This window comes from Dermacentor silvarum, chromosome 7, assembly GCF_013339745.2.
Source record: "Dermacentor silvarum isolate Dsil-2018 chromosome 7, BIME_Dsil_1.4, whole genome shotgun sequence".
In the NCBI taxonomy this organism is placed as follows: Eukaryota; Metazoa; Arthropoda; class Arachnida; order Ixodida; family Ixodidae; genus Dermacentor; species Dermacentor silvarum.
The window spans coordinates 158,587,776-158,659,864 of NC_051160.1; the positions used below are offsets into that span (position 1 = coordinate 158,587,776).

General features: G+C 45.6%; 1 protein-coding gene and 2 long non-coding RNA genes across 3 annotated transcripts in view; 1 reads left to right on the forward strand and 2 right to left on the reverse strand.

Annotated features, from left to right (window-relative positions):
* LOC125947033 (uncharacterized) overlaps positions 1-8,617 on the forward strand; it is an 18,873-nt gene extending 10,256 nt beyond the window's left edge. The window contains exons 2-3 of the mRNA XM_049671315.1: positions 2,325-2,480; positions 8,414-8,617. Coding sequence (XP_049527272.1) covers positions 2,325-2,480; positions 8,414-8,557 — 300 coding nt within the window. The 3' untranslated portion in view covers positions 8,558-8,617. The remainder of the gene's footprint in view (positions 1-2,324; positions 2,481-8,413) is intronic.
* A 14,492-nt stretch (positions 8,618-23,109) lies between these two features.
* On the reverse strand, positions 23,110-24,270 carry LOC119457400 (uncharacterized). The gene is made up of 3 exons (XR_005193240.2): positions 24,145-24,270; positions 23,889-24,023; positions 23,110-23,143 (listed from the first exon to the last, which is right to left on the reverse strand). It is a non-coding gene; the product is annotated as an uncharacterized LOC119457400 (long non-coding RNA).
* A 3,228-nt stretch (positions 24,271-27,498) lies between these two features.
* On the reverse strand, positions 27,499-33,060 carry LOC125947036 (uncharacterized). The gene is made up of 3 exons (XR_007468088.1): positions 32,930-33,060; positions 28,275-28,361; positions 27,499-27,668 (listed from the first exon to the last, which is right to left on the reverse strand). It is a non-coding gene; the product is annotated as an uncharacterized LOC125947036 (long non-coding RNA).
* Positions 33,061-72,089: the final 39,029 nt, after the last annotated feature.

Sequence of the window (72,089 nt, forward strand, 5' to 3'; positions counted from 1 at the left end):
GACACAATTGCTCGTCCAAAGGAACATCCATTGTTTTGCTTTCTTTAGTTTCAGCGCCGCTCCAAACAGCCTTTTGTTAGCAGGTGAAAGGTGTTCATTTACGAACACTGCTTTTTCAGACTGCCCAGAGAAGCCAAGACTTTTCGTTGTCAGGCGCACTCTACGCGCCCTTGCCAAGAACTCGTTGCGCTTTTCCCGGGAACGAAATCGTGCAATCATGTTCTTCTCATCAGAGCGCGTAGGAACCCTACGCACAACCTCAAAATCCTCAGGCTCCACAGTACAGCTGATCTTCTCGCCAACCTTCAGCATTATCTGGGTAAAGTGCTCACCTTTTGTAAAAGGGAGGCCTTTTATCTCAAGATTGCTAAGCCGGGAGTACTGTTCTAACTCAGCCACACGGCGAGCGAGCTTCTCGTTGCTATCAGCAAGCGATTTGACCTGGAAGGCCATGTCAGCTTGCGCAGACTTGAGTTCTTCAACTGTTTCATTCATAAACGACATGCCTGACCTGAAACTTTCGATCTCTGCCTTTAGTGCGTCAAATTCGGCTTTCGATCGCTCAGCTAGCTCTATTTTTGAATGATTGATAGCTTGAAGCATCTCTTTCATTCTTTTTTCAAACACATGCTTGAATTACTCAAACTCTTTTGCAAGAGATGCAAGAGTCATCGTGCACAAACGATTCGAGGGCTGCCTTCAACAGAAAAAAAAAGAAATAGTGGCAGTCTTACAGTACCTGTAGAAAACAGGGGGGCGTGCTTAGCCGCTGTACAAGTATCGTTGCCTGCAGCCTCGAATCGCCCGTGCAGCAATGCTAGCTCGATTACTCCTGTGAAGACTTATATCAGCAGGCCTGCCGCAGAAGGTCGCTGCTGTGGCACCGGGATGCGTTCCGCGAACACGATGACCACGTATATGCGCATGAGCCAGGTAGAGATCTGTAGAAAACAGGGGGGCGTGCTTAGCCGCTGTACAAGTATCGTTGCCTGCAGCCTCGAATCGCCCGTGCAGCAATGATAGCTCGATGACTCCTGTGAAGACTTATATCAGCAGGCCTGCGGCAGAAGGTCGCTGCTGTGGCACCGGGATGCGTTCCGCGAACACGATGACCACGTAGATGCGCATGAGCCAGGTAGAGATCTGTAGAAAACAGGGGGGCGTGCTTAGCCGCTGTACAAGTATCGTTGCTTGCAGCCTCGAATCGCCCGTGCAGCAATGATGTTGCTACACTATTGCTAAAATTTGTCCTGTCACACACAAAAGTGTGCTTCGCAGCCTGCTCAGTGCACTTCTCAGTTGATGTCACTGAACGTAAAATTCATTGCCTAAATAGCGCCCCAATTTCCTTATTTACTTCAAGCACTGCCCTTTCAATTACATACCCTTGCCTTTGAACCTCTGGCATCGTGCACACTGGATTTTTCCGCCACTTAATGCCATGTAGTGGCTGCCACAGCAACTAACCCGAAAAACAATGTTTAGTTCCAAAAGATGGTGTTACACACACTTGCCAACAGATGCTTCAGGGAATCACTTCTTCGGAAGAAAGTAAATGGCTCCCAACTTTACAGACAAAAGTCGTATATATATGAGGTAGTATCAAAAGGTATCGGCACTGGCTCTATTTTGTAGTCATTTTTGTGCATTCAAACTCTGTCACCTTTCAAATAGTACCCTTGCCCAGCAATCTAGTGCTCCTGCCACTTTGCGAATATGGCCTCGATGTCTTTCCAAATGCGTCAAGCACCCTGGATGTCTTTCCAAATGAGTCAAGCACCCTTCTATTATTTGAGCTTGAATAAAGCAATCTTGTCAAATTGGCAATCTTTGAGCCTTTCTTTTTTCATCTTGAGAAGCAAGTGAATAAAGTGGGAGCCAAATCTGATTAGTAGGGTAAATGTGCAAGAGGAGCGATGTTTGCGGCAAGAAACTCGCTTGTACGAAGATGTGAAAGGCGGCTCATTCATCAGAATTCGCTCTTTCTTATTTTGCTCTCCCAAAATTAAAAACTCGGCTCGAAAGCTGTAATAAAGCTTGTTATTGAGTCATGAAATTTGCAAATAAATACTGGTAGGAGGAGGGTGCTCGAATCTATCTGGAAAAGCCACTTCCAGCATATATTTTCCAAGTGACCGGAACATTGGGAGTGCTCTATGTGCAAGGGAACTATTTTGTAGGTGACAGCGTTTGAATGTTCAAAAGAGAGCAAGTCTGGAAACATTTAATTCCACCTTGTATGTGTATTCTTGGCCACATAGCTCACTCATCGTTCCATTATGTAGTGTTTAGTTTCTATGTGTTCTAATTCAAATAATTTACAGGAGTCATGGGTTCTCGGCCTATGCAACAAATTTAACAACGTGCACAAGAAGGCGGAGAGCTTCCCACCTGAAATGTCTGAGAAGCGGGTACAGAGCCTGCACAGAATGCCACAGCAACCTCCATCACCCATTCCAAACAAGTTGTGCCACCTCTTTGTGAGTCTTTTATAAATTTTATCTGACACTCAATGAGTAATGATGAGTATTAGTTGCAATACTGTACAATCATTAGTACAGTATTGCAACTAATACTCATCATTACTGGCACTTCTATGTGCTTGTATTTACACTATAGTAAGATGAGGCTGCTTATCGTGAAAATATTGTTTTGTTGATTTTCTTTCCTCCCGCTTTGTTTCTTTTATACCTCATCATTTCACCTGGAGTTGCACGCCTAGCCTGACACTAGGCTAACCTCTCCAGGCTTTCTAAGCTTTCTCTCTTACTATGAAACGCACTTATTCTTGTGTTGGCCTATTGTTCTAGTATAGCACGCGCATTGCTTGTTCATCTCAATCCAAGCAGCGCTTATCGAAACCATTCTCTATGGTTTGTTCATGACTCAGGCTAGTTAGAATGGTTTTTCCCACTCTCTCCATGGTATCCACAAAGCGAAATGCTTTGACTGCATTACAAATGACTCCCGTTGTCTTTAGGCTCAAATGTGCTTTCTCGAATGTTCTCGAATAGTGTTTCTCGAACTTTCTCGAATAGTGTTCTCGAACACTATTTATACTAGGGGTGTGCGAATATTCAAAACTTTTGAATAACGAATCAAATAGTGTCGTATTCGATTCGAAGGCCGAATCGAACAGTCACATTTGTAAATGCTGATATTTTTGGAACACTTTTCGAATATTTTAAAACATCAACTGCACCCAAATTGGAGAAACAGTATGGCAAACTTTCATTCCCGTAGGCACAGTATAGACAGAAAACATGAGAACATCTGTAGTGAAGCAGGCTATAGCACTACGTAGGCATACTTTATAAGCTGTACAGCGATCATTCGCACTCTGAAGAGCCCTGTTCATGCGAAGAGACTAATTGTTCCTTCTAAGGCTCCATTTGTGCTTTTCAGAAACAACTATGTAATGACAGAAACTTGCTAACTTTAAGAATACTAGGATGTGACCATCGTTTTATAATATTTTGATAACGGCTGACTATTCGTTATTTGAAGACTATTTAAAAGTATTCTGTACTTGATTCAAATCAATTCGCTCCTGGCACCATTCGATTCGGTCTCAAAAATCGCTATTCGCCCACCCCTAATCTAAAATTGAAAAGGAATATTCGGTATTTTCAAATATTTGAATCTAACCAAATACCCTTGACCATGACAATTTTGAAATTGGTGGGGAACATGAAAAAAATGCACTTTGCGAGAACTGCTGCGAAACGAAAGTACTCTAAAAAATTTAACCTACTTTGGCGATCCTTGCTCGAGGCTATCCACAATTGCATTGATGACAGCACAAATCACACCACATGCATCGGTCAGTGATAGCAGCAATGGCATGGACCGATATTCTCAATTACATAGAGGGAAGCAGTCACTTTTGCGAGAGCTCGTATGATTCAGCATCAGATGCTCTGCGTCTCCGAACAACGTTCCTGTGGTGCTAAGCACACTGTCTTGGCACGGTGCCAGAAACACTGCGGGCAAAACTGTGCTGTGGTGTTATTTTGTATAATTTAAGTGGCCAGAAAATGCATTTGAGCACTTTTTGGACTCTTAGCATTACACGGATATGTAACATGGAGACTAACGTTCCTGAAAATTTAATTAGTACTGGATCGCAATTTAGCGACGTTTTCTTGTTAGGAGATACAAAGTGCGCAGGCTATTGTAAGGGCTTTCACAGAGTATAAGAAACTCTTCTTTGCCTCAGGCTTTCATTATGCCCGGGTTCAACTGTATTTTGCAACAAATGAATGTTAAAGTATGGTCACTGTTCTCCGTCTGCTCTACTGAAAAATTATTGCAAATTATCTCAAGTAGGACAGCAAGAAAAGGATTTGAAGGAATGCTGAATCTGTAGACTGACATTTAGTGTTTTGGTAGCCTAGATGCGGTAGTCTCCTGTACTCTATAACCTGTGATGTTTTCCTTGCAATGGGGACTTTTACTGTTTATATGGTTTGACTGGCTACTTTTAAAGGCTGCTCTGATATATTTAGCGTTTTCTGAGATCCGTGGTCCGTAAACATCTTGGTCGATGGTACATTTGTGGCTAAGTTATCCTGCCTTCAACATCATCACAAATTCCCAATTATACAAATATTCTATAACGGTTTTATTATGAGCAGTGACCTACTATCAGCATAAATTCAGACGCAAACAAATCCAAAACTATTAAAATGTGTTGTTTTGTTCGCAGGTTCCCACGCATTTCTAACAGTGGCCTAATTCAGACGTCAAAGCACATATATGTTCGTGTCTTACAGCTCAAAAAGACAAGACGGCGAAAAAGTAGGGAGACAGGAGCACTGTCTTCCAACTAAAAGGGCTTTGCAGGGCTTTGAAGTCTGCGGTCGGGTCATCCCTACTTTTTCGTTGTGTTAACTTTTTGTGCTGTAAGTCACAAATCAGTTCCAACTTGTCCAGCACTCCATCCTTACCCAAAGCATGCACTTGGGACTACCTCATGCATAGAGACTGGCTAGAGAGAGATTATACATGTTGCATTTCCATGTAATTATGTGTAACGGATATTCTGATCAGTTGATTTGTTTTTATGCTGATGGTATCTCCACGTCAGTGCAGTTGCATGGCAATGCAGTAAGGCTAAGCTGTAGCTCAGATACTGAATAACAGATACGTGTAACAAAGTACCCAGAAGCAGCACGTTATTCTGCTAAGGACCATAAAGGACATTATAGAGGTGTGCAAATAGTAATTTTTGGGACCGAATAGATTGAATAGTGCCAGAAACTAGTTGAGAATTGAATGTTTTCCGTATAATAAACAGTTGTTTTGACCATTATTATAAACTTCTTCCTATCCTAGCATAGACAAATCAAATGATTTATTCACACCAATAGTAAAATAAAAAGTACATCTAAATCACCTGGGCCCTTAGCCGTTTCGGCTAGACATAGGCCCATGCAGGAAGTGCTAGAAACAGTAGTGAGACGACTCGACATTGTACATCAATTTCATGTACAACAGTTACACATTGGTAGCCTACAAAAATGAAAATTAAAACACACCAGAACTTATACAATAGTAACACAAAGAATTAAAAAAAACAGTTTGCAGTGGACCCGCATATTGATCACTTCTGAAAAACGTTTTGATATCAGCGATTACAATGACCTATATTTAAGTTTGTAATTACTTTGTTCCATATTATGGCAGCAGCATAGACAATAGTTCTTTTGTTGGCAAGTTTCTGTCGTAACATTACACATTATGAGGCGTTGTTTTTAAAGAGTGGAAATGTGGCATTCCAAGCAAATAGATAGTTTGCATTCCAGGAAATATGTAGAGTGCCAACGATCACAGTCGAGAAGGAAAGGTCTGGCTCTGACCCTGAATCCTGTGTAGTGTGTTCTGCTGTGTAACTCCTTGTGCTTTGTCTACTATATAGTAACCAGGATGAAATTTATCGCATTTTGCTAAAACGTCGTTAGATTGTGCACAAAAGAGAATTTAAACTATTTGAAATCTTCTTGAGAAATGATTCTAGTTATGCATACTGACTATTCGATTTGAATCGAATGGATTATTACAGTGGACTCCTCTTAAATGGAACTTGAAAGGGATCGCAAAAAGTGATCCAGTTTAAGCATGGTAGGCATATTTCATGAAGCACAACTTTATTTAAATTGCTTGAACCTTTACTGATCTGGATGCACCTAAAAAAAGAGATGAATTGTGGTTTGCTTAACACTCTTGAGCTGCTTTTTCACAAATTAAGTGTGCATGCCTGACTGACTTGCTGGAAATTCTGCACGCCCCTCATGCTCGAAATAGCGCTGCAAAAGTTCAACTGCTTCTTTAGCTATGCTGATGCCACTCCACTGGAAACCTGGAGGAGGATCGACCGCTTGAAGACAAAGCCATGCTGCTTTTTAAATCGGCTCAGCCATTCGTTGCATGTGCCAAAATTTGCCATTCCCATTTGCAGGGCTATCTCTTGTTTCTCGGCTCCAAAACGGGTCCTATTACCAGAAAATTAGCACTCCGCGCACCCTTAAATCACAAAAAAAGAACCTTTTCCAGTTTATATGGCGTTCGCACCCTCATTTGTTTTAAAGGGAATGTTACATTCTTGACGGCACCTTCAAAATGTGCGATAGTGTGGACTTCGAGATGTCGAGCTTTTTTGCAACCTCCGTCTGGGACAGGCCACTTTGATTGAGCTCCTGAAGAACTTGCAGCTTCTTTTCAAGCGACAGTGCTTTATGCAGCCGTTTTTTCATCTCCATCAGACCGAAACACTTACTGCATTTAGGCCTAAAACAGCAGCACAAACAAATGCACGAATGATTGGGAAGCTTATTGAAGCCCATGGATGGCTACTCGATTGGCCTATCCTGACTATGGCGTTGGCGATGAACAATTTCATTCCTAGTGTTCAGCTTTTGTGCCGTTTAACCAAAGGTAGCAAATAAATACTGTTTCAAATAACTGAAGAGTTTTACTGTGCCGGGGCCATAGGAAACCAACCAAATAATCCTATTTAATTTCATTTATCAGTAATTTTCCTTGAGCTGAGCTTTAATGCGTGTCCACTGTATTTGATTCGTTATTAGAAATTTTCAAATATTCCCACACTCCAGAACATTATACTTCTTTCATGGCATTTACAGGTGTGAAGTTTATTCATGTATAAATACATGGTACACTTCACATGGAGGGCAGAAGGCAAAGTTCCTGATGGTACCCATCTTTCTACAAACAGCATAGCATTTGACAATCAGCAGCAGTGCCACTTCAGAACAGAGTGAACAATATGAACACTTTCTAACAGCAGCACATTTGGTTTATCGACTATTTAAAGCATGCAGTACCTTTCCAAAGACATATATATGCCTGTGCAGTCAGATCGGTGCTTATCGTGGTAGAACACATGCAACGACCATGAAGGAAGAAATTGGCAAAGATCTCTAAGGTCATTTGCCAGTACCCGAAGAGAAAACTGAGTGTGTGCCGGTGTTTTCACATGACATGGGTAAGCAGGTACTGCAGGGAAGCTGCTGCAATAGGTGGCTACTGCTCTCGTTTGTCCGTGCCGTTTCTCGTTCACAGGGGATCTAGTGGATGGTAAACATATAATATTGTTACGTGGAAGCACAGTAGGTAAATTATTTACACGGTGTACTTATGAGGGGTAGCAAGCACTGGCCAACATGGAACCCAGCCAACATCAAAACAAGACACGTTGTCGTCCTCAGATCAGCCAGCGATTGCTTAAGGCTGATTCACACTAGGCTGACACGACACCGATTTTGGTCTGCCGCCTGTTGGCGACAGCAGTTTACAAGACGGAAACCGCTGTGGCCAACCGTTTAAGGAAGGAAAATGCTGTCATGAACAGGGGGGTCGGCAGACCAAAAACGGTGTCATGTTGGCCTAGCATAAATCGGCCTTTATGGGTATGTCCCACTAAATCCAAATGTCCGCGTCATCGTCTTCAAATAGTACGTAGCAATGCGATCGAAGTTTGGTGATGTACTGATTGTTGGTGCCAAAGGAATGTGTTTTCTGTAAACGTATTAGCAGGTGAAAAAGAAGTGAAAGTATTTGGTCATTTTTCGTGTTCTCGATCGCAAAGATTGGCGACGGGAAATAGTACGAAACAGGATCGTATCAACAAGATACTACTGTACTCAACTTTCCAGTGTTGAATACTATGTGACCAGACATAATTGTACAATTTCCATTACTGTTGTCAGTCATCGCCTGAGCATTAGTTGAAGATCACAAGATTTTGCACAGTTTCAGTGATGTGGCCCTGTTGTGGCATTCAGAAAGGCAATGTCTTTGCTTCCGTTCATTGGTTGGGAATTGTGGAATTTATTTATTATACCTCCAGTGAAATGCTGTAATCTCAATGATTTTATTCTTTCTTTTACAGAAGGATGTGCCACTGACGCCTTGTCTACTCGGAGAAGCCGACGTGGGACTGTCTCTACAAAGACAGGCAGCGCATTTTTCAGATGAAATCCCTCCTCGGCGGCATGGCGTGCCTTTTTGCGTCTTTTTGGGTGTTCAGTGTTGAATAGCCCAAAAAGGCACCCCGATTGCTGTCATTTTTCAAGCATGCCTTTTTGGGTCTTTGCCACACAAAACCACGCGTGAAGGCATTGCAGCTCAAAAACGTCAATAACTAATCAATAGCTAATCCGGAAAATTCCGGCAAATGCTGAGGATGACTTGGTAGAAATGGAGCTGGGCAGGCCATGTAATGCGTATGATGGATAATCGATAGACCATTAGGATTACAAAATGGATACCAAGAGAAGGGAAGTGCAGTCGAGGTCAGCAGAAAACCAGATGGGGTGATGAAGTTAGGAAATTTGCAGGCGCAAGTTGGAATACGCTAGCGCAAGACGGGGAATTGGAGATCGCAGGGAGAGGTCTTCGTCCTGCAGTGGACATAAAATTTAGGCTGATGATGATGATGACTTGGTAGTGCTTAGCCTAGCCCAAATACGTGGCCAATACCTTGCGGTAGCCAATCAATAGCTAATAGATAATTGGCAAATAATACATTCCGGGAAATACTGACGATGACTTGGTAGTGCTTAGCCTAGCCCAAAAGCCAGGACTGGCGAGGTGTGCATCAGCTCCGCTGTCTCTTTATCATTGCGCCTCCAGTGCAAGCTACGCTATTTTTTTGACATCGCATTATACTGTCTTCATGGTAAAAGCCAGCCAGGAGCTGCTTGTGCAGCTGCTGTGGTAAAAGCAGACGCCAAGGCACTGCTACTAGCCTGAATGCAGGCCATCTCTAACAGCCAGCCTTGACAATGCTCGAGCTCTGCAGCAGTTTCTGTTCAAGCTAGGCTGTTAGCTAGCAACTAGACCCCTAGTTCTTCTAAAGGGTGTGAGAAGTGCCTTATAACAGCTTCGCTGTCAGATTGGCACACATGTGTGTTATATCTTTTTTTACTTTTTGTTCCCGAGCTGTTAGGAACAAATCTTCCAAAAGTTGTTTCAACTAGTCTAGATGGTCTTTCACAATGCAGTCTTCAGCATTGCCTGTTTTTTGCCTCTTAATCGTCAAAAGTGGGCTCGCATGGTGGTTCGAGGCTCTACGCCTTTTCACACCAGCAGCATTATCCAGGTGGAATGTCCGGAAGGCAGCTTGGATGATCGCTGGGAGGCAAAACGGTGCTACTTTTACATAAAGAAGCTGGCAGGGTGGACTAAATGAAAGAGAGCTTTGCTTTTTGCCCCTGATGGATTTTGGTACTTTTGTTGCTTTTCTGCTGACTGTTTTTTTATTTCAGTATTACTTGCTGTATTTCATTACTTGCTGATCCATGGGCTGCAAAGTGTAGACTACAGCCTAGAGTAAATCTGTGGACGGAATGGTGATGGGTTGCTGCCATTAAAAACACGCATTTTTACCCACTCTTAAAATCAAGGTACAATACAATGAACACTTTAGCATTCCTTATGACTCTCTTGGCTACTATGTTTGCCTTTCGGCGATAGGGGCAAAAAGCAAAGCTGAACTCTGCTTCATTTAGTCCACTCTGCCAGCTTCTTACTGTAAAAGTAGCACCGTTCTGCCTCCCAGAACTGTCGTTTTCTTAAACATTTATTTTCAAAGTGCAATTAGTGGGTTGGTGTCTTCCCCAAGTTTTGCTGCTTTAGCTCTCGTGCGCTTGTCAATATCAATGAGAAGTGACGTCTGCTTTACTCGTTGCTTTACCTTTTGCAGTGCCACAATGTCTAAGTTTGCAAACTCAAATGTCAACAGAATGCTCTGCTGTAACTATGTTATTTCCAAACTATTTCACCTTGTTTAGGCACTTGTGGTAGGTTTCAATGTACTTTTGATGTATTTCATACGGTCTTAGGTGAACCTGCACTTGAATGAGTTGCTTTCAATTCATACTGTGGGTTCTGCAAATAACATGGACAAAAAGGAAGGATCGTAAAAACCAGTTGAGAGCTTGCGCTCGTGTCATCCATTTCTTCCTTCTTGCCTATGTGCTATTTGCACTAGTCCACCCACTGTGTATTTGCATATTCACAACATTTATGTTGCAGGTGATTAAATGGTTAGTGCAATCTATGACAATAGGGTTTTATAAGTGTGCTTTAGGCCATCTTAAAAAGTTTTGACAGGACTACCTGCCACACCAGGCTGCGTGGAAGCCTATGCTGTTAAGGATCTAGGTTTTTGAATGCCTCAGTTTGATGGGATTGCTTTCTTTAGATGATGTGATCATGTGGATTCTAATGGCTTCACAATGTTCAATAAATTTATTTTCTACAAACCACTACTTTGACTACTTTTGTTTGCATCTTCCAGCTTGGAAAAACAATATATTGTGCATTTCTCAGTGTGGAAAATTAATATTGAAGATTCTGAGGGTGGCATGTTATCTGATGCATGTAAACAGATACTCCCACATCTTGCAAAAGCTCCCCAATCAATGTAAAAAGATACTCCCATGGTACCCTGCAAAGCCTCCTCGATGGATGTAAGCATATGCTCCCATGGTTCCCTGCAAAAGCTCCTCGATGGAGGTAAACGTATAATCCCATAATTCCCTACAAAACCTCCTCGGTGCGTGTAAACATATAATCCCATAATTCCCTTCAAAACATCCTCGATGGGTGTAAACATATGCTCCCATAGTTGCCTGCAAAACCACCTCGATGGATGTAAACATATATTCCCATAATTCCCTGCAAAACCTCCTCGATGGGTGTAAACATATGCTCCCATAGTTGCCTGCAGAACCACCTTGATGGATGTAAACATATATTCCCATAATTCCCTGCAAAACCTCCTCGATGGGTGTGAACATATGCTCCCCTGCAAAACCACCTCGATGGATGTAAACATATATTCCCATAATTCCCTGCAAAACCTCCGCGATGGGGGTAAACATATACTCCCATCTCGGCCCATTTTTGCTTACAGTGCGGGCCGTTGACACGGCCAGCCTGCTGCCGGAGGAGAGAGCAGTAGCGAGAGCTGTTGCGCGGCTACCACGGCTGCGGCTGCAGGTCCCATGATACCGTGGGTAGGCCCATGGTGACGTCGTCCGACCACCAGTCGACTCTTCGGAACCGACATTGTCTGTACGCGTCAAAGGGCTCCACGCAAAGGGAATAATCGGCGAGTTACTATTTAGATTTTTCGACAGAAACTGTAGTAGCATCCGCAGGACTGCGTGGATTACTCGTAATAGCTTTTGTTTACATGTCCATCGTCAAGTATGTTGCACGTATTTGTGCTGTTAATATGTTACCTGTGTTTGTGTGCACTCGAGTGGTCGATTGCGTTCCTTGGTGAATGGTCCTGGGCCCAAACCTCATTACATTCCATCACAGTAACCCTTCAACAGAAAAAATGCGAGTTTTTTCAAAGAGCAGTTCGGTACCTGGGCCACCGAATATCGGCATGCCGGAATCCAGCCTTTGGGATAAAAAGTTAAAGCAATTACGGCTGCACCAGAACCCTGAAATGCAACGAAATCGAAATCATTCTTGGGCATGGTGACCTTTTATTCCAAGTTTCTGTCGAACTTGGCAACCGTGGCAGCACTGTTGTACGCTCTTTTAAATAAAGGCGTGTGGTGGTACTGCATGGCCCAAGGAATGCGCTGCTGCTTTCCAAAAAAAAAAAAAAACTGCTACTACAACCCAAAGCGCCCGCTGGTATTCAGTTGCAATGCATCCCAGTACGGACTGGGCGCGGTGATTTCGCATGTGCAAACAAACGGGGACGAAAGGCCCATTGCTTTTGCCTCTCGGACATTATCGGCAGCGGAACGCGCGTTATCACAAATTGAAAGAGAAGCGTTGGCCATAATATATGGGTTAAGGAAGTTTCATCGATATCTTTTTACGCTTTTCACGGATCAGCAGCCGTTGCTCGGCATTGTAGGTACCTGCAAGCCGATACCAACTTCGGCCGCTGCGCGCATGCAACGATGGGCGCTTGTCTTGGCGGGATACCGTTACAAGCTTTTAGGTATCCGAAAGGGTCCCAAATGGAAGTGTCCGATGCGTTATCCAGATTGCCACTTTCGAGTCAAGCAAGGGATGAAGGCGCCGACTGTTTGGCAGGTTTTGAAACGACGCCGCTGTCAGCCAGACATGTCGCCAAGGCTACCAGACAGCACAAAGTACTGTGCAATGTTGCGGAACTTATTCTTATTGGATGGCCACTGCAAGTAGAAGCCGAGCCAAGCCTCTGGAACTGCGCTGTTTTTTTTTGTCCGCCCGAATTGCAGCGCCATCCATGCAATAATGCGAAACGAAAATCGCTTTCACTTTTTTTTTCTTGTCAACCCTCTCCCAACTTTGCCGTTTCTCTTTCGCCTTCAACTATCGGCGGCGCGGCTGGCGCGGCCCGCGCTCGCCGTTGGCCGTGCTGATAACGGTCAAAACGGCAGCAACTTTTTTTTCTGTCATTTCGCGGTTTTCGCCTTCCTCGCTAGCAGTGTGGTCCATGTGGTACCCTACGATTGCACGTTTGTCGGCTTTTCCCCGCAATTTTTCGCAGCTGTCGCTGTTCGTGTATGGTTCAATGGTGTACGAACACATCAAGACGAAGTGAGCCATGCGACGTGAAATTCTACCGCATTCCCAAAGACAGCAGGTGAGCACTGTGCAGTTTACTTCCCGGTTTTTATTTGATAGTAATTGTGCGCAGTCGTACAAGGCTGTCCGGTGGTGAGGCAGCAGCTAGCTTATTTGAAAACACCACAACGATGCAGTAAGTCGGTAAGTCAACAAGCAGCGAACATAAAACTCCTTATAAATATAGTACCACCCGTGCATATCGCAAAGAACATGTGTGTAGGTGTGCGCTTTGCACTTATTTCTAGCTAATTGGTCGTCATCGTTTAAAAATGCGTTTCTCAGAATTAAGGTTGACATATCACAACTAGTACTCTGCCGCGACGCAAAACGAGCTCAGTTTTTTATGTTACAACTGCGATGTCATAATTTATGATCTTCACTGTTCTTCAGGATGGAAGCGTTATTAAACTACGCTGGAAGGATGGACCTAATGGGTTTGCCAGAGATAAGGTCAACAACGGCAGGATATGCTCAGCGCACATCACGGAGGTGCATTTCAAGAACCGAGCGAGAAGCAGGCCGTGAGAGCCTATTCTGCGCATTGGCCGTTAGAGCAATTGCAATAAATGTTTTTTTATGTTTGCGTACATGAAACACCATCCGCGTTTTGTTGCATTCTAAAGTGTGTTCCACTGTCTGTTCCAATTCTGGTTTTCGCAAACGATCACAATAAAGTGAGTCCAAAGAACTGTTATGTTGTAAGTGGAATTATTTTTAATATAATTTGGGAACATGCTTGCTTTATCGTAATAATGAACGGGACTGCGTGCATGAAAATGCAAAAGGAACCCACTGCGCACAAGCACGAATGCATGCTGTAACGCCTGGCACGCCCGGACAGGAGAGAAACGCGCGCTTCGGTCCAGCGGAACAATCGGGCTTTCTTGCTCACCCGCTAAATCTGCTCTCCTCATTGTCCACCATCCTCGATGACAACCCCCTCCCCTAGCACTACTACTGGATCGTCATTACATTCCTCTAGTAAAACCATTCCTCTAGCATCAAGGCATCGGGTAATTTTGTGGTTGACAGGGAGGAGCTTGGTCCGTCAAGGGACGTTAGCCTCACTAGTTCGCCCTAGGCGTCGTCGCGGCGGTATACAGAATTGGCGACACCTTGTGTGGTCAAGGCGCCGAAAAAGGTATCCTGGCGTCTGGGATTTTGGACTCTCTCGGTGTGGATCTTGTGTGGAGATAAAAAAAAAAACACCCGGCGCAGGAGGGTGACAGTGTAGAAAAAATATAATTAGAAATTTAAACATGGGGGGGGGGGGTACCAACTGGAGACAGGTACACCTGTCTCCAGTTGCTTCTGGACACAGGTGTACCTGGAAAAGCGCTCGTATGGTTGATCAATGCGTAAAAGCATGGAGGACGATAATAAATTGAGTGGTAGGGGAGATGCAGGGAAGAACTGGAAATGGAAGAATAGGTTAGGTTGAGCGGAAAAAGAAAAAAAAAGGAAAGAAGAAAAAAACTATTAAAAAAACGGCACAGGAGGGTGACAGCGGAAGAAATATAATTTGAAACATGAACACTGAGGGGACAGGTGTACCTGGACAAGCGTTCGTATGGTTTATCAATGAGTAAAAGCATGGAGGAGGATAATAAATTGAGTGGTAGGGGAGATGCAGTGAAGAACTGGAAATGGAAGAATAGGTGAGGTTGAGCATCGAGATTAGCTGGTGAGTTGAGCATCGAGACACCATCCCAGACATTGCAAACAAGGTATCTTTAAAGGCCAAGCCACACGACTTCGTCGCATTTGCGTTGAAAACCATGACTACATAGACAGACTCGATCACCTTAAGGAAACCCTATCAAGCAGGAACTACCCGAACACCGCCCTTCAGAAAGCCTACACCGCTGCAACCAAGCTTGATCGAGCCAAGGTCCTCAAACCCCGCCCTAAGATCACAAGGACAACAACGCCTCTTCTTACTACTAAATTCTCAAACGCACTCCCCAACGTGAACAATATCCTCAGGAAATACCACCCAATTCTCACCAGCAATCAGAAACTTAATAAGATCTTTCCCGACCCGCCCAGAGTAGCCTACAGACGGAACAGTAATTTCAAGGACATTCTTGTACACGCCAAACTAAGGACAAAGACGAAGCCAACATCCGGTCCCTGTGGCCGCTCCAGGTGTTCCACATGCAAACATATTCAATCTACTACTACAGTAAAAAGTACAGCGTCAGATTACATTCACAAGGTAACTTCGAATTTCACCTGCACGTCAAGCAACGTAGTCTACTGTCTAGAATGTGCCGCTTGTAACAAACAATACATAGGTGAGACTGGACAAGAAATGCACACGAGACTTAACGGCCATCGCGCGGATACAAAACACAATTTACCTAAAGCAGTAGCCAGCCACTTCAATGAGCACGGCCACAAATTTTCGTTCACCTCGCGAGAGAAAATATACAGAATCATACCTCATACACAAGTTTAAATGCCTGCACCCCACGGGGATGAATTTATCGCGTGGCAACTTAGAATCGCTAAAAGCAGTAACATAAACCTTAAATTGTTATACCATTAACAAAGGCGCAAAACAAGTTAAACCTCCAGCTAATCTCGATGCTCAACCTCACCTATTCTTCCATTTCCAGTTCTTCACTGCATCTCCCCTACCACTCAATTTATTATCCTCCTCCATGCTTTTACTCATTGATAAACCATACGAACGCTTGTCCAGGTACACCTGTCCCCTCAGTGTTCATGTTTCAAATTATATTTCTTCCGCTGTCACCCTCCTGTGCCGTTTTTTTAATAGTTTTTTTTCTTCTTTCCTTTTTTTTTCTTTTTCCCCTCAACCTCACCTATTCTTCCATTTCCAGTTCTTCCCTGCATCTCCCCTACCACTCAATTTATTATCGTCCTCCATGCTTTTACGCATTGATCAACCATACGAGCGCTTTTCCAGGTACACCTGTCTCCAGAAGCAACTGGAGACAGGTGTACCTGTCTCCAGTTGGTACCCCCCCCCCCCCATGTTTCAATTTCTAATTATATTTTTTCTACACTGTCACCCTCCTGCGCCGGGTGTTTTTTTTTCTCCACACAAGATCCACACCGAGACAGTCCAAAATCCCAGACGCCAGGATACCTTTTTCGGCGCCTTGACCACACAAGGTCTCGCCAATTCTGTATACCGCCGCGACGACGCCTAGGGCGAACTAGTGAGGCTAACGTCCCTTGACGGACCAAGCTGCTCCCTGTCAACCACAAAATTACCCGATGCCTTGATGCTACGCTACTCAAGTCATGCTTTCAACTCGTATTGTGACCTGCACACTGACCGGCTCTTCAGGGACCCCAAACGCACGCCGACCACGACTCCTCCGAACGCTCACTCGCCTTTCGCTCCCCCAACCCCCTCTGACGTTTTTTTTTATAAATTTTTTTGCCACTTTCTCGCTCTCCCGCTCTTGTCCCCTCGTCTTAGAAACCGCGCCTAGCCCGTCAAGCGCAGGCGCTCATTTTCTTTTCAGTCTCTCCCTTTACAGCCAGCCACAGCGGACATCGACGTGACGTCACTCCACTAACCCTTTAAAACTAACCCGCCGAGGATGACGAGGCCGCCTTTGACGAAGATAGGTCCTCCTATCGAAACGTTGGCCAGCCTTTCTGAGGCACCTTATCCCTGTTTATAATCCTTATTCCTCGTGTGCTACTCCATTAGTCAGCCATCATTTTTGATTTTGGATCCCCAGTTCCTAGAGTATTACTTGTGCACAAAAGCCACTATTTATAAAAAAAAGCATCTTCCAAAGGCACAAAATTACTTGAAGTACACACTCAATGAAGAACACTTTGGGGAAGCAACATCTACAGGTTGGCTATAATAATCTAGTTCAGGTGAGCAAAAGCATACTGCAAAGCGCTGCTGGCAATAATATGGTGACAATGAGTTTCTTTGATGTATTTGAAGGCAATGTCATATTTCACTTCCTAACTATGCACCTGAGCCTTTGTAATAAGCTGTTCCGTTTACCATTCTGTGAACGTGCTCGCGAAATAAGTTGGAGTACTCTCAGGTACGAAATTATTACAAGTTTATTCTTCAACAAGATCTGATACAAAAATACCATCCATGAGACCTACCATATACAGTCATCGAAGCACAACTGTGTGAAATGACAAACATATCACAATTGATGCTATTCAATAACTACAATACTATATTTCTGCACAGGTGCAGATATATACCGATATACTAGTACTGAGCAAAGAAGGGCAAATAGAGTGCATTACTCTTTGCAAAACAGAACCATCTACGTGGGTGAATTAAATGCTTAAACTATGTTTATAAGAAATTCTGAGGCCTATAAATACGCAAGTAAAACAAAATTAACCATCCTCCACCAGAACGGAGACGAACAAATGACTAGAGCAATTAAATACACTGCTTGTGACTAGAAGTAAACAAGGAATGACGTGAAAAAAAACAGCTGCTTATGGAATAAGCCTCTCCCACCTTTGGAGCTAACCAACAGCTTTGAACTAAATCACGTACAGTAGAAGCCCGCTGTTATGTTCCCGAGTGCTGCGTTCCCGGATGCTGCGAATTGGTTTTGTCGTTTTCGGCCGGTCCAGGCAGAGCTCCCATAGAACCCAATGCATTCGTCACCCCGCTGTTGCGTCACAACTGTTGGACCGTTCCCGCTTCATACGTTGTGAACTGCCACCCCGCACTGGCCCGAGCGGCCATTTTGACTTTTCATGTCGCTTAGCTTGATGATGGGATTGGCCACCCAAAGTGCCGGGGCGACACCTATGACGTATTTTCGGTTTCCGCCAGCAAAGGCATGGCCTTTGAGATCCATATTTGCTATCAAAAGATGCTGTCTATGACGCGTTGTGGCCCTCAAATTGGTTTTGGCGCATATATAGATGCTCCGTATAAAGTCCAAGGGCAATAACGCCGTCGCCGCACGAGTAAAAGCGTGCGAGAGTAGCAGACGACAGAGTCTAGGCAGTGTAGGTGCGTCGGCGGCTTGTAGCTTTGTGCTTGTTCTCGGCGCTCAGTTTGCGTTGAAGCGATAGACAACAGCACAAAGGTCACTTCGCTCGCTGCTGCAGCAGCGCTTCTTCACGCCAGCGTTTGACAGCGCGTGTCCGCGCTCATCGAGTGTGATGTGTTCATGTTTGTTGTGGGCGCTGACACCATGGTTGTTAATATAGGTAATAAGTAAATGTTTACAAGTTTATACTGGCGATAAAACTACTATCCTTACTTTGTATAGCTGTCTACTAATTTGCTATCACAATCGATGCTTCGGCGTTCGGGCTATGACTTTTTTCACATGTAAGAACTAAAATAATATTGTGTGCAATTCAACACTACTCTCATTTCTCAATTTTTCCTGTTTCTCGGCTCTTGTGTTTCCCGGCTCTTACGTTTACTTTTTAGGGTCCCGTGAAAAACGTATCAGTGGGGTTCTACTGTTTGTTGTTTTTTTCTTTCCCCTCACAGTTGGTAAAAAACATGGAAAGTCTAGATTACATTTTTCTTGCTTAAGAGCGCTCAGAGACGCTTCAGACGAGGAGAAAGCAGTCCTTTCACAAGCTTGTCTCCTGGCAGCACAACTTTATGCACAAGAGCAAGCATTTGGAAAAATGCAAATGGATATTCTAAGTTCTTAATGTAGTAAGTCAAAAGGCAAAAAATAAGTGTCCGTCCTAATCCAGACTTGGAGACTGTTATCAGTTCGGCTTGGCTGCCAGCAAAAACACAAATCTTCTCAGGAGTGCAGTAAATGTGGGGTGCTGTTACTTGGAGGTCCTCAGCTGGCAATGCCATGTATGGAAAGAAATTACAGATGACATAAACCACTGCCCAAAATTTATTTATGTAGTTTAGAGCACGGCATGCATGCCTCATTTCCCCACATAATAAAGCAAACAGATGTACGAACAAGGGCAAAAGGAGAGAAGTCAGCTAGGAATGCTGGCACTAGTAAACCAGACAGGTGTGTTACTCACAGTCAACATACATTGATTGTGCCTTAGTAGTTTGATTTCCCAATTCACTGACAACTAATGATGAAAACTCGCATCTGTAGCCTAGTGTATAGGCTGAGCCAATTCCCCTGTATTGTTCTCTTAAAAGTTCGCATCTCTTACCAAAGTTTTCGTGGAAGAAATATCTGCACAAAAAGAATGAATAAATTGCCTTCCTATATATTTAAAAAAATCATATTTAGCCCAGGATATAAGCAGAACTTATTTATCTTCGGAAATCTGTAGACCTTTATGCTCGTAAGTGAAAGGCAAGAGGTCGCACAACAAGCGAGACAATGCACAAGTTCTCCCACGGCATAGGTCTAAACCCCATACGGGCACCAGCAATGGCATAACAAACACTATATATATATCGCGCTGACACTGGTAGTATAATAACTAAAAAAGATAGTACGCCGCACACTGTTATTGCACAGTGCACTTTCCCAACGTTTCGCTTTGACAAAGGCTGGTCCACCAGCCAAAACGTATGTCGCACTTTCTTTTTTCTTTACACGCACTCACGTTCACTATACTGACGTCACTACAATAAACGATTTGTCCAGACGAACATGAAAGAAAGCCTAAGCAACAAATTCACTATACAAGCCAATTAGATCAATTTCATTTGATACACATTAGGACACATGATTGCATCTGAAAGCTGAAGAGAATTGTAAAAAAGCAGGGCTGTTCAAGCAGTGAAATTTTCATACCGAGTTCAAGTATAATAGAAAGATGAACCTTGAATATAGAATCAAATCCATTATATATGCATGAACTAAATTACAGTGCATCAATTGAGATATTTCTGTCGTTTGGTTTCAACGTTGTTGCAGTTGTACTAATTCAAATTCCTTTCATTTCTCGGGACACCTGCATTGTACGAGCACACCTCAGCTTATTCTGAAATATTGTGTTCACTTTGGTCTACGTCTGGATTCTTTTTAGCAAATATGCATCTCAACCACACCAGATTTTGACTGCACTCGACTGCATGCATGCAGCCGACAATGCCCGCTTTCAGAAGTGTAGGGGAGAAAGTATGGTCCCCCTTTCCCCCGACCCTGGTGAATACACCTATGCAAGTAGTACAAGCTCAAACTTACTATGAAGAGGAAAGCATGGTTGCGGGAACCGGAAAAGAAAGACTTCAAAAGAAAAGTAGGAAACGATAGGTCAGGCGCTGAACTTAACTGTTTTATTCCTACAGCAGAGCAAGATGGATTTAACCAATGCGCATGCGTGTTTTAGTGTCGTGTAAGGCGATTACAGTGACGTTTTTAACAGCTGCATCTCATCAAACAGAAAAACGGACGTATCACTAATGCAACTTGTGCCTCTCTTTTTTTGTGATAGGCCTCCAAAAGTTCTCTAGCTAACGTATCACCACTCTTGCCAATTATCTTAATGTCACGCAGTAGTGGCTCACATGTGCCGGCCAAGAAAACCATGCAATGCGCAGGTAAGTGCGCATTACCTCTGTTCATGATTGACAATTCATTCTCCCCGTTTGGCCCACGTAGGATTTCCCATATTTCAGCGGTATCTCATAATAACGCCAGTCGCAGATTTCACGTAAGGTCTGGTGTGGTTTTTCTGGCACCCTGACTTTTTTTTGTCAACGCGGCTAATGCGTGGCCACAGTCTAGCCAACTTGCGTGGCGCCGAGAAAACAGGTACACTAAACCTATTTGCGACTTCAAATTGTGGGAAGTTTGTGGACATATGGCACCACTGCGGGCTTGCATCCTTTTTGGTTAGGGTTAGGCATATGCTTTTTGCCCTTCATCTTCTGGAGCAATGTTTTTAAGACGGCCCCTACGACCGAGCTCTGGTAGCCAGCTGTCTGTAGCCTCGCCAATTGGTTGTCAAAGCTAGCCTGCATCGCATGAGAGCATGACTTCATGAGAGCAGACTCAAGGCATAGAGTGGCTATTCCTATTTTTACTAACTTCGAATGTGCCGAATCGTATGGCAGCAATTCCTTCTGTGCACGGGGCTATACTGCCAACAGACGTGGTTTTTGTCAAAAACTAAAATCAGATCTAAAAACTGCCATGGGAAGGGAGTTCATGTGTAAATAGCATGCCCTTCCTATGTAGCCTAAAATCACGTAAAACTTCGTTAATACAATGGTAAACGGTAAAATCATGGTTGCTTTTCAAACAAATTAAAAATCATCAACGTATCTAAAAGCCTTAAGGTAGAACCTTTCGTCAAAGGAACAGTACACGTCGCGGTCAATTGACGCCAGGAAAATGTCACGTAGCAGGGGTGCGACGCAGGAACCAATGCATATTCCTTGCCGCTGAACATACAGGTCGCCGTTAAAAGGCGTCATTTGACCGCGACCTGCGCGACCTGGCCGGCACATGTGAGCCACTAATGCGTGACATTAAGATAATTGGCAAGAGTGGTGATACGTTAGCTAGAGAACTTTTGGAGGCCTACCACATAAAAAAGAGAGGCACGAGTTGTATTAGTGATACGTGCGTTTTTCTGTTTGACGAGATGCAGCTGTTAAAAACGTCACTGTAATCGCCTTTGACGACACTGACACATGCATGCGCATTTGTTGAATCCCTCTTGCTCTGCTGTAAGAATAAAACAGTGGAAGTTCAGCGCCTGACCTATCGTTTCCTACTTTCCTTTCCAAGACTTTCTTTTCCAGTTCGCGCAACCATGCTTTCCTCACATGTCAACCACCTCGCCCAGCAACAAGTTCTACTCTTGCTATGAGGAGAGGTCTGTGCAGCGGTAGCCTCCTTGGCAATGCTGGCTCGCACCGACAGAACCTGTTATGCGTTGTGGTGGGGAATGAAAGGCAATGCTCACTGCAGTTCAAGGACGGAATGTGTAATAAAGGTCCGTTAATTACATAATTGCTACGCTGAAAGAAAAGTTAGCCTGAATTGTTGAATTTGCCAATGTTCTGCCAATCGTCCTCATCATCAGCATATGCTATGTCCACTGCAGGACGAAAGCATCTCCAATAATCTACAATTTACCCCGTTTTGTCCAAGCTTATTTCATTTTATGCCTGCCAACAGTGACCAAATAAAAAGTGGGTGGAGGGGGGGGGGGCTTATCCTTCCTCTTTTGAATGTGGAGGGGCAAGTGCTCCTCCTATCCCATGGTAAGTATGCCTATGGGCACCTGGATGCCCCACCACAAGACACGGAATGTCCACGCTGCAGCCCTTTGTGGCCACTTATATGCAGCACAAGAAACTCGCCTGCTTAGGGCACAAAGTGCATATCACTGAGACTAATTGAATATTATTCTAAGGACGAACAGCGCGTTCCGGCACGACGCTCTCAGCCAAACGACACAATCGTCTGACGTTCAATCCTATTTCGTCCTCTATTCTCTACAATGGATCTCACACGCCAGTCAGTTCGTCCTTTTCAAAGCGCGCCACTTGACCTGCTACAATACTTTCCTACTCGCAAGTCAATCTGCTCAATAAACTCCGAGTCATTGGAAACATTGCAAGAAACACTCACAAAAGTAGGCAGGTTTATCTAAGGATAAAAATCTATATTGGTGTGCAAAGCAGAGAAGGGACTTCATTCGTGGCTTAGTGCTATCCTTACTAATTCAAAGCCCCAATATTATTTTATTGATGATACTGCCCCTAAGTACTTTACTAAATGTATTTTAAACAAGCAGAGGCACATAAAAACAGATCCCAACCACACAATAACGTACATCACACTTTAGAAGTGTTAGCCAGCTAGAGATGCAAATATTTTGAACTAGGTTTTTCAGTCTCGCAAAGAAGCCTGTTCACACATCTATAAGAGGATTTGAGCAGCAAAGTGTTCAAGAGAGCATGTCCACCTACCTCACATATGAGACTGTGCCCAACATTGCCTTGTATGTGCTTCATAACATCCACCAGCGTGCATTCCCGTTCTTCATTTTCCGAGAAGACTCGCGCCACAGCAGCGAGTTTGTTCTCAAGTTCTCTTATCTTCGATCCAAACCGAAGTTCCACCTCAATGCACAGCTGCAACACAGAAATTTAGAAAGTTAGGATGAATAAGTGTTCGCGAAATGGGCTTCAAATAATAAACAATGTTTGACATCATAAAAATAAGCTGTACAGATGATAACACTTAACAATTAGGTGCACTGGCTCATTCGCTGAGAACAACTTGAGACTGTTCACCATTAAAACTACTATCATGTTTACTGGCCGATTTTTAATGAATGCATTTTCTAAACTTACTTTAAATTTTTCAAGATGACATTCTTGCACATTTAAAAAAAAATTCCTGACAGACTGCCAAGTACGTTAAGCGTTCAGTGAACGCTGCTAACCTATTTGCTTTTCTGTTTTCTTTACGCTCACATGCTTTTATTCCTGCTACATTTCCTGTTCTGTCAGCTGAACTCAAAGTTTTAACTTATGTCAATAACATTTGCATAATGATTGCTTCATGTGTCATGTGTAGCATTTCACGAAATAAGCACTACAACCTGCAATAAGTTTTCTTCAAAGAAACAAATCTGCAGCAGCTTTTATGATATTCAGCCCATAAAGTAACATTAGTAACAGACTATAGGTTGAACAGGCGTGCATAATCTAAAGAGCTCACGTTTAAGTCAGAAATTTGCCTGCGCTATGCAAGTCCCCATAAGGAATGTTGGCTTTTTAGCTAAAACACTCTCATCCAATCTGCACCTGACTTCTATCATTCAACTATGTTTTGTCTTCAGACAACCTTAAAATATTAGTAATGTTAACTTACTATTTCCTCCACCAAAAAGTACTGTGGGAGAGGGTCCATGTGTGTATTGCGGCGGTCTGGGAGCGTCACCGTCAGCAGGATTCTCATTCTTTGCATATCAAGTGATGCAGCACTCATACTTGAAGAGCTTAGGGCCTGGAAGGAATTTAATTATATGCATAAGTGGCAGCGCCCCTCTCTGGCCAGAATGTATACAGAGAAATAGACTTGGCATAATGTTGCTTCTAATGCTGATTAAAGATGTTAAGGAACAAACCTGTAGTTCAGAAGCAGCGTTCTCATTTGTGATAGTTGCTCGGGGTGCCGGCGACACAACTAATACAGCACTTTTCCTTGCCCGGTGCTTCCGGACCTTTCTTGCCACTGACAGCCTCCTTATGAACGCACTCTACAAAAAGACAGCATTCAACATGTACAAATGCTCAATCCTTCAAAGAATGCCAATATATATAGAAGCAAATGTGCCGCCTGTTATTTGTATAGGACAAAGCTGGACAACTTCCTTGACATGATTGAATATTTGGCTTCTGAATTCAGTAGAGTCAAGACCCAGCATACAATGCTTTCAATCTATGGCACACTCATTACCTGTTATAAACATAAGCACTGACTCACATAAACCTGGCTTCTTGTTTTCTGCAGCCGGCTTTCAGGTTTTGGTTCATCCCACATCAGGTGTGGGTACATCTTTACAAGAGCATCTCCAAGGGCCTTGTACATCCAACGACATTGGGCAGTGTTGCTGCTGGTGATTATATCATTCTCACTGCAGATAGTTCAGCAAAAATAATGTTTTGAAGCACTCATTCTATTTCCGCATCAAACAGCAAAGAATTGCTTTTGCATGAAAAGCTGGTGAATGATATAAGGGATGGTTTAGTGTTCTTGAGGAAGGAAAAACTCACTCTAAGAAGAGTGTGATTTCTGTCCGGAGCTGGCGACATAGCTGTTTGTGCTGTCTTTGTGAAAGCACTTTCCCCTCAAGGAGCGGTTGCACACACGGAGAAAATGTAGGCAAGTTCTCAAGAAGCCACTCAAAGAATTCCTGGAATAACAACAGTACTTCATTGTAAGACACCACTGCACATATATAATAAAAACATTCTCTGGGCTGTGTGGGCTTTACACCAATGTTGAAAAAATCACAACTTTATTCAGAGAGGACACTCATGGAGACACTTTGTGATCCCATAAATATTGTCGTCCTTTGAGTACACAAACAGGGGCCATGGGTACAACAGCGATTCAGACCTCATTGCTATTGTATGCGTTGTCTTCAGCAAAACAAAGGCATTTACATGCTTTGCGTATCTGGCTTGAACAAGCACATGCACAACAAAAAAAATGTTGCTGCACCAGGATACAATTGCCTGTACCTCTCCAAACAGTGGACCATCACTTCTTGAAAACACAACAACATCAGAAATGGAGATCTTTACATTAGCAACATTGGCATACGACACAGAAGAAGCTACTTCGCCAATGTTCCTGGTCTCTAAACCACAATGTAGGAAATGAGACGTCAGGATGAATGGCATTCCAACATCTGGCATGCCACGTTGAGCTTCTTTAAGTTTAGGGTGACCTGGTGCTTCCCAAAGATCACTGGACATTTGCGTTTGAAAAAAGTCAGCAACTGATAAGGGAATGTTTTTGAAATTCCAGAATTTCTTGGATTTTGGAAGGGCATTTTTGCCTTCAAAACGCATTGTCCAGTGATGATGAGAAGGACCAAAGCGTCTTATCTGTGTGCTCATGTGCAGCAGCATGTGGTGCTTCGGCTTAAATGCATCTGAGCCATACAGCCTCACAATAATTTCATTATGACGTGCAGTAAGGTGCTCAACATCCCAAAGCACATCAGGAGATAACACAGGAGAAAGTAACAGCTGCGTGATTATGCACAACAACAAAAAACACTCACAGTGTGGCTCTTGCACATTGTTTCTGGGCACAAAATTATCTATTATGAACAAAAAATGCAGCATAAGTACATAAGTAGAACTTGCTGAAGAAGGAAAACTGAAATCAGATTCAAAAGGCCTGGGATAGTCACTTTTGCTCACAAACTTGTGGAAAGAAAATTGAGACAGGGCAGCATTGAGTTGGCTTAAACTGATCCATGAAGCTTCTCTCACAATGAATTTTGCAAAGAGTTGCAGTTCAAACGGAACAACCCCTTCTAGCAGGACATGCATCGGATCATAAAGCAGGTCTGTCAAGATCGAGAAGTGGTTGATTTTGGACAGCACAGACCTAGAATTGATACCACATTGTGCTGAATGCTCAGTGAAGCTTTTCTTTGAATCGGATTTTTCAAGTTGCAACAACTGCTTTTCATATTGACACTGGGTACGCAAAGAACACTCTATCTCATAATGGAAGCGAGAAAATTCAGATGTTGCAACCATACAAGTCCTACATGCGAAGCGGACATTCTTGCTGAAAGATTCCTTGAATCCTGATATGTTGTGGCATGCCAGGGAGTCTCCAGAGTATGCCAACAGGTACCCAAAAAATGTTTCTTTGCTATGCATTGTTTGAAGGTCACAGCCAGTTTGTAGCTTATTCACAGTAGAAAAAAAGTCACTAAGGAGCTTTGCCTTTGCATCCATTGACTTCAAGTCCTTTGAGTTTCCTACAGCCAGTAAAAAATATTACTCAGTTTCGACCTCTCCGATGCCTTAATATTTACAAATGAGACATAAAAAACTGTTAGTTTACCTCTAGAGCCTCTTTTCATGCCAATCGGATTGGCCAACTCGATATCGTCACAGTAAAGTAACATCACAATTAAATTTTCATCATGGGAACTGCCAACGGGATGTGTCTGAAATCTCGTGCCATCAGTGAAATCCTTCAGGAGGTCACTGCTTGAGATGTCCAATTTGGACTTGAAGCAATGGAGAAAATAGGGGTCGTGCAGCAGATTTTCAAGCAGGCTTTTAAGAGGAATAATATAGCCTTTACTCCCACAATCAAGAGTTACCTCTACTGGAGCCACATATATTCCTTCGGAACAATAAAGTGCCTTCCTTGCACTGGAATTATGAAGAGCTGAAACATCAAGCGCAACGCCGGCAGCTGCCAAGATATTTGCAACTCCATGTACTACTGCGTCTACAGCTACTTTCGTACAGCGATGTTGTGACTCCAGTTGCCGAGCCAAGCATGATAGTTTGGTAATCAATTGAGGGCTTGAAGCCTGTGTCTCTGCAGTACTAATGTCTGTGTTAGCCTCAACGGTCAATTGATTAACTGAAGTAGTTTTCGCATCCATCACGTATGAGGCACACAAAGACTGGCTACTAGCCTGAGTACTAGACATTTCCAAGTCAAGCGTATTTACAGGTATTAATCTGTTATCAACAGCAGATGATGAGCAAGATTTTTCTATGTGATCCTTGTAGTGTTTCACGTGGGCATACCGCATGTGACATATGGTACATTTTAGTGTGACTTTGTTCATGTGTACATATTTCGTGTGACGTAGAAAGCCATAGAGGTATCTTGTGGTGAATTGGCGCGCACTGCAGACGTGCTTCCTAACCTGACTTTTCGTAGGTAGCAGTGGCAGATCATTGGTGCTTCTTGTAGGTGGCAAGGACCGGTCATTGGCGCTTCTCGAAGGCAGCAAGGACAGGTCCCTGGTGCTTGTATTAGGCAGCAGCGACAGATCATTTGTGCTTCTTGTAGGCAGAAGGGACAAGTCATTGGCGCGTTGTAAGCTGCTGCTCTCAACTGTTTCACCAGGAGCTGTGGTACATAAGTCTGCATTTGCTGTAAACAAAGTAGGTTATTTAAATGCATATGCTGGTTTCAGACTACTTGAACAAAATGTAACAATACGTACATGTTAAAAATATGGATAAAGCGCCAGTTTACTGATTAAGAATAACAAATATCACTAAAGAGCCAGGTACAGCTACATTTAATTAAACGTCAGCAAATTTGATGCATCAAGTATACTTGGCGCATCAAACCATTAGGTTGTTGAGGTAGGCTAACCCTCTTGCTTTCTTCAAAATTCATACCTGTCCACTAAGAGCACACTACCCCGCTCCCTTTTATATGGAGTCATATAACATACATCAAGACTGGAAAGTGGTGCATATGTCCAACAACAGCACAGCACTAGGACACAGTAAACAGCAACAAACTGTACAACAAACAAGCATATTGCTCACTTGTTGAACAGCAATCAGAAAACTTTGAGGTGAGCCAAAGCAGGAGTTCTAACAAACAAAAATTGAACTAACTTAAACAGTGAGGCATTTCTAAAAGATATATATCATCAGAAAAATATGTTTAAGTTATTTTCAGTTTAGCCCATCTGCCATTGCATTCACACAGTAAGAATTAGTCAAGATATTTCCATATCCATACCACAGTTTCCTCCAGAATCTTGTGGTTCAGAAGCTTCAGTAGCATCTGTGCCGCGAACATGCCAGTCCCCAGTCCAAGGAGTGCTGTCTGAAAGAAAATTTGACAGTGAGTGATAATACATGTTTATATTTGACAGCTGTCCAACCTTTTGAGCAACCAGGTAGCGGGAATTTGCCATCTCGTAGTGGCCCCGCACACCATGAGCAACCTGACCTGAAGAAAATGTCAGAATTCATGCTTCATTAAACACCAAACACAGAGCAAAGATTTGGGTATAAATTTCTAGTGCACTAACCATTATGTTGTTCCCAAGAACCACTGTGATTTTCTGTTTTTGCATCATATGTCTCTTGTGTGGTCACTATAGTAAGGCAAGAAAATACCAACATCAGTTACTCGTAAGAGATTGTGAGCATATGGAAACCAAAAATGGGACATACCAGCAGCAACTGTATACGACGTTGCGACAGCCCTTCTGATCTACATTACAGCATTTTTTAATACTTTGAAGTCACTGTGTACTATACAATTTCTTTCTGTAACGATTTTTACTTGTAAAACGCCTGGGGAGAATTTTTGAAGTTTAACATATTTGTTTCCAGTAATTCCGAAAGACAGTGCCACCTTATCCCACATTCTGCTACGAGCGACTGCTCCTCGAGAATCTTGGCGGCAGCACGTTGGTGATATACAGTGTTTTTAATGGGACTCAAATTTTGTCAAGAATTCAGGATGCTTTCAAGAATTTCCAAGCATTGCTGATAAATTCAGGAGCATTGCGGACACTAAGCAGGAATTAAAAATGGAACTAGTAATAAACTGCTCACTTTTTTTCTGTGTTTAGAGCATTTCAACATATATAGTCCCATCACATGCTGGCCCAATGGTTAAATTTCAGCTATAACTTTCATACTGGGTCCCAGGTGCCTAGTAAGCGTTCTGTTAGGCGTGCCTGTAAGCCAAAACTGAGTGCAAAAAAAGCGCCGATGGCATGTCTGCTGCGGCCAGTAAGCTTTCACAGCCGATATTGAACCTCGGGTCTAGCTTGCACCAGGACTGCACTCCAATTATCTCAGCAAAACGTGGCCCGCAAATAAACATTATAAAATGTAAATGAAATTTACATTATTAGGCAACTAAGTATTGTCATTCAATGCTTGCTTAATGTGCACTATGAAATCCAAGTTATCGACGAAGCTCAGAGTCGTATCGCATTCACTTTTTCATTAAATGCCAGACCCACTGAAATCAGCCTGTAGAAACACTGCTCAGCCCAAAAAGCATGAACGTTGCCTATTATAACAGATGCTGTAAAACACACAGGAAACAGCTTTTCTATGTGTATAAGTATATATTTATTTTGGACAAAATTGGCTTCATATACTCACTGGTATCGATAGTCACCGCTTGGCTGGAGTTTGGCACATTAGAAACATCATTACCAGCTACAGCTGGTTCCACAGACCCTGTCAAACATTAAATTTATCTGCTTATTTCTTCACACAGAAGGGCATGTACAGTGCTCACGGATTAAAATGCGACACAGCAAGCGCATGGCCGCTCATGTATGCAGCGTTGCCTGTGGAAGCAAGATCTTGCATTGCGGTATACCGCTACACTGTACGTTGGCGCTGCGGAAAACCACAGTCCCGCTCATTGGCAACCGGAAGCAGTAAGCCTACGCTCAAACCACGCTCACCCTCATGGTATATACCACAATGCAACGTGTTCCTTCCAGGGGTTGCGCTGCATGTACCGGCGGCCACAAGCTCGCAATGTCGCATTTCAATCTGTGAGCACTACATGCAAGGCAATTAGAATATAATGCAGAAGTGTGGTTAGTACGCTGGTATAGGATTTTACAGGTATTCATAAGCACAATTACTTTGTCAACAAAGCTTTTATTAACATGTTTTGTAAGCGTCCAAGTGATTACGATAGCATGCCCATGGTAATATACAATGTTGCGGTCATGAATTTACCTACCATCTGCAAAAAGTTATTGTACTGCAATACAAATAAACCAATATAATAAAAGGGCGACGTTCTGCGATTTTGCAAAATGACGTGCATCCGTACAACTCAACTAAAAAGAATTCTGTAGGAACTTCACTGGAGTTTAGGCATTTGGAAGCATGGTGCCACTTGCTCATCTTCATTGTGCACTACTGACCATCGCTTGACTACAACTGACCATCACTTGAGCTTTGCTTAATGAGTACTGACCATTGGTTCAATACGCCACACGGAAAATATCGGGGTTCAAACACTATATGCATCGGAGGTCGAGAGTTCGATACCCTGCATGCTTGGAAGGTTTGGGGTACCAGTTTTTATCTGCTTCGGAGGTCAAGGGTTCGACAGCCTGCGTACTTGGAAGGTTGAGGGTTCGAGCCCCGACATGCTTTGTAGGTTGTGTGCATGAGTCGTTATTTACTATATACCACTATACAGGGTGTTTTTTAGTCGTTATTTACTATATACCACTATACAGGGTGTTTTTTTTTAGTTCAACCAAGCTTTTTAAATTAGAAAAATATAAATCTTGGTCACGTTATGTTTACCATTCGAGTGTACGGATTGGCGGCCTCTAGATACAGAGCAGTTTCCGCACTTACGTGCGTAATCAGCGAAGTTACGATAATTAACTTTCTAATTATCAACAATAGGTGGCTACAGCAAATGAGTACTTTGGGGCCCGTCCTCGACACTACCTATCCCAACGATGAAATTTGGAATAGCGGAGTTCATGTGGGAGCTACGCGAACAATTATTTCCCCTTGGCAGGCTCCTTGAAACCGAAACTGGCCGCGAAAAGAGCGTCTGTGTCGTCGATGTCGCCGCCCCCCAGCCTTTCGTCACGTCTCCGAAGTCAGCGCCGGTCCGGCCGCGCGAGCAGGTTGCGTAATCTCTTTGCTGTCTGCGGCGTTGGCCTGGCGCTTCAATGCCCGCGGGCCGCCAAATTTACTTCGTCATTCCGTCGGGCGCCACGTTGCGCTGTAGCGCCAACCCCGCTCCTTGGGCTTTTAGATACTGCAGGCACAACGTCATATCAGTCTGTAGCGTCGACTGCGAACGCCGCAGACAGCAAAGAGCTAACGCAAGCTGCTCGCCGGGCCGGACCAGCGCTGACTTCGGAGACGTGACGAAAGGCTGGGGGGCGGCGACATCGACAACACAGACGCTCTTTTCGCGGCCAGTTTCGGTTTCAAGGAGCCTGCCAAGGGGAAATAATTGTTCGCATAGCTCCCACATGAACTCCGCTATTGCAAATTTGATCATTGGGATAGGTAGTGTCGAGGACGGGCCCCAAAGTACTCATTTGCTGTAGCCACCTATTGTTCATAATTAGAAAGTTACTTATCGTAACTTCGCTAATTACGCACGTAAGTGCGGAAATTGCTCTGTATCTAGAGGCCACCAATCCGTACACTCGAATGGTAAACATAACGTGACCAATATTTATATTTTTCTAATTTAAAAAATTTGGTGCAGCTAAAAAAACACCCTGTATGTATCCTATGTATTTTCTATGAAGCTCTGTGTATTCCTATGGGAAACGCGTTAAGTTACGGACATATTTGTTGGGGAAGTAGCCGAACAATGCTCACGCATTAAAAGCGAACGCCACAGGCAGCGATCGGCAACACCGCGTGCAAGCCACTTGAGAGTAAAATCAAGTAAAGGCACGTTCATGTTAGCGGTAAATATCCCTTAACGGCAAACCGGCCTCCAGTGCCGTAGAACGTCTGCCGCGCGAGAGGTGTCCAATTGTAGACGGAAATTCGGCCGGGGCCCCGGCCGCCGCCAAAGCCACCTTGCCGCCGCCCGACCGACGGGCCAATCGACGACCGCGAACCTGCGCGCCCCCGCCACCGGCAACGCAAACATCGGCTGCAGCTTCTGTTCCACGCAAATCCCCGCAAAATAATTTCCACTACCTAAAGTGATGCATACATTGTACACGTTACGAAAAACGATATCCACTGTCAAACGTTAAACACGAACGAGAGCTCCGATACCTGTCCAGCTCAGCTGCACTGCACGGCTTACCGACGGGAGACGACGGGCGCGGCTGTGCTCGCATCGCTGCCGACGGCGCCGCTAATATTAGCGTATTTTCTGCATTGTCTATAATTATTGCGAAGAGCGACAGCAACGGTATGAAATATTGCGGCTTGTGAGCGTCGGTGATTCATTCCGAAGCGCCATCAGCTTTAGCTTTGAGGTGAACCGGAAAAGGCCTAGCGACGATATCGGCGCCGCCGAGCGATGAGCAGCGGTATATAGGCTGCCGTCGTTGCCAGAACGACCACTCCTCGGTCGCTGATTGATCACTTCGCTGTACGGCTGCCGCACAAATGGGTCCCGGTCACATCCTATGGTCACATCCTCTCTACGGCAAGTAAATCTCGCCGTTCGCGAGGAAAGCCGCCATTGAACGGCGGCCCGCGAACGCGCAGCGGGCTGCCGTGCCGATAACGTGAACGAGCCTTAAAGCTTTTTTTTTAACATAACACGGATGCGTTTCCGCGCAAATCGCTGCTTACCCCTTTGCTTTCTCTTTTTCACGTCCTTCCCCTCTAATGAAAGAAAAGCTGCAGCCTAGTTATATACCGAATACAGACAAACCAGCACAATGCAAGAACACTTACCGAGTTCGTCTAATTTTCCATGCGATCCGGGGCAGTGATCACAGTAGTCACAGCGAATGTTCGCCGACCTCAGAACACTGTATCGCTCACAGTCACAAAATGACTCCTTGCAGCGACCGCGCGCTATCCCAAACAAGTCCCGGTTCGACAATGCCATTGTCCCCGACAAAATTGGCGCGAAAACAGCAACGAAACACACATGCACAGCTCACAACGCCATGTTTACATCTACGTCCCGTCATGCAATGCTGGAACTATATAAGGAAACGCGGAGAGATGGCATAAGAACATGGCCGCTGCTTCTGCAGTGAAGTACAGTAACTGAAGCACGATTCGGACATTCAGATCCGGTGGCACATATTCAAACAAAAACGGGTTCGTTGAGGGTAAAACAAAAACACAAATTTATGGACATAGTGCGCTCTTGGAAACAATGTTGCCGCATTGAACACAATCATTCTTTATTGCCATCATGGTGGTAGAACTTCAGACAACTGTATCTTTCATCAGTCTACACGGCTCCGCGGTAGTGGAGTGGCTGTATGCGGCTTTTCCGTGCTGGGTTTGCTGCGCTGACATGCATTGGCCCGTTGGACCAACCGTGTTGCTGCTGTACAATATAGCGAAATGTGGCGTGTTGCAGACGTTTACTCGTACCGGTGCTGAGTGCACAATCAATAATGGGAGAAACGTGCCAAGCCTTTTAATGATTGCATTTTGTTTGCATCCAATTTCGCACCTCGGCTGCAGAGATGGTTTGCTAAAAATGCTCAATTAAGATGCATTCCGTTGGGGCAACACTCACTAAATTCTTTGGGCGCTTTCTAGGCAACGACGCATTGCTCTAGATGGTTGTAATATGAGGAAAACGTTGGTACATCAGTCTGCGATTGAGCTTGCTCCATGAATGCGCCCAAGCAAATTCGCACTGAGTAAACACGGCAAAAGGGCCTTCCAGGTTCCTACCATATAATAATAATCATGCTTCTTTTTCCTCGCCTCATGAAGAAGGCAGAAGTGCCAGAGGAGCATTATTTTGCCACGAGATAAACTAAACATACGTCAAAAGTGCTCCCCAATCCGTGAATGTGAGACTCATAACAAAGAAAAACACTTGCGGCGGCGTGTGTCGGCAGCGGCATGCGGCGGCAACGAGATAGCTTTCTGCAGGACACATGTCGGGCCCGTGAAAAGCGCTAATTGTATATAATATTTGCTCATTCGGTGATTGTACTTCCGGCAAGAATCGTCATTATTCTTGCAGAACATTCTTTTCCCGCGGCGTATACTTCCGATATGTGGCTCTGCCGGCTCAATGAGTAATTTGCTCTCATGCAAAATTTGCGACTGAACACCCGTACACATGCTTATCAAGTGGATCAACAACGTGTGCATGCAGGTTACTTATCCTGCGCTTTGTTATACTGTGTAAATTGCGAACTTCCACTCCCTATATAATGTCTCCGTCGGGTCTCGGTTAAAGGTTACTTAAAATTCTATAGGTTACAATATAGAGGTTACATGCTGGCAGCAGATCAATGTAACTAATAAACAGCTCCCGTCGCACTCAGTTTCATCATTGTAACCCTTAGCATGAGCAATAATAATGAAAACATCAAAAGGACTGACGATGTAACCGTTATTTTATTAGTTACTGATGTTTATAGGTATACTTATAGGTTACCAAGATTAGAGTGTAGGGCTTCTTTCTGGCAGCTGTGCTATTCTCCATAGAGTAGTTCTCTCGGTTACAGATCCCACACTTGCTGAACTAGATGCGATAGTAGCTGCTTGCCGCTATCTTCCCCCCAACACCCTGCACCTGCCTATCATTTGCAGACTCCATGGCCGCCTGTCGCTCCTTATTACGCGGGGAACTTCCCACCCCTTTGGCATACCTTCTCTGTTGTAGTCTTAGTACACCACTTGAAATCGTGAGGGTACCTGGCCACGCGGGACTGTCGGGTAACGAACGGTCTAACCGGCTCGCCTGTGACTCTTTGCCAGGCTCTCTACTTCCTCGGGCAAAGCTCACATGATTCCCGACCTCCTCCCGTTTGTCTCCAGCCCTATCCAATCGCCCGTCGCAGGTTTCCGCCTTTAGAACTTCGTCTATCTCGCGCACACGGCGTCCTCATCCGACAAGCCCAGACGGGCTCTCTTCTTTCTCCCACACGTCTGCATCTATTTCGCGCATTCGCAGAAGAGCCACCTCCGCAATGTCACAGGTGCGGCGGTCATCCCAATGGCTCTCACGTACTGTGGTCCTGCCCTCCTCCCCTCCCCCCCAACGTCCACCGACCTATACCATACCCCTAAAGGCTGTTGAACATGCTGCGACTGGAGCGAAAAAAAAAATCGGTGCGATCGCACGCGTCGAATGCAATTTTTGAGGGCTCGATTCACACGATTGCGATTTCAACAATGCGACTGATGCTACGCGCAGGGTTGCTTGCTGCCAAATTTTGTGGCATAACTCGTGTAATTTTTCAAATGTTATGGAAAAACCCGTGCGTTACAAAATTATTGACCAGTCTTTAATAGGAGACAATAATACGCGTGCCTTGTGTTTTGAAAACACTTCGAAATTTAATTTGTTTTGGAGTGCGCAACAGCGGCTTATGAAGTTCAGTACGAGGAGAAATGGCGGACGTAAACAGCTGTTCGGAGCTGGTCGTTCAGCGCTGTGAGCTGTGTCGTGTCTTTTATGCCCGTTTCGTTCTTACTGCGATAAAACAAATTACAAGAGGACCTAGCAACAAGCCCATATAGCTATTGTCATCGCATATGCAGTATTCGGAATTCGGCAGCAGCGAGTCGTCATTTCAACGTAGAGACCCTCGCTTAACCCTCGCTTAACCCCTGCTTAACGTCAGCTTCTGAAGAAAGGATGTGTGTATATTGCTCGTAATTGCGCATAAGCGGTTCCTGCTCCTAGCAATATTCTTGCACCAAACTTAGCAGCAAGTACCAACCCAAAAGCTCACGTCTGCCCCTGAAGGAAGCCGCAAATTATCTGTGTAATTAATGAACGTACACTGGAATTTGTGTTGTGAACTCTTAGCGCCAGCCTGGTTCGTCCGTCGCGGCGCGTGTGCTGTAATTATTCATACAAGTGCACTCTGCGTATTTCGAAAGGCGCAAAAGCCGACACCACATTTTTTAGGAGCTGCAGTCACTTGTGTATGTAGTATCATATTCTGACAGACATGGGCGTCGTCTACTTTCTCGCGCTGTTAGTGTGCTGTGTATCTGTTGATGATGATGATATGTGGTGTTTTATGGCGCAAGGGCCAGTAATGGCCAAAAAGCGCCAAGCGATGGTGTTATGTGTTCGATGATACAAGTAATCACAAAGAGAAACGTGGCTGACTGTGAAGATGTAACGCGGCTGTATAGGGGCCTAAAACCAGTAGTAACATGTAAACATAATAAATTAATGACAATGGCTCGTGAGGTGTGCTGTGAACCAAAAAGGTATACTCGGGCGGAGTAAAATACTAAAATGTACAAATACCAGTACCACCACTGTCTCACCGAGGCCCTTAAGTGCAAGGACCTGGAGGCCGGTGATCTACAAGGCGCTACTATCGCAGCAGGGGGCTCGGGCGAGAGGCGATAATAGGATACTTGTGGACCAATAATTTGCAATGCGCCAACATCCTGGAAAAAGTTAAAAACTGGTTTTCTGGGAAAAAACGGGTCTGCACCAAGGAACATTCTCGGATGAAAAGGAATATGCTGTCGGTAGGGTAGAGAGAAGTGTTTTTTTCTTTCAGGTTCCACTTTCCGACACTCCAGTAAGACGTGGAGGACGGTCAGTGTCTCGCCACACTTACAGCAGGTAGGAGGTTCGCTGCCGGTCAACAGATAAGAGTGTGTGCCATAGGTATGGCCTATCCTAAGGCGACAAAAAGACTTCAGTTCGCCGTATTTTTGTTATTGGTGGGAAATTTCCTAAGCGGGGGGCTCGAATAAATGAAGTTTATTGGAAGTCTTAGTGTCCCACATCTGTTGCCAATGTCTTCTAAGTTGTTTTCGCAAAAATGGCTTCATGTCTGTGGCTAGGATACCTGTGGATGAGTTGCCAGCTTTCGTTGCACTGGATGTGGCAGTTCCATCTGAGATCATGTTGCAAGCATGCCCTCAATTCTTCTGTGCCCAGGCACCCAACATATTATGATGTGCTGATTAGATGTATATACTTTGCACAGGAGGGAATATAGCTCAGTGAGTACAGGATTTTTGTGATTCTTGAATGACATGAGAGATATTACGACAGATAGGGAGTCTGTGAATATAACGGATTTTTGTAGCTTTGTTTCCTTTATTTGTTTAACAGAAGACAGCATTGCGTAAGCCTCTGCGGCGAATATGCTTGCTTTCGGGTGCAGAACGTTGGATTGTGAAAACAATGGGCTGATGGCTGCATACGAAACACCAGCATTTGACTTGGAAGCATCAGTGTAAAATTCTGTGCATGAGTACTTGGACTAGAGTTCTAGGAAATGTATTTTTATATGTGCCTCTGGAGCGTGCTTTGTAATCTCTACGAACAATGTATCGCATTCTATGAGCTGCCACTGCCACGGCGGCAATGGCTTCGCTGGTACCATAAGGTTTTGCTCAAGAATCTGAACTCCCATTTCCTCAGATAGCTTTCTTACGCGCAGAGCAAATGGTTCTCTAGCTGCAGGTCGATTAGCAAACAGCGTTACAGATGTCATGTCGTTTATGGCTTGGTAAGAGGGATGGTCGCGGTTCGCGTTGACTTTCAGAAAGTAAATGAAACTAGAGTACGACCTCTGCAGATGAAGCGACCACTCGTTAGCTTCAACGTAGAGACTCTCTACAGGACTCATCCTGAAGGCACCAGTCGCCAGGCGGATATTTAGATGATGGATAGGATCAAGCATCTTTAGAGCGCTTGGAGTACACGACTGGTACACCACGGCCCCGTATTCTAGGCGCATACGTATAAAGCTTTTGTACACGTTCATAAGGCATTTCCTGTCACTTCCCCATGTCGCATGCAACAAGATTTTTAGAATATTCATTGTTTTAAAGCATTTCTGCTTAAGATTACTTAGGTGTGGAATGAAAGTTAGCTTTTTGTCCAGAATGATGCCCAAAATTTGTGTTCTGTGTTCGCAGGTATGCGTTGTCGATTTAAATCTATATTGGGATCTGCGGCCAGTCCTCTCTTTCACTTTCACTTTATTTCCGTAAAGACCCCTCTTCGGGGTGTTACATAAGGGGTGGGGTACAAAAATATAAGATACAAAGAATATAAAATGTTACAAGGCATAATGCGAGGCAATTTTTTCTATGAAAGCAGATGAGCAGGGTATAGAAACGATGTTGTGCACAAGGCCGTTCCAGTCTTCGGCTGTTCGAGGGAAAAAAGAAGATGCAAAGTTGATAGTACGCGCACGTGGACGAGCTACGTTTAAGGAATATCCTATGCGATAGGATATGCGTGATGGTGGCAAGATATATGGCGCACGATTGAGTAGGCTGTGGTATAATTTGTGAAATAATGATAAGCTGGCAATTAAACGGCGGTGGGAAAGGGTTTGTATGCCAGATTCCGCTTTTAATGAAGTTACACTGACATCGTATGAAAAGGCGGAGTGAATGAACCGGATGGCCCGATTCTGAAATGCCTCAAGGGCGGTAATGAGGAAAGTCTGGCGAGGGCTCCAAATGGCTGATGCGTATTCTAGTTTGGGTCGTATTTGTGTCCTATAAGCTAATAGTTTCACATGCTGTTTTTAAGTGACGTCGTAGGAACCCAAGTGATTTGTTAGCTGAAGAGATAACGTTAGTCACACGCAGACACCAGTCCAGATCACTTGAGACGGTAACACCCAGGTACTTATAATTGTTTACATACTCAATTTGTTCGTTAGTGATTTCGTATTGAAATACCAAGGGGTTAGAACTGCGAAAGAACGACATTGCTTTACATTTGGTAGGGTTTAGGACCATTAACCAACGTTGACACCAATTTTGAATGTTGTTTAGGTCTTGCTGAAGGGCTATTTGATCATTATTATTAGTAACTGAGCGGTAAATGACACAATCATCAGCGTACATGCAGATTTTGCACGACACGTCTAATGGTAGATCATTAATGTATATTCCCCTCAGGGGCGTCTGCATAAGCAGGCGTTTGGTGTGTTGCGACACCACGGACCCGAGCACATGAGGGTTGGACCCTCCCGCGTCTGACCATGCGCGGCTTAGCCGTGTCCGGGGAAAGGGGGGATCCTGGGGGTTGAGCCGATGCCGGGTGTTTGGACCTTTATGGCCCCTCGGCGGTGGCAACACACCTCTTTGGCCTCTGCTTCACGTAGACGGCACCCCCGGACTGACCCACCTGGGGGAAATCGGTGGTCGCCTTTTCCTGTCCCTCTCCTTAATCTTTTACTTTCCTATCAACTTACCTTTGTGTCCTGTCATCTCCTTTCTTCCCAATTGTTTCTGTTTCTCCCAGGCGGCTTGGGTTAACCTGGTGCGGTATATCCAACCTTGAGTATAACGCATTGGGTTATAGCAGCGATGCACGGCTGGCGTGCACAAGTCATTGCTTTGTCAAACTTGTAGCGTTCCCTTGTTGGGCTCGGTGGTGGGTGGCTGTCATTGCTGCCGAAGGAACTACATCTAGCATGCATAGAGCATCATTCCCTCTGTTACCCGATCGTACCGCTGCAAAGCGCGTACGCACCGAAGTCACCTTGAACTTTTTCACTCCGCGCAAAGAATCCTTTCCACGATATCACGTTATCCACAGTGACAAACCTGATATGCCAGTAAGAGATATCACCTTTCCTTGTATCTAAATCCCTGACGAACACCATTGGACCAGGCTTTAAAGCTAGCAAGATGGCAAGCGGCGACCTCCTCCTTGAGGTTCGTGACAAGCTGCAACATGAAAAACTCGCAAATCTCACAACCTTTGCAGACATCCCAATCGCAGTGACCCCACATCGTTCCCTCAACACATTCCGAGGCGTGATCTCAGATTCCGACCTGTTAGAACTTACTGAAGCCGAACTGTTAGAAGGTTGGCAAGACCAAAATGTCATTGAGGTAAAAAGAATACAAATCAGGCGAGACAACAAAGAAATTCCCACAAAACATCTGATCATTACATTTGGCTCTAGTGTGCTACCAGAAACCCTCGAGACAGGCTATACAAAAATCCGTAAAAGACCTTACATTTCTAACCCTCGTCGATGTTTTAAGTGTCAGAAGTACGGTCACGGCTCGCAAAGCTGCCGAGGTCATCTCACGCGTGCAAAATGTGGTGACAAAGACCACACTTCCGAAAACTGTTCCGGAACACCCCACTGTGTGAACTGCGAAGGTGAGCACCCTGCATACTCCCGATCTGTGAAACATGAAAAAAAGAAAAAGAAGTAATTACATTGAAAATCAAAGAAAACATATCGTTTCAGGAAGCGCGAAAACGTGTTTCTGTTTTTCATACCGCAAGGTATGCTGATGCGGTGCGCAAGGGGGCAGCGTCGCAGCAGACTCCGGCATCGGCCCGTTCCACAGTGTGGCTGCAGCTGTGCCACCAGCCCCCGTGGCGAAAGCAGCTGACGCTGCTTCGCCGTCCGCGAAGGGGTGCCCGTCAACCTCCGGGTTGGTGGCCCCAAAGGTATCGTCCGACGTGTCGAGGCCTTCACGTCCAACACAGCACTCTCAAGGGCGCGTGTCCAGCGCCTCACAGGAGGCGATGGACATTACACCTATTCAGACGGCGCAGCCAGCGCCTAAGGAGCGGCGGGATTCTCTCGACCGCTCCAAAAAAGACAAAACTCGCGTCACGGTGCCTGGAAAGGGCCCCGTGAGCTAATCTTAGTCTCCTAAACACACACCACAAACACTTTTGTCATCATGGAGACACAAATATTACAATGGAATGTTAGAGGACTTCTTCATAACCTCGACGACATTACAGAACTCCTACACAAACATAACCCAAAGTTGCTGTGTGTTCAGGAGACACATCTGAAACCCATAAACACAAACTTTCTCCATCCGTATCCCGTCTATCGTAAAGACCGAGACGACGCTATCGCGTCGTCCGGTGGTGTAGCAATAGTTGCTGAGAAGTCAGTGGCTTGTCGACAGGTGGCCCTTCAGACGGCCCTTGAGGCGGTGTCAGTTCGGGCCATTCTATTTAACAGACTGGTATCTGTGTGTTCCATTTATATACCCCCCAATCACCATCTCGAAAAAAACAGACTTTTATAACCTCATTGACTAGCTTCCCGAGCCTTACATTCTCGTGGGCGATTTTAACGCCCACAACACGATGTGGGGAAGCTCCCGTTGTGACACGAGGGGACGACTTATTGAAAATTTTCTTTTGACATCTGATGCATGCCTGTTTAATAAGAAGGAGCCCACCTATTACAACTACCAACGCAACTCCTACTCATCAATAGATCTAGCAATTAGCTCTGCGTCTCTTCTGCCTGACTTAGAATGGAATGTCATTAAAGATCCTCTTGGAAGCGACTACTTCCCGGTAACCTTAAATTTAATAGCACAGCATGACATCCCTCCTTATATTCCGCGATGGAAATTAGCATCTGCTGACTGGGAGCATTTTAAAAAAGCAAGTCATTTATCACAAGATTTTATTACCGATTTTAGCATAGACGACGCAGTAGGATATTTTACCGCTTTTATACTCAACGCAGCAGAAAAATGCATCCCACAGACAAATGGTAACTCATGCAAAAGACGAGTCCCTTGGTGGAATGATGACTGTAGACAGGCACGCAAGAAACAAAATAAAGCATGGGACATTCTCCGTCGGTATCCTAATGCTGAAAACCTTATTGCATTCAAACAAATTAAATCGCAGGGAAGGAGGACGCGAAGGCAAGCTAGGAGGGCAAGCTGGGAGAGGTTTCTCTCTGGCATTAATTCACACACACAAGAGGCTAAAGTTTGGGACGGACTGAGAAGGCTGAAGGGTCAGCAAATCCATCCATTGCCCTTGGTAAATGAACAAGGAAATAGTGTGAAGGACCAGGCCGACGCTCTTGGTGAGCACTTTGAGTGCGTTTCTAGCTCCGTGCACTATTCGCTGCCTTTTCTAAAATACAAACAAACAGAGGAACGGAAGCCACTCAATCGTAAATGTAGCTCAAGGCAACCTTTCAACCTGCCTTTCTGCATTGCTGAGCTGAAAGCTTCCCTAAATGCATGTCATAACTCTGCTCCGGGTCCCGACAGAGTTATGTACGACATGATTAAACACCTTCACAGAGACACACAAATTACACTACTCGCACTCTTTAATACCATCTGGACAGCTGGGCATCTTTCATCTTCATGGAAAGAAGCCATTGTCATACCTGTGTTGAAACAAGGTAAAGATCCCACCTCAGTAACAAGCTATCGCCCGATAGCGCTAACAAGTTGCCTCTGTAAGTTGTTTGAAAAAATGATAAATCGTCGCCTTCTAGATTACCTCGAATCAAACAAAATGCTTGATCCGTACCAATGCGGATTTAGAGAAGGCCGATCAACAACCGACCACCTCGTGCGTGTTGAGGCCAATATTCGCGATGCTTTTGTCCATAAACAGTTCTTTTTATCCATTTTTCTTGACATGGAAAAGGCCTACGATACCACGTGGCGCTTTGGAATCATCCGAGACCTGTCACAAATGGGTATCAGAGGGAACATGCTGAACGTTATTGAGAGTTACCTCTCGAAACGTACTTTCCGCGTAAAAATAGGCAACACTCTCTCGCGCTCATTTACGCAGGAAAATGGGGTTCCCCAGGGAGGCGTCCTCAGCTGTACGCTCTTTATTCACTACCGTTATTCACTACCCCCAGCCATTTTCTATTCTGTGTATGTAGATGACGTACAGATAGGTTTCAAATCCGGTCCCCGCAGGGGCGTCTGCGTCAGCAGGCGTTTGGTGTGTTGCGCTACCACGGACCCGAGCACATGGGGGTTGGACCCTCCCGCGTCTAACCGTGCGCGGCTTAGCCGTGTCCGGGGAAAAGGGGATCCTGGGGGTTGAGCCGATGCCGGGTGTTTGGACCTTTACGGCCCCTCGGTGGAGGCAACACACCTCTTTGGCCTCCGCTTCGCGTAGACGGCACCCCCGGACTGACCCACCCGGGGGAAATCGGTAGTCGCCTTTTCCTGTCCCCCTCTCCAATCTTTTGTCTTTCTCTCTCACTTTTGTAACTGTCCTGTCTTCTAGTCACTTCTTCTCACTTCCAAATTTCCAGGCGGCAAGGGTTAACCTGGTGTAGCTATCCAACCTTGGGTATTTTATATTAGGTTATAGCGGCGATGCATGGCTGGCGTCTCCAAGTATTCTAAACTTGTAGCGTTCCCTTGTTGGGCTCGGTGGTGGGTGGCTACCATCGCCGCCGAATTTTCCATTTATACATGGCAAATGCTTTTCCCGCACTACCTGATCGCTCCCTGAAAAGGGGGCACACCGATGAAAGTTTTAATTTCTTTTTGAAACCACAGCAGTCTTTCCCGAAGTATCACGTCATACACAGCCAGCATGAAACTAGGACAGTCCGAATGATCTCGCCATTTCTTGTAGCAAAATCTCTCAAGGAAGCAATCGGCCCAGGCTATAAGGTAACAAAGATGGGAAGTGGCGACCTTCTTCTCGAAGTCCGCGACAAACTACAGTACGATAAACTTTCTAAACTTGTGCATTTGGATAGGATAGGATAGGAATAAACTTTATTTGTCCAGCGGTTAAGGCTGTTGGTGCCCGGGGCTAGGCTGCCAGGGGTCCATCGCCGGAGAAAAATCTTTCGAGATCCTCGGCAATGGCCCTGGCCCGCTGGACGGCCCACTCCTGGTCCTCGGGTGCCTCGCTGAGGAGGGCGGCTTGCCATCTCTCAGCGAGGAGCCCCACTTCAAAAGGTCCTGCTGTTATCTTCCCCCTTCCTCTTGTTCCTTCTTCTTCAGGGCGTTGAGAGAGAGAGATATAAGTTTAATGATGCGAAATGCAGAGAGGTCGGCCTGAGGTAAATTCCTCTAGCCACATTCCCACAGTATATGGGCCATATCAGCCCGTTCGTGCTCGCACCACGGGCAGCCGGGCGATGGGTGCAGCGCGGGCCACAGGCGGTGCAGGTGATAGGGGTTGGTGAAAGTGCCCGTCTGCAACCGCCTCAGGTCGACTGCCTGGGACCTGTCCAGCCGCCCGTGGGGTTGTGGATATGTCATACGTTCTTGCCTATAGTGTGCAAGAACCTCTCGGTACGAGGCCGGAAACTCCTCAATATCACAGTCGGCGTCCCCGTGATCCCCAGCTCCGACCGCCGCGATTTGGGTTGTGTTGATAATTCCTCCGGTGGGGTCCCGCACAACAACGGCGGCTGCCCTCTGGTTGATCGCGTCGCGGCGGGTAAGTTGCCTCGCGACGAGATGGGCACGCTCGTTGTGGTTGGGCGGGATGCCGGTGTGTTTTCGGCCGTTAGTATTGTTGTTGTTGCGGGTGTTGTCTTCTTTAGTACCAAGCTCCCCGACGTGCGCGGGGAACCATTTGAGGGACTTGATCGTAATCCTGCCGGACACGAAGTCTCCGGCTCTGGCGTTGAGCATGCGCGCCACATCCGCGGACACCCAACCTTTGGTGTAGTTCCGGATCGCTGATTTGGAGTCGCTTATGATCAAGCTATCCTCCGTACCTCCGTGGAGTACCGCGAGGGCTATGGCCATCTCCTCCGCTGCTTCGGCCGACGGCAGCCTAGCTGATGCCGTGACTCGGATCCTTCCCTTCGTATCTACGACCGCCATAGAGAAGGCGGGCTCCGCCGCCGTCGGCCGGCCGTGTCGTTGATGTTGCTGCTGTTGCTGCTGCCGTTTTTGTCGTAGTAGTAGTAGATATGGTGGTGTTGGCATCCCCGGTTCGTCTCGCACATTTCGTTGTAGTGGTGATGGTTGTCGTCGTCCCTCGTCGCCATCAACGTTACAGGCGGGCCGCGGGTACCTGGCTGCATCGACAAACAGGACGCCTTCTCGTCTTCCGTGCTCCTCGAGGATTGCTACCGCCCGTCGTTTACGTCTTTGCACGTCATGCACCGGGTGCATGTTCTTCGGCATGTTTTCCGTCTGTATGGCGTCCCTGACCTCCGGTAGCAGTGTTTCCTTCAGTCCCCGCGCCTCATGATATCGAATCCCGAGCAGGTCGAGGATTCGTCTTCCCGTTTTGGTGCCCGACAGCCTCTCCAGCTGCGCTATTCTCTGCGCCTCGGCGACCTCCTCGAGCGTGTTGTGTACGCCCAGCTCGAGGAGCCTGTGAGTTGGCGTGTACTGGGGTACCCCCAGGGCGGTCTTGAACGCCCTGCGGATCGCCACGTTCAGCTTGTCGGTTTCGCTCCTGTTCCAGTCGGCATACGCGGCGACGTACGATATATGGCTCAGCGCGTACGCCTGTATCAGCCTCGTCACGTTGTGTTCTTTCATTCCTTTCCTCTTGTTCGCGACCCGCCGGACGATGTGTGTGGCGGCGGCTACTTCCTTCTGCAGTCGGGAAACCAGCTCGCGGTTGGCACCGTTCTCTTCCAGCCACAGGCCGAGCACTCGCAACTTGGACACCGTCGGTATTCGGGTCCCCTCCCTCGTCGTGACGTGGACGCCCAAGCGACGGGCGTCGAGCACGCCCTGTGGGAGGGGTCCTTTCTTGCGCGGTCTGTGGAGTAGGATCTCTGACTTGTCGGGTGAGCAGACGAGTACCGTGTCTTCAAGGTGCCGCTCCACCTCCCGGACGGCCCGCTGCAGTCGGTCTTGCATTTCGCCAACGCTCGTGTTCTCCGTGGTCCACACTGTCACGTCATCTGCGTAGATCGTATGATTGATCGTCGAGACGCTCCGGCAGGCCGATCATGACGAGGTTGAAAAGCATGGGGGAGAGTACGGAGCCCTGCGGCGTTCCCGCACCGCCCATTCGGACCGTTCGCGGCGTGGCCCCGTCGATCTTGACCGTCGCCTCGCGTTCATTCAGGAAGCTGCAGACATATCGGTGAAACCTCGCCCCGAGATCGAGTCGGCTGATCTTGTCCAATATGGCCATGTGCTTCACAGTGTCGAAGGCGCTCTTGAGGTCTAGCCCGAGCAAGGCGCGTACGTGAGTGCTCGGAGCGTTCACTACCTGTTCTTTGATTTGCAGCATGGCATCCTGCGTGGAAAGTCCCTTCCGGAAACCGATGATGTGGGTGCCGAAGGCGTCCTGCTTCTCGAGGAGCGTCGTCACCCTGTTGAGGCAGGCATGCTCCATCACTTTCCCCACGCAGGACGTGAGGGAGATCGGCCTCATGTTTCGGACCTCTAGCGGTTTGCCTGGCTTCGGTATTAGTATAACGTCCGCGGACTTCCACTCTTGCGGAATACGGCCCTCCTTCCAGCACGAGTTGATGTACTCGCAGAGCTTCTCGATGGCGTCGTCGTTCAGGTTCCTCAGGATTTTGTTGGTTATCCTGTCAGGACCTGGCGCCGATTTGGTCTTCAATAGCTGGAGGACCGCTCTAATTTCCTGCACGGAAAAGTCAGCGTCAAGCTCCTCGTTGGGAGCCCCGCGGTATTCGGGGTGACTCTTCCCTTCCGGTCGAGTGAGGTGCGTCTGCACGATCTCCTCCACGAAGGCTTCAGGGTCGTCCTTGTACTTGTGTCGCAGCTTGGCCATCTCCGTACGGGTCGCCGTTCTGGTGCTTCCCGGGTCGAGCAGGTGCCTGAGAATCTTCCAGGTGCGTCCCGCGCTCATGTTGCCGTTCATCGTGTCACACAGCTCCTGCCATTCTTGCTCGCACAGGCGGCCGCAATGCGTCTCGATCTCCCGGTTCATTTCGGCGATCTTCTTGCGTATCTGCCTGTTGAGTTTTTGCTTACTCGCTCTCCGTTGCATGGATTTCTTGGCCGCAACGAGATGTGCCAGCCGGCTGTCCACTCTGGACGGTTGGGCAGCGTCGTCGTCCCCAGCTCCGCGGGATCTGTCTCCTACTTCTTTGGGGGATTCTTGTCGCCAGTCCGTCCATTCAATCTCATCGGTGGCTTTCGCAACGTCCGCGAGTGCACCATTCTGCACCATTCGCTGATGTCTTCAATCGGGCCCTCCTTCTTGTCTCGTTCTCTATTTTTTCGGAATCTATCCCAGTCCACAATTCTTGCCTTTCGGCAGACGTCCTCCTCAATCTTGTGTGTGACCGTGGGAGAGAATGAAAGTGGCATTTGGAGACATTCCTGTTTCAGTGGGCCCACACAGGTCGATGAACACAGTGCGCGGTGTCGTCTCGGAAGATGACCTCCTTGAACTGAGTGAAAGTGAATTACTTGAAGGATGGCAAGACCAGAACGTAGTCAAGGTGCAGAGGATAACACTAAGGCGAGAGGACAAGCAAATACCTACCAAGCATATTATCATTACTTTCGGAACTAGCGACCTACCAGAATCAATTGAAACCGGCTACTGCAAGCTACGACTCAGACCATACATCCCAAATCCCCGCCGATGCTTCAAGTGTCAGCGTTTTGGGCATGGGTCGCAAAACTGCCGAGGGCGCGCTACTTGTGCTAAGTGTAGTTCAAATGAACACGCTTCTGACATTTGCACTTCAGCAACCCGTTGTGCCAACTGTGAAGGAGATCATCCCGCCTACTCGCGATCGTGCCCCTCGTGGAAAAAAGAGAAGCAAATTATAGAACTGAAAGTCAAACTAAACCTATCTTTCCCAGAGGCACGTAAGCGTTTCTATCTCCACAATCAGCCCAGTCCTTCATACACCGATGTGGCGCGCCGGGGGGCAGCACCACATCATCCGGCGGCCGCCCAAGTCACACGGAGTGTGACGGCGGTCACGCCAGCAGCCCCCCCCCCCCCCCGGCTGGAGCAGCCAGCGCTGTTCCGCCCCCTGCCAAGGAGGGCCAGCAGACCCGCGGGCCTGCTGGACCCAGGGCCACTGCCCCAGCAGTAAGGCCCGAAACCCCCGCGAATGTCCCCGCTGAGCGGGCACTATCCACCGCCTCAGACGAGGTGATGGATACAAGCAAACCACCGGCGTCTCAGACGCCCAAAGAACGGCGCAGCTCCCTCGAGCGCGTCGGGAAGAAAGGCAAAACCCCCATCACGGGGCCTGGAAAGGTCCCGTGAAGTAACTTCAATCTTTCTTTGCACACATCACTAACTTCTCTTCCAATATGGATACCCACGTATTACAATGGAACGTTAGAGGACTTCTCCACAATCTTGATGATGTAAAAGAACTCCTCCGCAAATTCAATCCAAAGGTGATGTGTGTACAAGAAACACACTTAAAATTAACACAGACAAACTTTCTAAGGCATTATGTCACTTTCCGCAAAGACCGCGACGACGCTCTCGCCTCATCGGGGGGTGTAGCCGTAATGGTCGATAAGGGCGTTGCATGTCAGCAATTAAGCCTCCGAACGTCCCTTGAGGCAGTTGCTGTCCGAGCATTGTTGTTTGGTAAGCTAGTCACCATTAGCTCTGTCTACATCCCCCCTTCCTATCAGCTTTCCAAAACGCAGTTTCAGAGCTTCATCGATGAACTTCCTCCGCCATACATAGTCGTAGGTGATCTTAATGCTCATAGCCCCCTGTGGGGCGACTCTCGTTGCGATGCGCGAGGGCGCCTTATAGAAATTTTTTTCTTTTCTTCAGGTGAATGTTTATTGAACAAGAAAGAACCTACATACTACAGCATTACACACAACACATACTCGTCCATAGACTTAAGCATAGTGTCGAGCACACTAATGCCATACCTGGAGTGGTCCGTCCTCAAGAACCCCTATGGAAGCGACCACTTCCCAATTATGTTAAACTCAACTAAACAAGATGGATGCTTGCCACAATCACCTCGATGGAGCGTAGACTCGGCCAACTGGGAACTGTATCGAGAGCTGACACACCTAGGCCGTGATGACATTGTTGCTCTTAACGTAGACGATGCCGTAACATATCTAACAGGTTTTATTATTGATGCTGCTACAAAATGTATTACACAAACTAACGGACTGACTAAGAAGCGCCGCATTCCTTGGTGGAATGAAGAATGTCGTAAAGCGCGCAAAAATCAAAACAAAGCATGGGGATTGCTTGGCGATTCTCCTACTGCCGAAAACCTTATTAATTTTAAACAGGTTAAATCGCAAGGCAGAAGGACACGTAGACGTGCAAAGAGAGAGAGTTGGGAGAGGTACATTTCTGGTATAAACTCTTACACAGATGAGGCAAAAGTATGGCATAGGGTTAATAAATTAAAGGGTCGTGAGACGAACCCGCCGCCCTTAGTGAATATCCAAGGAGATTGCCTGGAGTATCAGGCAGATTGTCTCGGCGAATACTTTGAATACGTCTCCAGTGCATCTCATTACACACAAACATTCCTTAGGTTCAAAGAGCGTGCAGAGCGACAGCCCCTCGATCGGAAATGCGCCCGAAATGAACATTACAACTGCCCGTTCAGTTTAGCTGAACTTAAAGCCTCTCTTGCTTGTTGCAACGGTTCGGCACCAGGTGCTGACCGTATCATGTATGAAATGATCAAGCACCTACACCCTGAAACACAAAAGACACTCCTTTCTATATTTAATGTCATGTGGGCCGCTGGTTACATTCCATCTTCTTGGAAAGAAGCTATAGTAATCCCCATACTTAAACAGGGCAAGGACCCGTCCTTGCCCAGTAGCTACAGACCCATTGCTTTGACAAGCTGTCTGTGCAAGCTCTTCGAAAAGATGATTAACCGGCGCCTAATTTGTGTCCTAGAAAGCAACGGCATACTAGATCCTTACCAATGTGGCTTCCGAGAAGGTAGGTCGACTACAGACCACCTCGTCCGCATTGAGACAATCATAAGAGATGCCTTTATACACAAACAGTATTTTCTCTCCGTATTTCTTGACTTAGAGAAAGCGTATGACACCACATGGCGCTTCGGTATCATTCGAGACCTTTCCACTATGGGCGTCCACGGAAACATGTTGAGTACTATCGAAAGCTACCTTTCTAACCGTACCTTTCGTGTAAGGGTGGTCCAGGCCTTGTCGAGGTCTTTCACCCAGGAAACTGGTGTTCCGCAAGGCGGTGTGCTTAGTTGCACATTGTTTATTGTGAAAATGAATTCTCTACACACGGCTATTCCACGAACGATGTTCTACTCTGTATATGTAGATGATGTGCAGATTGGTTTTAAATCGTGCAACTTTGCTGTCTGCGAACGACATGTCCAGCATGGCTTAAATAAAGTTGCTAAATGGGCTGATGAAAACGGTTTTAGGTTGAGCCCACAGAAAAGCACATGCGTCCTTTTCACTAATAAGAGAGGAACAGTACCAGACCCTGCTATTGAGCTCTCTGGTACCACATTACCTGTAAGCGCAGAGCACAAGTTTCTCGGCATCATATTGGACTCGAAACTCACATTCGTTCCGCACATCAAATATTTGAAGGCTAAGTGCCTGAAAACAATGAACTTATTGAAGCTGCTGTCGCGTACAACATGGGGCAGTGACAGGAAAGGCATTTTGAACTTGTACAGGTGCCTTGTCGGCTCACGACTTGACTACGGGGCGATAGTTTACCAGTCTGCTGCACCCAGCGCTTTAAAAATGTTGGATCCTGTTCACCATTTAGGAATCCGCCTCGCGAGCGGGGCCTTCAGGACAAGCCCCGTACAAAGCCTTTATGTGGAAGCAAACGTGTGGTCGCTCTACCTTCAGAGGTCTTATGCCAGCTTTACATATTTCCTGAAAACAAATTCAAACCGTACACATCCTACCTACTCTACCATAAACGACACCACGTGTGCCACACTATTTAATAACCGACCAACAGCGAAGCAGCCCTTCTCGCTACGTGTGAGAAAGCTCAGTGAAGAAATGGGTGCTCCACTACTTGAACACCACCTAATGCCTCCAGCGAAGCTGCTACCGCCGTGGCAGTGGCAGCTGGTTGAATGTGACACATCGTTTATTGAAGTCACAAAACACGCGCCAGATGCACACATTCAAATGCACTTTTTAGAACTAAAGTCAAAATACTCTTGCCCTGAATTTTACACAGACGCATCAAAGTCGCATGCTGGCGTTTCCTATGCGGCCGTCGGTCCGTCCTTCTTGGAATCCGATGTACTTTATCCCCAAACAAGTATCTTTACGGCAGAGGCCTATGCAGTACTATCCGTAGTGAAACACATTGATAGACTGAAACTCCAAAAGGCTGTAATATTTACCGACTCTTTAAGCGTTGTTAAAGCGTTAATGATGCCGCAAAAACATAAACACCCTGTAATTATCAACCTCTACTCATTGATCTGCTCTGTTCATGCATCTAAACAACAAATCATAATATGCTGGGTGCCTGGGCATAGAGGCATCGAGGGTAATGTTCTTGCCGACCAAATGGCCACGTCAATAACATCGCACGCTATTAATCCTACAGCTGCTATACCTGCAACAGATTTGAAACTTTCTTGCGTCAGAAACTGCGAAGCCACTGGCAACGCTTGTGGGATGCGGAAACAAATAACAAGCTTCACTTGATTAAGCCACAGTTAGGTTTCTGGCCCTCTGCATCAAAAACACGGCGAACTGATGTCCTATTCTGTCGCCTCAGAATAGGACACACATATGGTACCCACAATTTTCTATTGAATGGTAATGATCCTCCAACCTGTGGTAGATGTGGCGAGAGGCTCACCGTTCTTCACGTCCTCCTGGAGTGTAGGGAAGCCGTGAGAGAGAGGAAGAAACATTTTCCTCTGGCATACCGCTGTTCTATCCCTCTCCATCCCGCTATGTTTCTTGGCAAAGAACCGCTTTTCATTACCAAAGCAGTCCTCGCTTTTTTAAATGATGTTGTCTTGCATGTTATCAGCCCAAGAAATACCTAGCCCATCCTCTCTCCAGAGGATGCCACTGTGATAATAGCTCACTATAGCACATGCCTCCAGGCCCTAACATCTCAGGACTCTGTTAAGGCATTAGTGTTTTATTGCGATAGCAATTATATGGACACTCAAAAGCAGATTTCTGCCGTCGGCGTCGCCGTCGCCGTCGGCGTCGCCATCGCCGTCGCCGTCGCCGTGAGGTTCCGTATGACGTCAATGGAGATGAAATCGTGGCCGCGCGCCGCCGAACGCTGTATGTGCGAGTGAAAGGGCGCGAGGGACGCGCTCTTTCACGGGGAGTGAACGCACGGCGGAGAACAAACGCGCGTTCTGCGCCGTGCTTCCTTAAGGGCTGCAGAAGTAGGCGTCTCTTTCCTCCTTTACAATCACCATATATGTAGAGCAAACGCGCCTTCTTCCGATGCGCGAGAGGCCGTGGGGGAGGGGGGGAAGGGGGAGGGAAGGGAGGCGACGTTTAGCTGCGGCACCAAGTGCCTATTTATATCAGAGGCTCCGGCAACAGTCACCAACGCCGCACGCATTTTGAGCGAACGCGGGCAAAATGCCGACGGCGTCGACAACAGTTCGGCGCGTTGCCGGTGCTGCTGCATGTCCAAGTTTATACAGCTGATAAAGCTAATATCATTACTCCGTATATCTCTCTACAAATTTGCTATCGCAATTGATGCTTCACCTTTCAGGTGAAACTGCGACAACTTTTTTGAAACTTTTAGCCTCTGACATATTTTAGTATATCATCAATCTTTCACAATGCATCCCTCGTATCCATAGCACACTTCATAGTCATTGCCATATTCTTAGTACCTATAGATTTTACGCATTTTACAGCGACTATTTTAGGCCTCTTTACAGCCATGCCACATCTGTTTTATCAACACCTTATAATTCACCATTTCTTTACCACTGACAAGTCATTATCATCGCCTTGGCGCTCTTTGGCCACATCTGGCCCTTGCGCCAATAAACTCCAACAATCATCATCATCATCAAATCCGGTAGCCTTGCAGTCTGCGAGAGGCAAGTCCAGCTTGGGCTAAAGAAGGTATCGAAATAGGCAGACGAAAATGGATTCAAGGTCAATCCACATAAAAGCTCCTGTGTCGTTTTTTCAAGAAAGAGAGGACTTCACCCTGACCCCACTATCGAACTGCAAGGACAGAAGATCCCCGTGAATAAAGAACATAAATTGCTAGGCGTCATACTTGATTCAAAATTAAGCTTTATCCCGCACATCCGACACCTCAAGGTCAAGTGCCTGAAAACAATGAACATACTGAAAATTCTCTCACACACCAATTGGGGCAGTGACAGAAGATGCTTATTGAATCTGTACAAAAGTCTTGTACAGTCGCGTTTAGACTACGGGTATGTGGTGTATCAATCTGCTGCACCGAGCACCCTAAAAATTCTGGATCCTGTACATTATTTGGGAATACGCCTGACCACGGGAGCTTTCAGAACTAGCCCGGTACCTAGTCTCTATGTTGAATCCAATGAGTGGTCACTCGAGCTGCAAAGGTCGTTGACCAGTTTCATGTATTTCCTGAAAGCACAGGCCCGCCTTGACTTGAAATAGTCGAGCCTCAGGACTTTTGTAAATAAAAAGTTTTTACACACACTCTGACAGTGAACACCCGTGTAATGAAATCGCAAACAACATAACTTGTGCCAAACTTTTCCGCAATCGTCCAACAATGAGAGAACCTTTCTCACTGCGCGTTAGGAACCTCAGCGAAGAAATGGCTGTCCCACTTCTCGAAAACCTTTTAATGGCTCCAGCCAAGCTAGTACCACCGTGGCTGTGGGAGCTGATAGATTGTGACACGTCTTTTGTAGAAGTAACAAAGAACGCCCCGGAAATACACATAAAGTCACACTTCCTAGAACTTCAGTCAAAACACTCATGCCCAGAATTTTACACTGACGCTTCAAAGTCGCATGCCGGCGTTTCTTATGCTGCAATCGGTCCCTCCTTTTCGGAATCGGGCTGTCTGCACCCGGAAACTAGTATTTTTACGGCAGAGGCCTACGCACTTTTGTTGGCTGCACGTCACATCAAGGAAATAAAACTACAAACGGGTATAATATTTACAGATTCATTAAGCGTCGTCAAAGCTCTAATTTCTCTACAAAGAAACAGAAACCCAGTTTCCACTGAACTCTACTTAATCATCTGCGCTTCGTACGCATCTCGTCAACATGTCATAATATGCTGGGTACCTGGCCACAGAGGCATCGAGGGTAATACGCTCGCTGATCGCATGGCAACAACAGCACATACAAAACAAAGTAACTCTTCTATAGCTGTCCCTGTCATGGACCTAAAGCCCTTCTTGCGCAGGAAACTGAGGGGCCATTGGCAACGTACATGGGACACAGAAACACTAAATAAACTTCACGTCATTAAGCCAAACGTTGGCAACTGGCCACCAATAACGAAAATACGGCAAGTCGAAGTTATATTCTGCCGTCTCAGGCTAGGCCACACCTATGGCACTCACTCCTACCTATTGGCCCGTGACGATCCTCCTGTTTGTAGTCAATGTGGCGAGACGCTTACGGTCCTCCACGTCTTGTTAGAGTGCAGGGGAATAGAAGTTCAAAGAAAGAAGTACTTTGCCCTGGCATACAGACGACACATTCCCCTCCATCGCGTAATGTTTATCGGCATGGAACCACTTTTTGACAATAAGTTAGTTTTAGCGTTTTTACGAGATGTAAGCACATTGCATGTTATTAGTCCAAGGTATCGTAGCACATCCTCTCACTAGAGGATGCTGCTGCGATAGCAAATTTTTAAAGCACGTGCCTCCCAACCCTTGCTTTCAAGGGCGCACTGGTGAGGTACGAGTGCTACTGTCACTCACGCTTTTAGTACATCACCCTCGGGTAACAGAACATTTATCGTCATAGCATACGATATTAGTCATTCTCACTATTTTTATTCCTTTAAATTTTACGCACTTTACAGCGACTACTTTTTAGGCCTCTCTACAGCCATGCCACATCTGTTTTTTCCACACCTTATAATTCCCTATTCATACCACTAACAAGCCACTATCATCGCCTTGGCGCTCTTTGGCCACATCTGGCCCTTGCGCCAAAAAACTCCAACAATCATCATCATCATCATTAATGTATATTAAAAATAGGAGGGGGCCTAATGCACAGCCCTGGGGGACGCCTGACGTTACTGGTAGGGCCTCAGAAGTATTGTTATTGACGTACACCGACTACATGCGATTAGTAAGGAATTGTTCGATCCATGTTAAAACTGTAGGATGTAGATTTAACCGAGAACGTTTTAGGAGCAGTCGTTGGTGAGCTACTTTATCGAATGCTTTTGGGAAGTCAAGGAAAATTCCGTCAGTTTGTATGTTAATATCGAGATTTGACTGTAGATCGTGAAGAAAAATAGCCAATTGTGTTTCGCAAGTTAGTCCCTTGCGGAATCTGTGCTGGGATTGGTCAAAGAAATAGTTAGTATCAAAGGAAGTTAATTATATGGGTGTATATGACATGCTCCATGATCTTACAGGGCACCGACGTGATGGAAATGGGGCGGTAGTTCAAAGGCAAACTTTTATTGCCCGATTTGTGGACTGGAACGACCTTGCTCCTGTTCCACTCTTTCGGGAGGTTTCCAGAAGACAGTGACTGCGAAAACAACAATGTTAGGCATGCCATAGAGATGAACTTAGTGTTTTTTAAGAGCTTCGATGTGATTTCGTTGAGACCTGCGGATGACGAAAGTTTAATATTATCTATTATGTTTGAAATGCCATGTATCGAGAAAGTGATAGCCGGCATTGTAGGTAGAGACGGCGCAAGAAACGTAGGTAAGGGAGTGTCGGGTTCTTTAGTGATTCGTGAACACTGAAGAAAAGGCTGTATTAAATGTATTAGCAATGTCCGAGTCCGATAAGATTTCACCCTGCTCATTCGGGAAGGAGAAAGTGCGTGATGGCAGCGGGTTAATGATTTGCCAAAATTTCTTTGGATTTTCACTTATCATGTTAGCCAGGTCGAAATGAAAAATGTGTATTTGCGTGAGCGGATTGCTGATACGTAAATGCGTTCTGCTTCGTAGTACTTGGTCCACGAGTGATCGTTCGGGTTGTGCTTAGCTTGTCGATAAAGGCGCTTTTTCTTATTCTCGGGTGTTTTCAGATCTTTTGTGAACCATGGTTTATGGCGGTTGGCATGAATCGATAATGTTGGTATGTATTTTTCAGTTAAAAGTGCCACTTTTTCCTGAAAAAGAGACCAGTTTTCTTGCACAGATCGGTGTTGAAAGGCCGTTTCAAATTCCTCGTAAAGTTCTTCTAATTCATTATTTATTGCCGGGCAGTTTTTTTTTTTTTTTTTGTGAGTAGCGCACGGGGACGGGAATAAGGTGAATGTAGCATGCTTTGTGGTCACTTATTTCGTTACAGTAAGTAAGAGACGATAGTGTTAAGGATTTGAAGACAATACTAGGTCTAGAATGTTGGCATTATCATGCGTGACACGCGTTGCTTAAGTTACCAATTGTGAAAGGTTATAGTTCAGACAGACATTAACGAACTCTTTGGATTCAGTGCTACCGGTAGTTATTTGAGGGTTAGTCCAATCAATGTTTGGATAATTGAAATCCCCGAACAGCAGAATGTGCGCGTTAGGGTATTTTTTTAACTAGTTGGCTTAGGATGCTATTCAGTTTTCTGGGAAAATCGGCAGAACTGCAGGGGAGAGGGGGGCGGTAGCATACACCTACAAGTAGTAGTTTTTGGTTTGGCACGACAGAGAATCCATATAATTGCCAAGTCCGAGCTTATGTGAACGATGGAAAACGCTATTTCTTTTTTAATGGCTATAAGGACGCCTCCACCTCTGCGTCCTTGCCGATCTTTGCGGATTAGTTGAAAGTTTGGCAGGTCTTCTAATATTTCAGCATCGGGAACGTCGTCTGTGAGCAATGTTTCGGTTAGTATGAGCAGGTTGCTTTCGGATGATGAGACAAGATTTGATATAGTATCACGCTTTTTAAGGATGCTTCGTATGTTAGTGTAGATAACTGAAAATGACGGACTTGAACGAGCGGCAGGTGTAGCACAGTGAGGCAGTTTTTGACGGCGTGATAGCTAAGTTAGTTCTTCGACACTTTGAGATGACTCATCAAAGACATATCGCTTGGAGTTGATGTGCAATGTTTTGTAATGAAGTGAATAAGCCATAGATTTGTTTTTTGCAAAGGCGATAAGATGCATCCGCACATTTTGGACCTGGCGGGAATAGTCTTCGCCAATGCCGTAAGGGGTACGTTTTAATTTACGGCCATTAGACAAAATCGCTTCTTTAGTTATGAAAAATTGAATTTAACAATAATTGGACGGTTTCGACCTTGGGTGTGTGTGCCCATTCCATGTGCGCGTTCAATTAATTGAGGATCTAATGTGAAGTTAAGGTACTTAGAGCAATGGCGAATGACTATTTCTTCGGAACTCGTGAAAGATTCTTTTGGGTTACAGTCGGGAATAGAGTAGAACAACAAGTTATTGCGTCTGGACTAGCATCATCAAAACGGCTAGAGTATGTCTGGGTTCTCAGTTGTTGGAGACTCTTTTCCGTGTGAATAGAACACAGGAGCTTTTATTGGGATTAAGTTTAAAGCCATTTTCACTGGCCCATTTAGACACTTTGTTAAGACCTAATTGGATGTGTCGTTCACAAATTGCGAGGTTACATGACTTGAAGCCGATCTGTACATCATCTACATATAGAGAATAAAACATGCCGCGCGGTACTGCTGAACGTCAGGAGTTCATTTTTATGATAAAAAGCGTACAGCTGAGTACGCCTCCCTGTGGCACCCCAATTTTCTGTGTGAATTGTCTGGATATAGCATTACCAACTCTAACACGGAAAGTGCGATTTGATAAGTAGCTTTCAATTATGTTAAGCATTTTCCCGCGGATACCAATTTCTGAGAGATCTCGCAATATTCCATACCGCCACGTTGTATCATACGCCTTTTCCATGTCGAGGAAGACAGACAGAAAGAACTGTTTGTGGATAAAGGCGTCACGGATGTTTGCTTCTATGCGAACAAGACTGTCTGTCGTGGAACGGCTTTCTCTAAAACCGAGCTGATACGGATCGAGCAGTTTATTTGCTTCAGGGAAGTGTAAAAGCCTGCGGTTTATCATTTTTTCGTAAAGTGTGACAACTTGTTAAAGCAATGGGGCGGTAACTTTCCGCTGAGTATGGACCTTTACCTTGTTTTAGAATGGGTACTACGATGGCTTCTTTCCATACGAATGGAAGGTACCCAGCCGCCCAAAGAGTGTTAAAGAGGGAAAGCAGCGCCATTTGAGCGTCCGACTGAAGATGCCTTATCATTAGAGGCCGGATCTCCAGGCATTAAAAAAGCGCGTTTTAGGCCTCCAACGTCGTAAATATAGGCACAATAAATTTCTACATAAATGCAGATAATTTTAAACGAACACGTGCACGACCGGTATCTACGACAGGAAAACAATAATTGTTATTGTTTATGATGGCACAAAGGCGCCAACAGTTGAACATAGTCGTGCAATTGTCCCATAAAACTGCTGGACTAATGACGATCATTTGGCGTAATTCAACAAGCACACTGCTCATATTCTGTTCAATGGCCTCTGTACTCGAGTGTTGCATAAAGTGAAACAAGCATGAAAAAGAATACTTGAAAGCTGGGAATACTGATTAAAAAAAGCGCTACGTTATATCTGCCTGACGCAATTAAATTAAGACCCAACAAAAACAGACAAATACCAAATGCAAGAGAGACTACGTTTTATTAAGGAATTAACATGTTCTTACATGAGGACAGTTAGGTACAACTCTGGCAATTTTCTCATATACAATGACATTATCGAAATTGTGCAGGCAAAACGCCGCAACACTGCCAAATACACTTCCGCCCATTTGAAGTGCACGTGTTTGAAGAAATCTGTTTGGAGAGCACGCGGAACGTAGTCTAAGAATCACTGTGAATATTGTGGAACCAATAGCAAACTACCACCATCTCCAGATTTTTGGATTCAAAATTGTTCCTCTTGTCACTGAGAATGATCTTGTACGCTGAGAAGTAACGCTCGGCGGCAGTGAACACCTTAAAAAGTAAATTCCAAACAAAACAAAAGCCGCGTGCACATCACATTTTTCTTTCTTCTCCTTTCCCCTGACGGTTCCCCGCGGTTTCGCCTTCGCCAACCGCGGCGCATCCCATTTCACTGCTGCTAGCGGTTGTTTTCCGAGAGTTGGTTGAAATAGATAACTAGGTTGAACCCCATAAAGTTCCTGAACCGTCATTGTTGCCCGGTAACATGAATAACGGTCTATAAATGCACTCGAAAGCAAAACTTGAGGCTAAGTAGTGTCATATAGGCGCCGATATTTAAAATAGGCATTTATGGGCATTTATAGGCATTTCTAGGCATTTAGGCACCAACGGCAAGATAGGCATTTATAGGCATTTCTAGGCATTTAGGCACCAACGGCAAGATAGGCATTTATAGGCCCTATAAAAACACTATAAAAGCCCTTCTTAACCTCTAATTCAGGCGCATATAGCAAAGTGGGGCGATAGGAGCGCAAGGAACAAAATAGGCATTTGCCTAAAATCCGGTCTCTACTTATCATCTCATACAGGATCCTGTCGGCTCCGGGGGCAGAGCTTTGACAATTGTTTATGGAATTTCTGAACTCGGCAACACTAAACGGACGGTTGTACGGTTCATTTTCATTACATTTCCTGTTCAGCGACCTGCTTTCTGCTAATTGTTTTTGTTTAAGGAATGACTCTGAATAGTGGTCGGAGCTAGAAACTTGCTCGAAATGCTGTCCAAGAGCATTCGCCCGGTGTTCAAGGTTTTTGCCTTGGTTATCCACCAAAGGCAGGAGGTAGGGTTGACGACCGACTGTTTTTGTGAGCCGGTTTATTTATTTATTTTATTTACAAATACCTCACAGGCTCCACATAGGAGTATTATGTGAGGGGGACTATACAATAAATTTTTACAAGAACACACAACAAAAGGAATTGAAAAATCAAGTGTTATACAATGGAAAAATGTGAGAGATAACATAGGTGTAACACTAATAATAAGACACTTAGTATGTATTATAACATATTTGAACGGGCCAACATGCTGTCGTTATATAATGTATAAACATGATTGCAAGATATCATATTGTTAACAAACACAGTCATATATGGTTAGTATTCTATTTCTAAATGCCGCGTGATCATGAATACACACTACATCATCAGGGAGGTCATTCCATTGAATGATGGCACGTGCTAGCGCAGATGCGTTAAAGGCTTGGGTGCGGCCAAATAGACGAACAAAACTATGCTGATTATGAAGCCTGCGGGATATGCGATGAGGTTTTGATAGTGGCAAAGTATTTACGTGCGCGCTGTAGATTACTTTATGGAATAAACATAGAATGGCTATCTTCCTGCGTAATTCTAGGGATGGTAACGATAACGAAGCCTTCATGTTAGTCACACTGGAATAGCGGGTATAGTCACGGGTGATAAAACGTGCAGCGCGGTTTTGCACCGACTCTAGTAAGTAGATTAGATATGATTGGTGAGGTGACCAGATAGAGGATGCATATTCGAGTTGTGGACGAACAAATGTCTGATATGCTAGTTTTCGTGTTATAGATGGCGCCGCGTGAAGATTACGTTTCAGGTATCCGAGTGTGCGCGATGCTGTAGCGGTAATTTTTTCAATGTGTGTTGCCCAGGATAGTTTAGAAGTGAAGTTAATGCCAAGGTACTTGTAGTGGTCCGTTACCAATAATGTTTTATTGTTAAGAGAGTATGTATAAGTCGAGTTTGACTGCTTTCGGCTGAACGTCATTAGTTTGCATTTCTCAGCGTTAACCGTCATCTGCCACTTCGAGCACCAGAATGAAATTGTGTCAAGATCCTGTTGTAGTACCAGATGATCTGCCCGAGTTTTAATTTCACGGTATAATATGCAATCGTCGGCAAACAAACGGATGTTTGATGATATATGAGATGGAAGGTCATTAATGTAGATAAGAAATAATAAAGGACCCAGGACGCTGCCCTGAGGAACACCAGAAGTAACGTCAGAAAATGGAGATGATGTGTTATTAACCCATGTAAACTGCTTGCGTGATGATAAAAAATTCCGGAGCCAAGATATAGTTATAGAATCAAGATTAAGGGAAGACAGTTTAGTAATTAGACGACAATGTGCTACACGATCAAATGCTTTAGAAAAATCGACATATATGCAGTCTGTCTGTGTGTTACCATCCATATTAGAAAATAGATCATGAGTGAATTCTAGTAGCTGGGTTTCACAAGACAAACCTTTCCTAAAACCGTGCTGTTGGGGAAAAAAGTACTGGTTATTTTCTAAATGCTGGGCAATATTAGATGCAATTATGTGTTCTAGTATTTTGCAAGGAATGCTAGTGAGGGATATGGGGCGGTAGTTATTTACATCACTTTTATTTCCAGATTTGAAGATGGGTATCACCTTGCCAATTTTCCAATCATGTGGGAGTGTACCAGTGGATAATGATTGATTAAAGATATGGTAAAGGATTAAACTGCAATGAATTATTGTTAGTTTGAGAATCTTAGTGTTGATTCCGTCAATACCAGAGCTTGTGGATACTTTAAGTTTTTTTATTACGGATGCGATTCCTTCGACTGTTAATTGAATGCGGTTCATATACCTGTAAGTGACATCAGTAATGGTAGGAATATTTGAGCAGTCTTCTTTCGTGAATACGGATGTGAAATATTTGTTTAAGACATCCGCACATTTTTCTTCTTCAATCAAATTTCCGTTTCCATCTTGTAGTGCTACGTTAGTCGGAGTGGAGGTCGGGGAAATAGCACGCCAGAATTTTTTGGGATTGTTGGTCATCAGGGACTGTAAATCATGAGAAAAGAACTTATTCTTAGCTTTACGAACGGCGAGACAATATGCGGTTTCGCAGGATTTTTGTTTCGACCAAGAGGCAGGAGTGTTTAGTCGCTTAGCTGTCTTGAACAAGCGCTTCTTTTTATTTTGTAGAGTTCTCAGAGATCTGTGATACCATGGCTTTGATACGTTAAGTCGGAATGAAATTAGCGGTATATGAGCATGCATTAGTGCCAATAGCTTGTGCTTGAAAGTTGTCCAGTTTTCGTCGAGTGTACGGGAGGAAAAAGATGGTATGTATGCATCGCAGAACGTTTCGAGACCAGTGTTAATGGCAGTGCAGTCGGCTTTCTTATAATTGAAGATGCGCTTAGGAGTAACGGCTCGTGAATATGATCGGATGATAATAGTTAGGTTCAAGATTTTGTGGTCACTGAAACCATCAATTACAGTAACGGCACTAGTAACCTGGGGATTGGACACGAGCATGAGATCGAGGATGTTAGTTCCTCGGGTAGGTTGGTCGACTAACTGTACTAAAGAAGAATCAAGGGCGAGTTTAATGAATTCATTCGAGGTGCGAGAGGTGGAAATTGAAGAGGACCAGTTAATATCAGGGTAGTTAAAATCACCCGCTAGGAATATATTGGATTTAGGATACTTCTCTGAAATAGCATCGAGAATGGTGCGCAAATCAGAAATGAAAGAAGGAGAACTGTCAGGTGGTCTGTAACAGACGCCAATTAATGAATTAATTAATGATGACGTGATGCAGACCCATAGGATCTCCAGTGGGCTGGGAATATCTACAACAAATGATGTTATGCGATTTTTAACGGCAATCAAAACACCACCTCCTTTTTTACCTTCGCGATCTTTGCGATAGACAACGTAATCGTTAGTGTCTGGTAAAACTTCTTGATCCGAGATACCCGAATGAAGCCAAGTTTCTGTCAGAGCTAGTATATCGCACTCGCAGTTTTCGAGATGCGATTTTAGTTCAACTTGTTTTGATAGAATGCTACGTATGTTAGTATAGGCAAGAGATAAACGTAGCGGCTCATCCTTCAGGCGCTGTGGTTGAGAAAGACCGGTAATAGTTGCCGTCTGCTTCCGTCCTAGCTATCGCGTAGATTGAACAACTGCGCATGATATGGCGTGGTAAAAGTATGTGTTATTATCAATTCGCAGCTTATCAACGTTCAGTTTGTATGGCATGCCTTTTGATTTCGCGAAGTCACGCAAATTCTTCCTAGCAACTCGCGTCTGCAGGGAAAAATCCTCGCGTACTGCAAAGTTGCTACCTTTCAGCTTGAACCCATTTTCTAAAATACGCTGCTTGTCCTTGAAAAGTGTGAATTTAGTGATAATTGGCCTGCACTTGCCGGCGTTGTACTTTCCAAGGCGATGCGAGCGTTCGATTTGCGATGGTTCCATACTTATGCCAAGGTTCTGTGAGCAAAATTCTATCACTTTTTTTCCGCAGACGACCAGTTTTCATCATGCAAATCTGGTATACCGAAGAAAAGCAGATTTGTGCGCCGGAGTCGATTCTCGGCGTCATCACAGCGCGATTCGATAGTTTTAAGTTTGTCAGTCAAGCAAAGAACGGACTCCGGTGACCCTACAGATGAAGAATTAGATAGAATGTTTTTTATTGTTTCGGTGTCGACCTCGAGTGCACGAAGTCGGGCTGCCAACTGCCGTAGCTCTACGTCCACAGACGCTTGCCAGTTTTTTAAGGCATGAAGATCTTTCCGAATGTCGTCTTGGCCTGACTCAATTCTTTGAACGGTTGCTAGGACCGTTGCTAGGACCTTGTCTGCATCAGGACCGGGATTTGACTCAACATCTCCGGAGAGCAGCAAAAGTATATCACAAAAAAACACTGCGACACTCTGTCTACACTTAGTCAATACAAGTGGCCATTTACTGGGGCACAACACCACAATTAGGAAGCGATCGTCGCTCCTGACATAGGAGTAAGAATGGTCTAAATAACCAACCTGGAACAACAGTACGGGTGAGTGTTCCATCGCAGTATCGGTGCTGTGCCCCGGCGGAAGGTCACCGAAGAGTGGCTTATATTGCGCGCCCAGTTTGCTGACAGCGGTGTCACGTGTCGATGATCCGAGTGGCCAGGTGAAGTTATTGCGGTCATCCAAAAGCAGCATCGGCGGGAAATCGTCGGACCTGTCGGCACTTGTGCAGCACGGCTCCGTCCTCAAGAAATCCGTAGCCGCGCCAAGCAAGAGGAACACCTGGAACAACAGTACGGGTGAGTGTTCCATCGCAGTATTGGTGCTGTGCCCCGGCGGAAGGTCACCGAAGAGTGGCTTATATTGCGCGCCCAGTTTGCTGACAGCGGTGTCACGTGTCGATGATCCGAGTGGCCAGGTGAAGTTATTGCGTGAAGCTTTTCCGTCTTGCGTGAAGGAATTAATGCTAGATATGTATTTTTCCCAGCTTTCTCTGCTAGCAATGCGCCGTATTCATCTTCCTTGGGATTTTATACGTTTGAAGTTAATGAGGTTCTCAGTTGTTGGAGACTGGCGTAGCATGCCCCAATCCTTATTCTGTTTTTTCCGCGCGTTCCTGCAGTCCTCGTTCCACCAGGCCACTCGCCTTTTCTTTGGAGCCCCATTCGTTTGTGGGATGCACTCTTATGCGCAGTCAATGATAAAAGCGATAAAATAAGCAACAGAATAGTCTATATTAAAATCGCTAAGAACATTTCGAGACATGTGCGTCATTGTCTTAAATTTTTCCCAGTCTGCGGACGCAATTTTCCATCGAGGCGCGTGTTGGGGAGGATGATGTTCTTTTGTAGATTTAAGGCACACAGGAAAATGATCACTGCCATAAGGGTTCATAATTACATTCCATTCTAATAAGGGTACTAAGGTTGGGGTGCAACGCTTAGGTCTATGGAACTGTATGTATTATATGCAACGCTGTAATGTGTTGGTTGTTTCCTGTTTAGCACGCAGGCACCTGAATACAGCAGGATTTGCTCTATTATTCGGCCTTGTGAATCGCATCGGGAGTCTCCCCAAAGTGTATTGTGTGCGTTGAAATCGCCAACCAATATGTAAGGATGTGGCAGGGCATCTATTAATCCCTCAAGTTCTGTTCTTAGGAGTCGATAATGAGGTGGTATGTAGACAGAACAAATAGTAACTAGTTTTCCAAGCAGTAAGGTTCGAATCACAACTGCCTCAAAGGGCGTTCGAAGATCTAGAGCTCTACATGCGACGCATTTATCAACTATTATTGCAACACCCCCGGACTGACCCACCCGGGGGAAATCGGTAGTTGCCTTTTCCTGTCCTCCTCTTCAATCTTCGTCTTTCTCTCTGACTTTCAATCTATCCTGTCCTCTTCTCACTTCATTTTACTTCCAATTTCCCAGGCAGCTAGGGTTAACCTTGTGTGGGTAGCCAACCTTGGATATTCCATATCTGGTTATAGTGGCGGCGTACAGCTGGCGTTTGCAGGACCTATGTTTTCAAGGTCCTGCAGCGTCCCCTCGTTGGGCTCCATGGTGGGTGGCTGGCGCTGCTGCCGAAACATTCACCTATACTTATGGAAAGTTCTTTCCCCCAACTCCCTGATCGCCGTCTGAAACGAGGGCGCACCGAAGAAGTTTTCAAGTTTTTTGGACGAAATACTGAGAATTTTCCTCGATTTCATGTGATTCATTCTGAGAAAAAAGAAAAGGCAGCGAAAATGATCTCACCTTTTCTGGTTGCAAAAACACTGACTGAAGTTTTCGATCTAGGTTATAAAGTTTCCAGGCTGGCAAGCGGTGATCTCCTTCTGGAACTCCGCGAAAAGAAACAACACGAAAAACTGTCACATCTATTGTCATTCGGGGATCTCCCAGTGACAGTCACACCACACCGCACTATGAACACAGTTTGTGGAGTCGTTTCCGATGCTGATCTTATGGAACTCTCTGAAGCTGAACTACTAGAAGGCTGGAGTGACCAAAATGTGATCAATGTCAAGAGAATTAAGATGAGGCGCGATGGAAAAGAGATCGAAACAAAGCACCTAATTCTAACTTTCGGAACAAGCACGCTGCCCGAGACCATTGAGACTGGGTACCTAAAGATGCGGGTCAGACCGTACATCCCCAATCCTCTCCGATGCTTTAATTGCCAAAGATTTGGCCACAGTTCACAGAACTGCCGAGGCCGCAAGACTTGCGCTAAATGTAGTGCCCAAGAACACCCATCTGAAAATTGTGAGAGTACTCCACACTGCGTGAACTGTGATGGGGAGCACCCCGCATACTCGCGATCATGCCCATCCTGGAGAAAAGAAAAAGAAATCGTGACAATCAAAGTAAAGGAAAATATATCGTTCAAAGAGGCACGCAGGCGGGTAGTGTACCTGCCAAAGAACACCTTTGCCGACGTGGCGCGTCAGGGGGCAGCGCCACAACGGCCTCCGGCGACTGTTTGGCCCACTACAACGTGAGCCGGCGGTGACGCCATCCGCCCCCTTGGCGGCTGCAGCTAGCGCTGCTCCGCCATCTCAGAACAAGGGACCATCGACCTCCGGGCTGGTGGCCTCCAGGGCCTCGTCTCGAGGGACGAGGCCCTCACGTCAAACTAACCGCTCGCAAGAGCGCGTGTCCAGCGCCTCGCAAGAGGACATGGACACAACACCAAGCGTGAGGGCGCAGCCAGGCCTAAGGAGCGGCGCGATTCCATCGACCGCTCCAAAAAAGAAAAATCTCGTGTCGCGGTGCCTGGAAAGGGCCCGTGAGCTAACTTTGTATTCTTGAACGCACAGCACAAAAACACACTCAAAATGGACACACAAATTTTACAGTGGAATGTCCGAGGACTCCTCCACAACCTCGATGACATCAAAGAACTCCTACATAAATATAATCCAAAGGTGCTGTGTGTTCAAGAAACACACCTGAAACACACGCAAACAAACTTCCTCCGAAAATATGCTATTTATCGTAAAGACCGCGATGACACGGCCGTGTCATCCGGTGGTGTGGCTATCGCAGTGGACAGAGTTGTTGCCTGCCGAGAACTAAAACTCCGTACGCCCCTAGAGGCAGTTGCTGTTCGCGCGGTGTTGTTTAATAAACTAATTACTATTAGCTCTATATACATCCCGCCGAATTATAAACTCCGGAAAACCGAACTTCAAAACTACATTGATGAACTTCCGGAGCCATACATAGTTGTCGGGGATTTAAACGCGCATAACACTTTGTGGGGAGACAGTCGTTGTGACGGAAGAGGGCGTTTAATAGAAAATTTTCTTTTTTCCTCGGATGCATGTTTACTCAATAAGAAGGAGCCGACGTATTATAGCGTTGCGCACAAAACCTACTCCTCAATAGACTTGAGCATAGTATCCAGTACACTAATACCTTACCTTGATTGGAACATTATTAAGAACCCTTACGGAAGTGACCACTTTCCAATAGTCATAACTGTAACAAAACAGACTGAATGCTCTCGACATGTTCCCCGATGGAAAATTGAATCAGCAAACTGGGTTCTCTTCAGAGAAATAACATAGTTAGCTCAGGGTGACATTGCAGGTTTTAACATAGACGATGCTGTGGCCTACTTTACAGGCTTCATAATAGAGGCTGCCACAAAATCCATCCAACAAATTAACGGGCTAGCCAAAAAGCGTCGCATCCCATGGTGGAACGACGATTGTAGAAAGGCGCGTAAACAACAAAACAAGGCTTGGAGATTGCTTCGCGACTCTCCAACTGCCGAAAACCTCATAAATTTCAAACAGACAAAATCTCAAGGCAGAAGAACACGTCGACGTGCTAAGAGAGATAGTTGGGAGCACTATCTTTGCAGTATAAATTCCTATACAGACGAGAGAAAAGTGTGGAACAGAGTAAACACATTAAAAGGACGTCACACAAAATCACTCCCCTTGGTAAACACAGAAGGTGATAGCCTGGAAGATCAGGCTGACTTCCTGGGTGAACATTTTGAACGCATCTCCAGTGCATCACACTACACAGAACACTTCTTGAAGTTCAAAGAACGCGCAGAGCGACAGCCCCTCGAACGTAAATGTACGCAAAATGATACATACAATCGACCATTTTCGCTCGCTGAACTTAAGGCATCTCTAAACTGTTGCAATAACTCCGCACCAGGTGGCGATCGTATCATGTACGAAATGCTTAAGCACCTGCACCCTGAAACCCTAAAAACACTATTAAGTCTTTTCAATGCCATGTACGCAGCGGGTTACATTCCATCTTCGTGGAAGGAAAGTGTCATCATCCCTATACATAAACAAGGCAAGGACCCATCCTTAGCCATTAGTTATAGACCAATAGCATTGACAAGCTGTATTTGCAAGTTATTTGAAAAAATGATAAACCGGCGCCTGATTTGTGTGCTTGAAAGTGGCAAAATCTTAGACCCCTTCCAATGTGGTTTCAGGGAAGGTATGTCCACAACATACCACGTTGTTCGTATTGAGTCTTATATTAGAGATGCCTTTATACACAAGCAGTTTTGTCTCTCAGTATTTCTGGACCTAGAAAAGGCTTACGATACAACATGGCGCTACGGCATTCTCCGAGATCTCTCTGCGATGGGTGTCCGTGGCAACATGTTAAACACAATCGAAAGTTACCTATCGAATCGCACATTCCGCGTAAGAGTGGGTAACGCTCTTTCTAAGTCATTCACCCAAGAGACCGGTGTGCCACAAGGGGGCGTGCTTAGTTGCACACTATTTATCGTAAAAATGAGTTCCCTGCACACAGTCATCCCACGCACTATGTTTTATTCTGTTTATGTCGATGATGTGCAGATAGCCTTCAAGTCATGCAATATTGCCATCTGCGAACGACAAGTGCAGCTTGTAATAAACAAATTGTCCAAATGGGCAGATGAAAATGGTTTTAAGGTAAATCCCCAGAAGAGCACTTGCGTACTCTTTACTAACAAGAGAGGCGTAACTTCAGTCCCGAGTATTGCAATCAAAGGAGATGCGCTCTCTGTGAGCAGCGAGCATAAGTTTCTAGGCATTGTTTTAGATTCGAAGCTTACATTTATTCCTGATATTAAGTATCTGAGGGCAAAATGCCTGAAGACAATGAACCTTTTAAAGCTTCTGTCGCGTACGACTTGGGGTAGTGATCGAAAGTGTTTGCTTAACTTGTATAAAAGTCTTATCCTCTCACGCCTTGATTACGGATCTATAATTTACAATTCAGCAACGCCCACTGCATTAAAAATACTAGACCCCGTCCACCACCTGGGTATCCGTCTCGCGACCGGTGCTTTCAGGACAAGTCCAATCCAGAGCTTGTACGTAGAGTCGAATCAGTGGTCGCTTCATCTCCAGCGGTCATACAACAGTTTCACGTATTTTCTGAAAGTACAAGCAAACATTAAACATCCTTCTTACTCAACTATAAATGACATGACCGCTGCCACACTCTTCCATAATCGACCTGCAGCAAGAAAGCCGTTCTCTTTGCGTGTGAGGAATCTTAGTGAGGAAATGGGTGTTCCACTGCTTGAAAAATGTCCTATGGCTCCAGCGAAACTGTTGCCGCCGTGGCACTGGCAACTCATAGAGTGTGACACATCGTTCCTGGAGGTCACTAAACACGCGCCAGAGGCACACATTAAAATGCATTTCTTAGAACTCCAGTCTAAATACTCGTGTACACAGCTTTACACAGATGCTTCCAAGTCACATGCCGGGGTATCTTATGCAGCCGTCGGCCCATCCTTTTCGGAATCCGGTGTACTCCACCCGGAAACGAGTATCTTTACGGCTGAGGCCTATGCACTATTGTCGGCTGTGAATCATATAAGGGCATCAAAACTTCAAAAAGCAATTATATTTACAGACTCCCTAAGCGTGCTGAAAGCTCTGATGTCGCTCTGCAAAAACAAAAATCCTGTACTTACTGAGCTCTATTCCAGTTTATGCAGAGCGTATATATCTAACCAGCATGTGACTATATGCTGGGTGCCTGGCCATAGAGGCATTGAGGGTAATGTGCTTGCAGACCAGTTGGCCACATCAACTACATCGCAAGCTATTAATCCTGCGGCTACTATTCCTCCCGCAGATCTGAAGCCTTTTCTGTGAAGAAAACTGCGAGACCACTGGCAGCGCTTGTGGGACGCTGAAACAAATAATAAGCTTCACTTAATTAAGCCACAGTTAGGTTTCTGGTCACCCGCAACGAAAACACGACGAACTGATGTCCTGTTCTGTCGTCTAAGAATAGGACACACATATGGTACTCACAATTTTCTGTTGAATGGAAATGATCCTCCAACCTGTGGTAGATGTAGTGAGAGGCTGACCGTCCTCCATGTCCTCGTGGAGTGCCGGGAAGCCGAAACAGAAAGAAAGAAATATTTTCCACAAGCGTACCGATATCATGTCCCGCTTCACCCCATTATGTTTCTTGGCGAAGAACCGATTTTTAATGCCAAAGCAGTCGTCGATTTTTTGAACGATGTGGTCCTGCATGTTATTAGCCCAACTAGTTCGTAGCGCATCCTCTCTCCAGAGGATGCCGCTGTGATAGTTTTTTTTATAGCACATGCCTCCAGGCCCTTGTGGTTCAAGGGCTCTGTTGAGGCAGTAGTGCTTCTTGCCAATTACTGCATCTTAAATATTTTAAATATCGTGTCATTACCTCTCAATGCATTCTTCATTTCATAGTACACCTCATGTCATTGCCATGATTTTAGTACATGTATATTTTACGCATTTTACAGTGATTATTTTTAGGCCCTTTTACAGCCACGCTTCATCTACTTCTCAGAATTCATCGCCCCACTGCACATTCACAAACACTGGCATGGCGCTCTTTGGCCACAACTGGCCCTTGCGCCATAAAACACCACACATCATCAACTATTATTGCAACACCACCGGACGAGGTGTTGGCGTCGTCATGGTCCTTACGGATAATAGCAAATTGCGGCAGAAAGCCTGTCTGTGTGGGTTTTAGGTATGTCTCTTGTACACACAGCACCTTGGGATTAAACTTATATAAGAGTTCTTTGGCGTCATCGACGTTGTGGAGAAGACCTCTGATGTTCCAATGTAATATTTTTGTATCAATATTTATAGTAGTTTGTGCTGTGTGTTCAAGAGAGAAAACTAAGTTAGCCCACAGGGCCTTTTGCAGGCCCCGTGATGCGGGGTTTGTCTTTTTTTGCGCGCTCCTGAGAGTTGCGCCGATCCTTCGGCGTCTGAGACGCCGATGCACTTGGCGATGTATCAATCGCCTCCGCCGAGGCGCTGGATGCCCGCTCGCGGTGTACGCTCGCGGGTGATTCGGGCTTCTCTGCGCGAGCAGAGGCCCTAGAAGTCCTAGAGCCCGCAGGCCCGGAGGGCTGCTGTCTCTGCTTGCTAGCTGGCGGAACAGCACTAGCTGATACCACAGTGGGGGCGGGTGGCGCTAACGCCGGTCCACTTTGCGAGGTCCGAACGGCCGCCGAGAACCGTTGTGGCAGTGCCCCCTGCCGTCCCACTTATGTAGTGGCTCTTAAAAGGAAGAGAAAAGTACAGCGCCGTAACTGCCTCTCGCGAGAGGGCACCTCAACAGCGATGTACGGGTAGGGGTGAGGGGAGAGAGTAGAGAGTGGGTGCAGCAGAGAAAGAGGGAAAAAAAGCCGAGCGGTAAGTCATGAAAGCGAAGGTGGCACGACTCACAGTCGCGAGCACAGGTTGGTGTCCTCCAAGAAGTCCAGTAGCGCCCAGAAGGCGCGCCTGGCGATGGAGGCAGGTGCCGCCTGTAGTGTTGTGTTGTATTCTAACCGACGGTGGCGCCACTAACACCACTAACACTAACGCTGCTTACCATATATACCATGACAGTAAACAGCGCCGGGCGCTTCGTTTGTTACCGGCTCAGCCGAAGGTCGCGTCGTTCATCCCGTCTCGACATGGTGTCAGAAGTGGGATATGCTCCGAATTGATGACGATGTCTCCGGACGACAACACCAAGGACAGCGAGCCACTTGCGGCTGCCGGCAAGGGAGTCATGGTAGTCGCTGCGCCCTACTTGCAACCGCCCCCTCAATTCGACTTCGAGAACCCGGCGGCTTGGCAAAGATGGCGCCAACAGTTCGAGGACTACAGTTTCGCTACGGGTCTTCACGCAGCAGGCGACGAAGTTCGCGTCAGAACGCTGCTGTACTGCATGGGAACCAGGTCACGGGACATCCTCTGCTCGTTGCAAGTACCGGACGAATATTACGCAAAATACAGTGT